Source organism: Leptinotarsa decemlineata, unplaced genomic scaffold, assembly GCF_025532065.1.
Source record: "Leptinotarsa decemlineata unplaced genomic scaffold, Ldec_3_MD MMD2_tig00000035_RagTag_RagTag, whole genome shotgun sequence".
NCBI classification, from domain to species: domain Eukaryota; kingdom Metazoa; phylum Arthropoda; class Insecta; order Coleoptera; family Chrysomelidae; genus Leptinotarsa; species Leptinotarsa decemlineata.
In genome coordinates this window covers 26,370,353-26,432,706 of record NW_027412540.1, presented here as the reverse complement: position 1 = coordinate 26,432,706, position 62,354 = coordinate 26,370,353, and the positions used below count along the sequence as shown (strand labels likewise).

Sequence of the window (62,354 nt, the reverse complement as noted above, 5' to 3'; positions counted from 1 at the left end):
GATAGCTTCTACACGTTATAAAAAGTTATTAATAAAATATATGAAATTGTTTCCGCAATAGACAATTCATTTTGTTGAAATGCATCAATCCGAATGGTTATTGTTCAAAACAGCTTAATATCAACAAGGAGTCTAGTCCTGGTCATCGCCACCATATATTTAAATATTTGGAAGGCTTTAATATCTTGAACGATCGTCAATATGGCTTTCTAAAACAAACATCAACAGGCGACGTTCTATCGTATGTCACTCATAATAACGCAATCGAGAAACACGGATAGTAAGTAAGTAAGTACTTTCTTTAACCACTTTATACATATATAGTTGCATATTTGTAGCAAGTCACAAAGGTGTGTTCATTAGATAAAAACATTAAGTAGATGTAAAACTAGACATATACCACAATAGAATATAAACAGAATATACATATAAGAGTAAATAATTTAAAGATAATGTCTCGGTGAGCATAAATTATTCCACCTTTTCTTCATATTCATCTAGTGTATAAAAGGAATTTTCAATTAAAAAAAGTTTGATAATTTTTTTGAAACAGAACATATTGGCCATTTTAGATCATTTGGAAGGATATTATATAAGCTAAAATTTAAAGAATTATTTGCCGATTTGGTAAGTTCATATCTGGGTATTCTGATATTGTATGCTCCTCTAGTATTATGTTGATAAATATCAGAGACTGTGTAACTAAGTTTGGTAGATTCATATGGATCTCCACAAGAGTACTTAAAATGAATAAACAAGGAAGAGTCATGATCTTCAACTTTTTGAACAGTGGTCGGGCAGTCTCTCTATATTTGGCATTAGCCAAGATCCTTATAGCTTTTTTTGTTGTTGAAATACACTATGCAGCAGATGAGCTACCTCAAAGCAATATTCCATAATTAAGATGGATTTCAAAAAGAGAGAAGTAAGTGATTCTAAGAATATTAGTGTTGGTAATAAGGCGAAGTTGTCGTAAGTTGAAAAGTGAGCTGGACAGTTTCAAGTTCAACTGCTTAATATGATATGACCAACTGAGTCTTTCATCCGAAATAAATCCTAGCAGTTTTACATCTTTTCCATTAGTAGAGATGTATTAGTGGTAACTATTAAGTTTTGTGATTTATCATTGTTTAGTTTCAGCCTGTTTGCGGTGAATCACCTTTCGGCTTTCCCCTTGGCATCTGCAGCTAAAGAGATCAGGGAGCTGTAATCTTTATGTGAATATATCAGTGTGGTGTCATCAGCAAATAGAACACTTGCATATGGAGATAAGAATAGACTCAGGTCATTTATATATATATGATGAACAACAGTGGGCCCAATACGGAATCCTGTGGAACACCAAATTTCACATCCCTAAAACTGGACAATTTGTTGTTCTAAAATACTGTTTGAGATCGACTCAAGAAGGGAGAGAGCTACCCCTCTAATACTAATTTAGTTTCTCTACAAGTATATCATGGGAAATACAATCAAAGACCCTAGACAAGTGACAGACAGTAATACCCATATGGTGACCTTGTTCAAGACCCTCAGTCAGCCTCTCGACAACCCTTGTAGCTGCACTAGTAGTTGAGCGATTTAAGCGAAAGTCAAATTGTGATTCATTAATTAACTTATTGTCTTCAATGGTCAATCTTTTTTTTATTATTATTTCAATTATTTTTGAAAAAATGCAAATACTTCAGATGGGTCGATAATTGCCAGTTTGTGTTCTATCACCCTTTTTGAATACAGGGATTATTTTAGAAAATTTGAAAATATCAAGGAATTTTCCTGTTACAAACATCAAATTGATTAGATCAGTCAAAGGCTCAACAATTATGTCACTCACTGCTTTAATAATTCGGCTGTTTAAATCATGAACATCAGGACAGGTGGAGTTTCTTAATAAAGTGATGGCCGCTTCAACAAGAGCTGTTGCGGTTGAACCAAAAGCAGTTCCAAAAGACTATGACTAACATTCAAGAGAGAACTGGTACAAATTACTAGGACAGGGAGCAAGATTGTTAGAATGGGCATCATGAAGACATAGAAGAAAAAACGTATCGTGCCTGCTTCCAAAGAACCGCAAGAAATGGAATAGTCAGATGGTCCAAACAGCAAAAAAAAGAGACACTACAGTTGAAGCATTTGATAACCAACACTTTGAAATCGTGGCTTTTGATATTGAATTAATACATATATTCAAATTGCACTTTATAATCATCATACTCCATTTGGTCTGTTATTTTCCTGTTGCTTCTGTTGAAATCCTAGAACTCTGGTGGTAATATTGAAGAAATGAAACAATATTTACCATATTCTCATTTAATTTCAATAAAAAAGTAACAAAACAATTTGTGAAAAAATTCTGACCAATTCTCAGCTAATTCAGCTCAAAATAATTACTACACTACATCAATTACACTATTTATTTTAATGTCAAGGAATTTTATTTGAAAAAATCATAGTAATCTTAATGAATAATTAATGAAATGAAGAATGAAATCATGAATATGAGAAAAATTAATTTTGGTAGTGATTAAGTAACAAAGCCTTCTCATTTAATTACAAACCTATCAATTTCCGAAATGATAATCATTGAAAACAATAAAAATTTATTTATGAAACGACGTTTTCAATCATATCATCTTGAACGTACATTGTTTAAGATTAAATACCTTGATAGAAAGATAAATTAAATAAATATTGAGAGAAAATTTGAGGAAATGGAAATCCTATGGTGTTACTTCATATCAAAATAATTGAATTTTGTACAATTAATAGCGTAGACAATACACTTACACCCACCCGATGAATGTCCATTAGAGTTGAAGGCCAATGAAGAAATCAAAATATCTGAGGAATGGTTCCCTTCAAATGGGTTAGTTTTGAACATGGAGAAGACAACGTTCATAAGATTTAGTCACTCAAATAACAACAACTTATTATTATACAACTTAGAGTCTAATTCACGTTCAAAAGGATGACCATAGGATATCCACCGCAGAATATCCATTCCAAATCCATAGAGGGACATCCATTACACGTCGAAGGATATTCCACCCCAAATTGGACATGAATAGGATCTCCACAGATTCAGTGTGTCCGCAATATTCATATACAAATATATAGCATGATATTGAATTCAAAATTGCTTTCCTCATATAGGTTAGAAATTTTAGTAATTATAATTTCAAGTAATAAACTTCTTTGCCTTATATTTTGAGATAATTTCAAACAAGAGATTTTTAATTTCGGTGCCGCAGTAAGCAACAAACAAACCTTGCTGCTGACTGCTTTAGATTACTCGAAACTGAAATTGAGAATGAAAACTCAATTCTATATATTCTCAAGTGTGAAAATTTGGAATCTAAAGCGTCGAAATCTAAGTACCTGTACTATTGACTGCTATATTATCTGTTGTATATATTTTAACAATATCTTCAATTGCTCCTTTCGACCCGAATATTAAAGCTAGAACTGCTGTTAAGATAACGATCACATTTTTAACAATTTTCCAGTAAAATTTTCCAAAACCCTTATCCCAAAATGTAACGATTTCAATCAATATAGGAGCTACTAATCCAAGCAGTGAAAAACAGAAAGCCCCAATCAAAGAAACGAATGGGACGATTCTTGGCACAGCTATTGCAATGGAAACGCACGACACCACCATTACGGTCCGCAGGATATATTGTGCCATCGTGGGATTGTTCGTGTAACGGTCTTTCACAGCATTCCATCCTATCTCAAGACAGACATAGAACTGCAGCCCAAATGTGCAGAAAACAGCTGCACCGATGAGAATGTTGACGGTTTGGGCAGCACTGAAAAAGAAAAATCATAATATTCATACAACTGAAAAATGAAATAGTTCGTGCAGTTCATTTAGTTTGTGTTATCATACTTCGAAACGTGTGTAGATAAATGTGATAATCAAGAGGATTGACGAACTTATTCTTCGTCTTATGAACGGTAAATGCTGTTGAAAGTTTCATCGACATTGAAGGTGACCAAACAAAATTTTATTTGCACAAAAATTTGAAGGAGAAAAATTTCTAGAGAGAATTACAGTATACTGCCGCACTAAGGCAGAAATCTTAGCCGGACAGATGCAGAAGGCTGTCATTCTTGGCTCACTGCGCTTGCTCAGGGCACATGATTCTTGGACCCAATGATCATTCACCCCACGGTGTGGGAAGTGGTCGTTGGTTGATAATGCTGGCGCGCCCTCCCGAATATATCGAAGCTTAGGGGGATAGGTCCTGACCAGCGCATACAATGGTTAAATAATAATGATAATAATAATATATGGCGTTCATTGCCTAACAATTGCCCATTTATTCCCGAAAAACCCAACAAATCATCTTGTATTGTTTTCGGAAATTCCAAAGGCAAACACAGGGCCATAGACAGTATCTAAATTAGACAGTATCAATCGTGAGATTCAATGTAGCGATGAAATTATATGTTTGGGACCTTATAATGACTAAATGTTAAGCTGTCAATCACGTGTCAACTCACTAATATGTAAAGCTTTTGGCTTGTTAAGAAAACTATTCGAACCTACATTTTTTTCAGTCTAAACATCTTATGCGATACTTTAATTTTATCTATATTCATCCACTGCGATATCGCCTATGTTTCTTGTCTCGACCAAATTACGTCATCATGAATACAGAAAGTTCAGAATGCATGTATAAAGGGCCGTAGCGAAAAGAAAAACCAGGGAGGTAGGGAATCCAAATTTTTCCAACCCTACCAGCAAAATTTCCCAACTTTCGAAAAAATGAAAGCCAAGGGATTGGTTACTACTATAATATATTAATTTTCTTACTTAGCTATCCAAAAATTGGCTGAATGCTTATGCCCGATCCTACTCTTATTAGGCAGTTGCTATCTACAATAATATCGAAGAAAATATGAAACAGCTTTAGATTCAGATATAGATTTAAAAAAAAAGCCTAAATAAACAATGATCTTGAAAGCAAGTAATCAAAAAAAAAGTTCTTCAAAATATTTCCCGTTTTAGTTTTTGTTCACCAGTTTCCTGAAAATTATCTTAAAATTAATTTTATTTGTATGTATCTAATTATGTATGCTTGGTTGAGAATAGCAATGTATGGTAAATTCTGCCAAGCAAAATAAAGGCCATTTATTATTATTACTATTAATCAAGAGCAAACATTATGCATATAATTGAAAATTCTCAGCACTATTTGGTACAAGAAATAAACGAATACAAGTTTGTGAACGTTATATACCGGGTGACACAGAAACATCGTTCACCCCAGTTTTTTCTTTATTTCTCAGGTTATTTTCACAAAATTGGAAATACTAAATTTGCTCACGAATAGGTACTTTTTGACGTAACGGGGGATTTTTGCAATTTCTGGTTTTTCTGGAAATGATATCGAAGTTTGATTTTTGAATGAAACACCCTATATCCATATGGTTGTGTCTGGTGGTCTGCAAGATCACCCGACCTAACCCCTATAGATTTCATTAAGGTACTCGAGGAAGTTGCTATGAAACGATAAAATAACTTTTCACCTGTCAATGGACTGTTATTGTTAGTTAGTTACTGAATACATTGTTGGAGATCGCATTGATAACAGCGATTGGCGATTGTCAACACTTATATCATTAAATTCAAAATGAGAAATATATCAAGAACAGGAGAATATATTAACCCCTACAATTTGAAAAATACTCACTAATCTTCAATTGGTAGGTTCAAGGTGATAGCCCCTTGGACTTCTGGACCATATTTGAGATATCCAAAGAATCCCACGATTATGTAGGCTAGAGTCACACCACCCATGCCTTGATTCAAAACACCGCATAAACCAGTAAAATGCTGAGGTGTTTTCATATTGTTTTCCAGTGGCATAATCTATAAAACATTTGTATATTTATTTATACTGAGGAATAAGAGTGAAAAAAACCAATCACATAACAGCAATCATTCGAGGGTTTGTTTCAGTAACTTCCATGTGTTTTGTAGAAACTAGTTTCTAAAAACACAGTTATTTTGTGAAAATAAATAGAAACCATTTTGAAAATTATATACATTCATCTGATATTCTAGTCCCTGTAATTACTTTCGTTTTATTTATCAACTATTAATCCATTGCTCCCAAATAAAGAGAACAAAGAAAATATAGGTTGTTTTAAAAGTTTTATCCATTTTTATGATTATATATTGAAGCTTAATATCTCAGTGGTTAATAAATTGGGTGGCCTGGATTTTCAGTTCCATTATCTTCATTCGGGCTTGAAGGCCGTCGTAGTTTGGAACTGCATTCTGAGGTTTATCCATCTTGACGATTCACCGATGACTACGATTTCTAGTTTCTAGTCAGTAGGTTGTATTTATGTTGACTCAAATAGTCCGCCTCTCCTGCTGATGTGTTACTATTGGCCGGTGTTATTACTTGTTAATGACGTATCTATTTTCACCGTACCTGTTAGCGGGTTGTTACTTGACTTGTTAGTGAGTGATCTGTCGTCTCTGAGAGCCGCAACATTGCACTGCGCTGTTGCCAGTTTAGCATCTTTGAGTATGGGATTCCAAATCCGGTTAAGCGTTACCGCCTCCTCTTTTCTGTCGTAGTTCTCTCTATATGTTTATGGATTTCTATGGCTGTTATCACAAAGCGCGTGTTTCGCTGTTGATTTGTCTATAAATGTAGATTAGGTCAAATAGACAAATCGGTAGTAGCGAAACACCACATCATACTGTTTGAAGTATGCACCGTTTGTGATTGGTCATTCTCCATCAGGGTCCTCAAATCTTCGTCCCGGATTACTGTAGATCGACCACTTCGGGGCTGATCGTTGATGCTAAAATCTTCGGAAAGAAATTTCGCAAACCATCGTCGTTCATTAACACTATCATTGCCAAATGCTTGGTTTCTGGTTGTTTCGGCAACGCTTCGGGTCAATTTGAATTCGTAGAGAATAATTGACCGCAAATCGCTTAACGATATCATAAAGTAATGAGCCGAAAAGAGGGAAAAAATTAAAACTTGTGAAGTTTTTCATCAATGAATTTATACCAAGACACAGTAGACTAAAAATATTTATTGAGAAATGAAGCTACAAAAACACATGACATCAAAATGGAAAAACATCATATACAATTCTTGAATTGTTAACAGCACTGTAACTTCATTACTTACGTAATTTAATAAATTTGATATAAATGAAAAAGTGAAATTTTATTTGTATCTGTTGAAATAAGTGTAACCAGACGTTGGTAGTAAATATCCAAGCATATTCTACTTGATTGATACAGTGAATTTCTTTAATGAAAGGGGCGCCATCTGTGAAAAAAATTAAATAGGTGAAGATATTGACTTCATATTCTAGAGTTGTGAAGTATTCAGTCAGGAGCTTCAAAATGTGTCATAAGACCCCCCCTTTCCATTTCATTTTTTTCCCAGATGGCGCCCAGTCGCCATCTCAATTTCACATCAAAATAAAGCATTCATGCATTAATTTCACTGTTCCAAATTTCAGTTTTTTGAGTTGACCCGTTCAAAAAATAAAAAGGGGAGGGCATTAAAGAAATGCACTGTATATGCAAAAAGATAGTTTCACTTACCACTCCAATAGCTTCCAAAGCAAATATGGTAATACTGATGAATACTGGAAATGTAGTAATGTCCTGAGTGATCAGGTTCCGTTCTGAAATTGAGGGTACATCTATGGCGAGGTAGTACAGTGTAATTCCCAATCCAATTGCCATGAAAATATTCGCTACCATTGAAAATGGTACTAAGTATTTCAGATTTGGCACATATGCCAACAGTATGAGTGGAACCATCATTATGGCGATAGTTATCCTTATTTCAATCGTGTATCCCAAATGGTAGTTGATAACGTAATTAAAATTCTCCGACATTATAACAGAATAACAGCTAGCTATCATGAAGTACGTTACAAAAAGTCCAGCAAGTATAATTTTCCTGAAAAAAAAATACAGTGCTAAAAAGCGCACAAAATGCTGAAAATTTTCAAGTTTTTGGATAAGAGTTGCCCCATTTTTTTAGGAAAAAATAACTCATCTATCTGGTAGGTCACCACAGGTAAATTAGGCTGATCATATCTTGGATTCTGTGGACGTATGTCGGGGCGTTCCACAGGGAAGTATTCTGGGACCATTACTATGCACTATCTACACAAGCAACTCCTCTCTTCATCTGAGAAACTGATAAACCATATTTATGCAGACAACGCACAGCTAGTATATATCTTTCTTTTACATTTTGTGATCTAGAAAGATTAAACAGTTTAATCTTCCTCTTGAAGATGATCACTTGGTGACTTAAACACGTGTCGAGGTGTTGAAAATAAAGGTTTGGTGTTGGAATAAATCTCTAGTGAATTACATTAGTTCTCTAAGTCTAGTCTCTAAGAAAAAAGTATTTAGTTCCTCAGTTATCATTCTCTCCATGCAGTTGCAGGGAAGACACGTTAAGCTATTTTGGCCCAAATGGCCAGACATCCCCGTTTCGAATACTAGTAAATTATATAAAAAGTTGGACCTCACCTTGCAGAACTAGCAAATTTATGTGCCCATGGAGGTCCGTTCAAGCAAGCCTCTTCTGCTACTTCAGGAAAAGTCATTTGAGGCTTACCTGTTTTTCTATAGAGTTCATGGGCCGAAGTAACCTAGAATACAAATTTTTTAGTTTCGATATCATTTGTGAAAGTCAATTTTTAGGCTTGGTGAAAGCTACACCCAAACGTACAAATAAACAGAGAAATAATACTTTCTATATTTTTTTACCACTTTTATTTGTGGTGAAGTACAAGGCCGTAGCAAGAGGGGGATCAAGGAAGATTGATGCCCCCGAAAGTTCTACAAGCAACGGCCATCCAACCAGGTTTTCTAATAAATATATATTATCATGTAACACAAACCAAACCCCCACCCCTGAATTTTTTTTCTGGCTACGGCCTTGGTGAAGTGGTAAAAGCATAGAAAGTATTATTTCTCATTTTTCGTTTTCTATTGCGTTAATAAAGACCCGCCAATAATAGTTTTTCTCAAATATCTTCTATGTACAGACAGCAAATCAGTTACACTTTTATTATATATATTGATAAGTACAACTTCAACAATACAAATACATATGCTATATCTCACTTTGGAAATATAAGTTTTTAAAAATTATTCATTTTGAAAAAGGGGAAACAACTCTGAATTTCCCTGACTAACAATTTGAACATAAACTGAGTTTAAATACAGCTTCAATTACAAATTGAAAGTAACAGAGTCTGAACTAACTGTAAAATGTAACTACATATATCATATCTCGTTTCGCCACGCAGAATGGTATTTATAGAAAAATAAGTGATGACCTATTCTAAAATGAAACAAAATGAAGAGTCTTTGTGTCGTTGTTTTGAGAATTGCGTATCACCGGATGTCGACTCAGCAAGACAGCATTAATCCTAATCTTTCTCATCCCTGTCACCTTGGGTAGGAATGGAGAAGGTCAATAAACAACATACAACACATATTTTGATAAATTTTTGCTCATGTAATTGTAACAACTCATACTGATTATAACTTTGACTTACGTAGGTACTTACCAATATATAGGCGCAATGGGTACATATGATGGATATTGCAATGGACGCGAAAATTCCTAAAACTAATCCTGACCCGAAAAATGCTGCTGGCATTGATAATATCCCAGACCCTAACGATGCCTTAAGGAGATGGGTAAGTGTGGCAGCGTCTCTGAAAGGATATAAAACCCGTTAAATTCCTGTACAGTCTGGTTGTTTCTTTCCACTTCAGACTGAAGAATCGTTTGAATAACATTATTTTTATATATTATTTTACTTATCTCCCTCTTCAGATAATAATTAGCATGCTTACAAAATTTTAACTTGTTTTACTGTACCGTACTGCATATTTTTTGTCATATTTCAAATATATTATGAAAAATGGTGTCAAGATCTAGTCGCATTTCGAAATATAATATAGAAATGTGATGAAATTTCGGAATCTAATCATATTTTTCAAAAGTCACAAACAATGTGGCTTTCATAAGTTTCTCTTTTGGGTGAATTCACTGACCACCTTATACATTTAAACAATGAAAATCTTGACGTCAGGATTGTCTTGGAAAATGGGTCAAACTATTCTATTTTGTTTTTCTGTAAACGTGTCTTGCATGATTTTGAAATATAAAAAAAAAGCAATAAATTCATTGTAACGAATGTGAAATCGTACCTGACCCGATATGCCGGCCAGCGAACAAAAACATGACATCACCGCGGCAACCGGCAACCGCCGGTAAAACTCTAGTCGAGTAACGAACCGTTACATATATAAGTCCGGCTTTCCGAACCAAGAGGGTAGTTCAGAAAGTGAATCGAGCGGCTAAACAAGAAATGCAAATAGTGGAAATACATTCAGCTTTGCTAAGTGTTGTGAATGAATTAGTTTGTGATTAGTGAAATATTGTTGGAAATAAAGTTTAAGACAGTTAATTTATTAATTTGTTACGCCATTATGAACAATTGCTGTAATTAAACGTATTTTGCAGAATATAAAAATTTTCAACTGTAGATTCAATTTCTGAAAATATGATCTACTTTTCCATCCAATTCATTCTGTAGCTTTGGAGAGAATGTGTTGTTGATGTGATATCAATCCATTTTTGATAAAAAATAGAATACTCATTTTGTTGTGGTGAGAAGATAAATTACATTTTGATACTACTCTGTTGAAGTCGTTCCTGAATCTACGGGTTTTATTAAACTACTGAGGTGAAGGCAACAACAATAAGCGTAAAGAAGAGAAATAAGCAAATCATCTTTCAAAGCATACCTACTGAAGACGTGCTTATATTTAAAAACTTGACGATTTTATTTTTTTCGGTGTCAAGCCCTATCGACTGCTATGGGTTGGTAATGTTAATAACTTCCCGCGCGTATAAATAAATGAGTCACAGTTCGGACAATACTTACGAAACTGAATTTTTTGAGTTTCTTGATTTGAATGGATCAACGTTCAAATTTGCAGTTTCCAAGTCATTTGCTTTGGTTATTTTGTACCTGGAAATAAAAATATGTCCATATAATATATAGAAAAATATTTTTGTTGATTTCTGTATTATATTTTGGGAAGATTTTGAAATAGCTTTTTGGAGCTACTAGCCAAACAAACATTGTATGTAAAATACTGTCGCAAATGGAGCTGTCTGTTCAAAAAATAAGGCGTATTTTCATTATTTTTTCTCAAAAAATATTTATTTATTCATCAATTTCTATTACGTTTCTTTCAAAGTAGCCCCCCTCAGATATAATACATTTGTGCCACCGTTTTTTACAGTCCTCGAAGAAGTTCTGATATGCACATTTAGGTATGTCCTTGAGATCTTTCAGCAGTTCGATTTTTATCTCCTCAAGCGTCGCAAAACGCCTTCCTTTCATGAGTCTGTTCAATCTTGGGAAGAGGAAAAAGTCACAAGCGACCAAATCTGGTGAAGGCGGTGGCCGAGGCATGATTAAGGTGTTGTTTTTGTCCAAAAAATAACGAAAAAGCAATAACGAGTGACCAGGTGCATTATCGTGATGTAAAAGCTATGAATTGGTTTTCCACAATACCGGACGTTTTCTTCGTATTGCTTCTCGCAAGCGGCGCATAACTTCAAGATAATACTCCTTATTAACCGTACGACTATGTTGCAAGAACTCCTGATTCCACGGTAATCGAAGAAAACAGTGAGTAAAAGCTTGACATTTGATCGAACTTGACGTGCCCTCCACTGCAACCCGCAAGGGTTTATTATGGCTCACACCTATTAACATAGACTAAATAAACCCAGCTTCTTAACGAAGCCGATTAGTTGGTATGGGGAGTGGTCTTTCAGGTCAGATGGTAATAGTACGGCTTTGGCGAACTATAAAAACCTGATTCGGTCCCCAGGGGATGAAGCAGCAAAGCACAAATTATGTGCTTTGCTGCTTCATCATTTTCCAAACAGAGGCGACACACACTGTCTTCTGACAGTCCCAGTCTCTGCATATGATGATTCAATTGACAGTGACCTGTGAGAAGGCCTATTAGACATCGTAGTTCATCCCTACTGTAGTCCAACAACTGTTGTCCAACAACAACTTCATGGCGAATAAACGCCCTGAAGTGAGCCAATCCTAGAAAATTTTGTCTTTGAATCTTAGTAGATCACCAAAGCCGATTCTATTAGACCAGCCAATGACAGCGCGGTATAGTTTGGTGTTGCGCAGTTACGCTTTGTGCAGTATGGCTTAGTTCGGCGTACTATGTATAAGTTTCGCTCGAATCGTTATCTTTCAAGCCGCGATAACGCTGCTCGATTCTCAACCGTACGCGTGACCTTAAAAGATAACGATTCGGGCGAAAATGATACATAGTACGCCGAACCAAGACATATACTACGCAAAGCGTAACTGCGCAACACCAAACTATACCGCGCTCTCATTGGTTTGTGTAATAGAATCGGCTTTGGTGATCTACTAATCTTCTTACCACCCAGGTGTTCAATGTTTGGCAAAGCATAAAGCGATGCCAATGACAGGTTCTGGTCCGATAAAGCTGTTTGCAGCACCCTCTTTGCAAGGGAGTCGGCAGCTTCATTACCTTCCAGGCCAGTATGGCCAGGAATCCAGATACAATCTGTTAAGTCTTCCTATCGAGGAGAGTTGTTTTGGCAATTTGCTACCAATTTAGACGTTTCTCGGTAGGATTCAAAATGTTCCAATGTCGCTTGACTGTCCAAGAATATTTTATTGACTTGTGTGTGAGGTTGGATTTATCCAATCTCTCCGCACACAATTCAATAGCGTAAATTTCCGCTTGAAGTACAGTCGCATAGGTTCCTAAGCAGGTTGATATCTGTGTCCTGAGTCTGCGACTGAAAACACCTGCACCAGAACCGGAAGGTGTTTTTGATCCATCTGTGAACCACCATAGTGAACAACTATCTGCTCCTAATATTTCCTTCTCCCGGAGGATCCAGTCTTCTCTACTCGAAAACGGTACTTTATAAGGCAGTTCGTAGTTGGCCCATGTTGTACACATATACATGGTAATAAGGAGCTTTGAGGAGCTACTAAAAATAAATACTTACTTTTTGACTCCATTTTCTATTGAGTTATCTTGAGGTAGGAAACTCTCCAACTCGGTTAAACCATTTTGAGGGTTAGTAGACGCCTGCAAAAATTGATAAATCAATTTATTTGATAGGATTAGAGAAATAATCAATTTTGTCATGGGTGGAATTTGAGTCAAATGTAACTATGGAATACTTACCATATTGGTAAATGCGTTTTCCAGAATGTTCTACGCCGGTGTTATCACAATTTTGAATTTAACCCTGAAACAAAAATGATGTTTATTGAAATACGATGCATGTCACTGATAACGATATATTTATGGAAGGCATGTGGTTGAGCCAAGATAAATAGTTTTAAACAGATTCCCATATATCAATCATGATCCTGGCAGGAATCACATATTAAAAAGAGAAAAAGAACTTGTCCAAAATCTATATAGTTTATCATGAAAAACTAGTTTGTTCGCAAAAGTAAATTCAATTGAATATTTCATTAGACACTGCATAATAAACACGATTGTTTACCTGGTATTAGGACAATAATTATGATGACTCTGAGCTTCTGTCTCAAGAGATCAAATATTTTTTTGGGATTTTTGAGAACTTTCTCTTGAGAAATGAAATTTTCTATGTTTTTTACCACTTTTATTGAACACATCCCAATAAACATTCCTACTGTTATGTTTATTAAAATAATGAAGTGCCCTTTGATTAGGGTGAAACAATATATCCCCTGGTTTATAATAATACAAGGTAAGGTGAGGTATCCATTTTGTAACGTTCACAAAAAAGTAGAGTATGAAGAATTGCCATAGTGACTATAGGTTTTGGTAATTTTTGGGTTGGCAAGAATGCATAAACAAATATTGACATTCCATTTCCATAATCTTGGCAGCAGCAATCATTCATATGAAATAAATAATAACTTTCATCTCTATAATATTATGGAAGATGCATATTTAATATCATTATTAGAACAATACTCAATAATTTATGATAAAAAATTTTTTAAAACAAATTAATGAAGGAGAAGGCATGGCAGGTGATTGCCAAAGGCGATATAAAGTTTTAAAAGACAGATATACCAAAGAAAAAAAAGAAGTGGCTCAGTTAGGAAAGTCTGGTACAGAAGCAACTGATAGGAGAGAACCCAGAAGAATGTATATATGAATTGAAGGCGTTATAATTTTAGGAGTGATTAGTTTTCGGGAAAGAAAGTTTTTGGCTTTCTACTACTCCATCTTGATACAAAAAAAGTTGTGGGAATCTTCCAAAATGATTACTTCCTTCCTTTCTTTGGAAGATTTCCACATCTATTTTTGTATCAAGATGGAGTAGTAGAAAGCCAAAAACTTTCTTTCCCAAAAATGTATATGTATATTGTATACTGTATATTGAATACTGATCAGAATTGTAATTTTAAAGTTTATTTTTTTGTAGGAGCGAACTACTGCCAATAGATGTGCAGTAGTTCGCAGATAAACTGTGCATCGAATAGCAGAAGTGTAATTAAAAACAACGAAACAACTCGGGATCCACTTCCCATTATTGTTGATTCCCATGCTAGTGAAGCACAAGAAAATGAAGGCTCTCGGTTAGAAGTTGAACTGATAGAAAATTGAACATTGAACCTCAATAGTCAAGTTTTTTTATTGCCATATGTTTCCATCTAGAACACCGAGACAATGCGGTATATTCCATTTTCCCGATATCCTTTTTCAACGTTCAGCCACTCGACTTCAGTCGTTGGTGGTTTAAGATATATTGGGGCTAAAATTTTCCACTGAACACCGCAAATTTCCTTGATAATTTTATGGGTTGTGGACTTTCCCAAATGGTATGCCCACGCTGAAAATTTTTATGTTAGATACATTGTTTCAATTTCAACAATTCACTTTACTGGAATGTTATAGCCAATTTCTCTTCTGGAGATATCGATCCATATCTGTTTTTTAATAATGAAGGCGCTAACAATTTCACTTAATGTTCAAAACATATTTGTTCATTCTTGTGTACACAAAAAGTTTATCTTTATCATTTTTTATTCTTTTAAATAACTAAATTGCCTCTGATTCTTTCTGCTTCTCAGAATGGTTCTAACATTAAACCTCCTCCTTTTTCGTTTCTTTCTCTTGAGTGATACACACTTATTATTGACACAGTCGCGGCAATTTATGTATTTATATCCATCAAAAGAAAAATCAAATTTCACAATGTGACGTTTAAGTTTATCTGGTGACATTACCTTTACACCATTCGGATATATCCGTCAAAATTCGTAGTATGGCGCTTTCTGATTGGTCTGAGGTAAGAACGCAACGCAGAAAATTGAAAATAGCCAACTTGTTATCTTGCGTTACCTAACCTTACTTTTTATCTAGAACGCAAGTGTGTTTTCTCAATGTTTCAACTTTATTACCTTTACTTGTTACCTTGCGTTTTTATAAACTAGGGGTATCAACTTGGATAATCGGTTTCAAACAAAATTGTGTGTTAAAACTTTACATACTTCATAAACTGAAACTATCAATTACCAACTTCAGGAATATAGAATTTCAAGACTTTGACGGCTTCCCAAATTGGATTCGATACACAATATTCTCACTACAGTTGAAGAAATCGATATTTTAGTAGTTAAAAAAATAGGTTGAAACGTAATTCAATATCACTTTTGGTAGCAACTTTCAAATAATCGAAATTATAATTTGATACTTGCTTCTTTATACAGGGTTGGACATCGAAAACTTGACATGGAGGTTGTGGATACCAATCTTGCAAATCCTAAAAAACACTCAGACAGGTCGATTTTTATTGGGAGGGGGACAGTTTTTTTCCTCATTCACAGCGTCGTCACTTCAAACCCGGAGCAGAGGGGTGAACAACCTTTGGAATTTTAATAGGGAATAGGGGGCGAGTCCCACATCGTTTGAAAGATCTTCGAATTCTCTAAACAACGGTGTACATTTTTTTAATTTGGACGTATTTAATAGAGTTCTTTCCGATAATTACCTTTTTCAATATTATTAATTGCAACAAATTGTTGTACGCCATTGCTCACTTGGAATGTATTTGGGAGTCTTTCATTTGTTTCTTACGCTACTTTTTTGTTAATTTTTTAGTTCTCTGATAAGAGGACTATTACAATTAAGAAATGGTTAAAAATGCTGTTTCTATTTCTCATTTTTATGTTAAAAGTGATATCTACATTATTACTAGTGGTAAGTGCCGTAGAGTGTTGCTAAAGAAACAATGGTTTACACAACTGCAGAGAGGCTTGAGTTGATTGAACTGTACAATGGAAATAGACGTGCTGCGAGAGCCGCTGAACTGTTCAACCAACAACATGGGAAGAATGTGTCGCGACGGTATGTTTTCGATTTAATTGCAAAATTTTGCACAACTGGATCTGTAGCAAATAATAAACAGCAAATCAAACCACCAGTAACAAATGAGGCAACACAAGTGGCAATTCTGGGCCATGTTGAGCTTGACCATACTTTGAGCACAAGAAAGTTAGCATTTGTTTCCGGGGTGTCACGAACTAGCATTCGGCGTATTTCAAAAACCCACAAAATGCATCCTTAAAAGATTAAATTAACGCAAGAACTGAATGCAGATGATTTCGATCGACGCTTGCAATTTTGCGAGTTGGTTAGTGAACGAGCAGTGGAAAATCCACATTTTTTTTTCAACATTTGCTTCAGTGATGAATGTTCTTTTTTTCTAAATGGCACAGTTAATCGCCCTAATTGTCGCTATTGGGCTGATTCAAATCTTCACATTTTTCATGAATACTCAACGTCCACATTGTTTTTAGAAGGCAATTTATCTGTACAAATTTATCTGGAGCTTCTGGAAGATACTATTGATCCCCTTCTCACTGATATTATTGAAAATGACCACAATTACCGGGAGGATCTGTTAATATTCCAACTATGCTCTGCCTGTTCGGCAGTATGTAGATCAGACTTTTCCGGATCACTGGATTGGGAGGCGGGGCACCACGATCACCAGAACTTTCGCCGTTAGATTTCTTTCTGTGGGGTCATTTGAAAAGCAGAATTTACTGAACCCTCCTACATCACTCGAAGATTTACGGTAACTAATCACAAATTATTGCCCCGGGGTTGAAGTGACGACGCTGTGAATGGGGAAAAGAACTGTCCCCCTCCCAATAAAAATAGACCTGCCTGAGCGTTTTATAGGATTTGCAAGATTAGTACCCAAAACCTCCATGTCAAGTTTTCGATGGCCCACCCTGTATATCGTTGACGTACGTATTTCGCAGTAAACTATTTATATGAAAACATAAAATACAAAAAATACAAATTCGTTAACTAGTGAAGCCTAGAGAAAGTTTTATACTCGCATAATAATTATAACGGAACAGTTCGATCGTGACAGATATAGATCTCTAAGAAATCATTCCACCTCTAAAAAGGAAAGGAAATCATATCAAATGTTGAGCAACCATCTCATTTACATATAATAGCAGGGGAACCCACGATGCAAAATGGGGATTTACTCGAGCGTCATTGAGACATATTAGGTTGCAAAGCTTAGATGATAAGAAGAAAAAAATGTTATATAATATATACCGTTGCATGGACATACTCGAGCGCGTCAGATATTGAGAGCATCAATGTCCTACGTATTTTTAATAATGTTGGTATGTTAATCTGATCGTTTGCATGATGTGGGTGGTTGTACGTAAGGGTTAAAAGTGAAAAGAAAAAAAAATTGTCGAGCGCGTCAGATTTTCTAAGGGGGTGTTAAGTGCAACAAAAAAAAAGCTCTCATTCAATAATCTGACGATTTCGATCTGACGTAAACTCGCGGCCATTATAATGTACAAAAAAAATTCGCCATTTTGAAATACTCGAGCGCGTCAGATTAAGATATATATGGTTCATCATTATGTTTTAGACGTGCTGTCTCATAATCTGACGATTATCTAGAGGGATTCGCTTAATCTGACAAAACAATATTTAAAAAAAAATATTCATTGAACTTAATTAAATGAAAAGCTCAGGAAATAGCATGCAAATAAATAAGTGTATGTTTTTTAAGAAGAATACTTTTTTAAATGCTCAAAAAAATTCAATTTTTTACAGTCAATCGATTAATTATTGAAGAAAAGGAAAATGAAACTTTCTATGTTTTCACCACTTTTATTTGTAACTAACGTTACTGCAGTTTAGTCCTATAAGGACTAAACTGCAGTAAGGACTGAGGGTAGATAGATATACGAATCATCATCATATTTTATTTAAGAATCGCCATAACGCACTAATATGGGTCAAAGGAAACTCTCACGCAAAAAAATGACTCATCACCAAGATACTTTCAAAGTCAATGTTTGGGCAGGCACTATGAATAATAATTCAACAGGAGCAGTATTTTTTCCAAATAATTCAAATGGGGTAAATTACTTACTACTCTTATAAAATGATTTACCAGAGTACTTGGAAGAGGCACAATGAGGTTATAAGCATTTTCTACAGACTGAGTAATAAAAATGTAATAGAGCCAAGTGCATTCGCATGAAAATCGATTTAAAATAACTTGAGATATTCGAAGAATAAACGGTGAAGAGCAGAGGACCCAAAATTGAACCCTGAGGTACTTCTGGCTGATGGTCCAAAAAAATTGGAGCAATTTTCGTTGTGGCAGACTTTTCTGTATAATTGAATAAAAATTCGATAGTATTCAATATTTTCTAAAATGCCTGAAAATGCCAGAGTTTTGTAGTAGTATTCATTTAAAGTAAAAGAAATAGAGTATATTGTGATCTATGTGTCTAGGAATGAAAACAGATTCATCACTTCAACCAGGGTTTTTGATGTCAAGCCAATAGCTTTCATTATTTCTAGGAGTTCAAAATACCTCTTCAAAAGCCAAAATGTTCAACAATATTCACTTTTCTGAGAACTTTTTATAATTCTGATCATTTATAAATGGTAAATGATCTTTTGACCGTATTCCTTATTTCCCAAGGATAAATTTGACGTAAATTCTAAAGTTTTTTTTTTTTCAAAGAAAGTTATATTCACATTCAACTTGAATTTTTGCAGAAATCGTGATACCTACTTGCGATAGGCTTATTGTATGTAAAGTAAAAAATACGCAGGTGATTCTAGGACATGAATTATTCTGCTTGTAATAGGCTACTGATAAATGATTTATGGAATATACATTGTCATAGTTTATATTATATCAAGTGCAATCAGTCAAATTTTGTAAACGTATTGCACAATGATACTTTTTTTCTACCTAAATGTTAGATATAATATTAATACGTAACGTGCTATTTTGATTTTCTCCAAAATTCTCTCAAGTTTTACCCTGAAAAAGTTCCAAAAACTGAGTTTATAGTAGAAGATTACAGTTGATTTATTTGGAATTCACAACACAACAAAAAAATATTTTTTGAATGTTTCCTACACTAAATTAGTCAATTTCTACTAATTTTGGGGTGATAAAAACGAAAATAACAATGAAAAATTTTTATTAGCTCTGGTTTTTGAGATACACAGTACTTAATCTTGAAGAGTAGTTATACTATACGTGAAAAGTGAAAGTACATAAAACAATATTGTTATGTTTCTTTTAGAATATTTTAAGTACAAAATTAATAAAAAAAAAACATTATTCTTAGTGTTTTGACAAATAAAAGAAGTTTGTACCACCAAATTTCAATTAAGTCCATCCGATTCATTGTAAGATCGCTGTCGTTTAGCTTGTCTTTTATAAAACACTTCTGGAGCATCCCTACACACAGACCAGCAGTAGTCTGCAAGCATTGCTTCATTCCAACGGCCCTGATATCTCTGTTCCACTAAGGCAATGTCTTGATGGAATCTTTCTCCATGTTCGTCACTCACAGCTCCACAGTTTTGTGGGAAGAAATTAAGATGAGAGTGAAGAAAATGAATTTTTAAGGACATGTTGCATCCAAGTTGGTGGTAAGCTTGAAGAAGCTCTTTAACCAATGCTGTGAAGTTATCATCTCTTTTGTTACCTAAAAACCCATGTACAACCCCCTTAAAGGCTTCCCAGGCTCTTTTTTCATTTCCTGTTAAAATCATGTCAAAAGCAGGATCATTTACGATTTCACGGATTTGAGGCCCAATAAAGATGCCTTCCTTGACTTTAGCATCACTCAACCTGGGAAACTTTGCTCTCAAGTACTTAAAAGCTTGTCCTTCCTGGTCCATGGCCTTCACAAAGTTTTCATTAGTCCCAACTTAATATGTAATGGGGGAAGGAGAACATCCTTAGGATCTACAAGAGGCTCGTAAACTACATTTTTCTCATTAGGGTTTAGGTTTCGTGTAGGCCAGTTCATTTTTTTATAGTGAGATTTTCTATCCCGACTGTCCCACAGACACAAAAAACAACAGTACTTGGTGAACCCTAATTGCATTCCTAGGAGTATAGCAATGACTTTCAGATCACCACAGATGTGCCACTTGTGTTGTTCATAATTGATTGATTGGAGAAGTGTTTTCATATTTATATACGTTTCCTTCATGTGAACTGCATGACCTATAGGAATAGAGGGTAGCTGATTTCCATTATGCAGAAGTACAGCTTTTAAGCTTAGTTTTGAAGAGTCTATAAACAGTCTCCATTCAGATGGAGTGTGATCCAAATTCAAGCAGTCCATCAAACCATTAACATCAGAACAAACTACGAGGTTTTCTTTTTTCTCAAAAAAAAGAAGCAAATCTTTTTGACGCTGTCTGTACTGAGATATTTTCACATCATGTTTTAGAAGATTCCACTGTTGTAGTCTTGACCCTAACAGCTCAGCCTTTTCCTTAGACAAGCGAAGATCTCTTATAAGGTCACTCAACTCTGCTTGACTAATTCTGTGCGGATCACTAGACCTATCGCTTACCTCAAAATCAGGGTCACAGGATGTAGAAGGATGGGTTGCTCCTTCTAAACAGTCTTCATCACCTTCCTCTAAAATTTCATAGTTTTGGGGTGGAGAAGGGACTGGCAAATTGTCTGAGTGTGGTACAGGCCGAAGAGCAGATGGGAGATTAGGGTATTTAACCGTTCCTCTTTTCTTCATAGATAAACCTTGCTTAATGGGAGGAGTTAAGCAGAAATAACAGTCGTCTGTATGATTGATAGGCTCACGCCAAACCATAGGTACTGCAAAAGCCATTGCCCGGATTTTATTTTTCAGCCACTCTCGCAATATGACGGAACAAGAATTACAACATATATGAGGAGCCCATGATTTATCTTGGTCCCCAACTTTCACACCAAAATAATGTTCATAGGCTGTCTTAACGATAGGTGTCATTTTACGTTTCTGAGCCTTAAATGTTATTTCACCACATATATAGCAAAAGCTATCGACAGAATTCACACACTTTCGAGGCATTTCAGATCAGCACTTAAATTAATTTAAAAATCAACTTCACACGATAATTTCAATAGCAACCACGTGCGTACAATTGACAAACTCACATAGGTTATGTTTACTACTTAAGAACAGCTGATGAGAGGGGTGTTATGTAAACAAACATGTGTACCAACTGTTGGTGATGAAATATTTCATTTGTTGAAAACTCAATATACATATATATAATATAATGATACTATATCTTGAAAACAAGAGCTAATATATAATTTTTATGGTCACTTTCGGTTTTAACACGTGGAAATACATTAAAATCATCTAATTTCAACCCCGAAACAAAAACTTTGTTGTGTTGTGATCAGACACATCTGCACCGGCAGAAATTCAAACGGAGACGTAAGTCACTTAGGAAACATATACGGCCCGGATTTGTGCTATATAGACGGAATATATATGTATATATATATATATATATATGTATATATATATATATATATATATATATATATATATATATATATATATATATATATATATATATATATATATATATATATATATATATATATATATATATATATATATAGTCGTATAATCAATCTGAACCGAAACTACAAGAAAATATTTTTTTATATTCGGCTGTAGAAAATAGATTCAACTTCACTAGGCAAACATAACATATAAGAGCTCGGGGTTACATTTGATCAGAAACTTGTATTTGCTGATCTTGTGTAACGTCAGCTAACATAATGCTCGATTTTATAATGAAAAATACCGTCGAGAACATGGTTATAATGAAGTTACTTTTTATGGGAAGATTCTATTTGAGGGCCAATTTCATTCATCACCTACACAAACGACCTCCTCAAAAAAAATGTCAGCAAGTGCATACGCAGATGACAAAACCTTTCTTGTGAAAGGTAGAGATAAAACTGACTCAAGACAATGGAATATACACACATCGGAAAAGTCTAGGGATATTTTTATAACATACTAAATATCATAAAAATAAATGCATGATGTCGTTTAATTTCGATTAAATTGGTACACTCGACCACCCTGTAGATTTCTATGGGTTGAACAAAGCCTGCAAAAACGGTAACTAATCTTTTATCAAGTTTTTTACAAACTGTAGGTTTTCGGCTAAAATGAATAATCTGAAAGTGTCAAGTTTGTACATTCTATGCAGTTCTTGCTCAGCAATTAAACTGGAAATATTGTGCTTTAACATGGAACGCCATCACTTACCATTGGCTGAGATGAACAGAGCTGTAGGGCTTCTTCAAGGTGGCATGCGACAAAATGATGTAGCTCTTCGTTTGGGGGTCTCCCAAAGTGTTATCAGTCGATTGTGGCGGCGTTTCCGTGAAACTGGCAGTCCAGCCGAACAACATCCAGGGCGAGGACGCGCTACAACTGCAGTTCAAGACCGATTTTTGGTCTTAACCACAAGAAGACAACCTGAGTTGGTTAACGTGTTGCAGCAGACGCACCAGGTAACCATTGGTCGTGATACTGTCAGAAATCGACTGCATGAAGCAGATCTCCACAACAGAAGGCCACTTAGATGTCCACCTTTGTCGAGAGGCAATCGCGGTAGAAGATTAGAGTGGTGTCAAGAACATCAAAACTGGGATGCAAATGATTGGGCCACAGTTTTGTTTGCAGACGAATCCAGATTTGGATTTCATCCAGATTCTCGTCGAGTAAGACTGTGGAGACGACCTCGAAATAATGAACGTTTGAGACACGTCCAGGAAGTTCACACATACAGAGTAATGCTATGGGGCAGAATCATGATCGGCGGCAGAACCGATCTCGTTTTTCCAAATCGCTCCCTCACAGCTCGACAGTACCTCGACACCATTCTTCTACCTATCGTCCTTCCGTTTGCTGGTGCTGTTGGTGAAAACTTCCACCTAATGCACGATAATGCTCGTCCACATGTCGCGCGTCTAGTGACTGACTGGCTCACCAACGAAGGAGTTGATGTATTGCCATGGCCAGCACAATCACCGGACCTGAATCCCATCGAGCATGTGTGGGACATGCTTCAACGAAGAATTACTCCGCATATGGGGAACATTCACACAACGTTTCAATTGAGAGAGCTTTTAATCGCTGAATGGGCAAATGTACCTCAACAAGACATTGACAATCTCATTTTGTCGATGCACGATAGATGTAGGGCCTTAATAAACCAGCGTGGAGGCCATACTTTGTACTGATTCCAATTTTTTTTGTATTATGATTTTTTTTCGGGGTGCCAAAGAGCCATATTTTTTTTTAGTTTTGCTTATATGCGCACTCAGTATTTTTGACCATTTAATAAATTTTGTTGTAAGTTACATTCGTTTAATAATCACCCGTCAACTTTTTTTCCCTAAAGCGATCTAAAAAAAAATTATTGCCATTTTTAAAAATATCCCTAGACTTTTCCGATGTGTGTATATGGACTTGAAACAAAATATAAGTGATTTTCATAGTATAGCAACATATGGAATATGTACAGGTACAGGTACATATATAACACATAGATGGCGTTAGTCTTATTGCATTCACCGCTTGTACAGTTAGTACAGTCGAAGTAAACGTTATTGTGCACTCTTCAAGGTGGCGTCCACGTGGACTGCAGAATTGGCGGTTCGTATTAGATAATTTTCACTAACCAAGTTTTATGATCGGCTGAAGAGTCATAAAATTAAATTTGAAGTCATGTTACGGTGACGAATAGAAATCGGGAATGCGGGGATGGTTATCGCCGTCGTGTTCAGTTCAGGAACTGATCACGATTGATTGATTGATAATATGTTTATTGTTTAAGAATAAATTCTTGTTACAAACACAATATCATAAATGAATATCAATATAAACATGAAATATAAGATGTGAAGTATAAGTGTATAAAATATAAATGATAAAAATAAAATATAAACTATATATACATACATATGCAGAGGTTACTTGACAAGAACTAGGACAACGAATAAAAATATATGTTTCACACACAGTTCAATCGCAGTTTCATCACATTCTAAATTACAGGGCATCGTCAAAATATTCTTGTAGGTCATAATAGGCTTTATCACCTAATAGTTTTGTATATTTCTTTCTAAATATGATGAAATAAGTCTCTTTGATTTCATTGGGAAGTTTATAGTATATCCTGATTCCATTATATATCAACGAGTTTTGAACCATAGGTACATGTTTTTGGAATTGGTAGACTCAGTTCATTTGACCGCCTTGTATGGTATGTGACTGTAGCTGTAGATTCATAGTTCTCCCTATTTTTATGTACACATATCGGAAAAGTCTAGGGATATTTTTAAAAATGGCAATATTTTTTTTTTAGATCGCTTTAGGGAAAAAAAAGTTGACGGGTGATTATTAAACGAATGTAACTTACAACAAAATTTATTAAATGGTCAAAAATACTGAGTGCGCATATAAGCAAAACTAAAAAAAAATATGGCTCTTCTTTGGCACCCCGAAACAAAAATCATATTACAAAAAAAATTGGAATCATTACAAAGTATGGCCTCCACGCTGGTTTATTAAGGCCCTACATCTATCGTGCATCGACAAAATGAGATTGTCAATGTCTTGTTGAGGTACATATTTGCCCATTCAGCGATTAAAAGCTCTCTCAATTGAAACGTTGTGTGAATGTTCCCCATATGCGGAGTAATTCTTCGTTGAAGCATGTCCCACACATGCTCGATGGATTCAGGTCCGGTGATTGTGCTGGCCATAGCAATACCCTTTTTTGCAAGACAAAACCGACTGCATAAGTTGTTTACTGCAAACACCCCAAAAGGGTATACCATATCTTAGATGAGAGTCTATTGAGGCATAGTACACTACTTTCGCTGCAGCAAACCCCAGTTCCTTTGAGATGTTTTTCAGTGCGAAACATCCTGATGCCAATTTTTTGTTGATGTGTGCAATATGCTAAGAGAATTTTAAATTTTCATCTAAATAAATTCCCAAAAATTTCAAAGTGGAGTTATTTTTTATTATGTTATTGCCTAGGGGATATCAGGTATATTACACTTGAATGCTAATATATTTGTTTTGCTAGTATTCAATGATAGAAGATTCGAGTCAAACCAATTCTTCACTTTTTTTCATGTCTTGGCACATTTTGTTATGCAATCTGTTTTTGTCCTTGTCATGCCACACTAATGTGGTGTCGTCAGCAAATAAGGTAAAGCTTCCTTTAATCGATATGTTTTTACAAATCATTGATGTATAACAGAAACAGTATAGGATCTAACACAGAGCCTTGAGGTACTCCACAATTTATCTCTCCCACGTCCGAGTTAGATGACGTTCTCACAAATTGTTTTCTGTCAGAAAGGTATGAACTAATCCAAATATGACGATTTGAGTGTTGAAATTCTATATTGGTGCCGTTATAATTACTAAAAATTGTTGTTATCTGTTGAAAATGTGGCGTCCTGGGACATGTACTAATAGTAGTAACGAGTGTGGTAACAACGCGGACTTTTTCCTGTGTAGTGATTCCAATAGCGATGGTGAACAATGCGAAAAGAAACTTTGAAAGAATGTTTCAATGTATATAAAAATCTACATCTCAAGTTTGGTTTCGAGGGAAACAAACAATTACAAGCAACATTATATTTGACAGAAATTCCTTTTTCGACTGTACGTAAAATAGTCAAAAACAAACCTTACGAACGCGATGTGATACGAGAATATCAAAACCTTTAGATGTTCATCTAATAAAATTGTTGAAAAAACAATATACGATTGTTACAAAAGCAATGGGATTCCTACAACTGAAATCAGGAAGGAAGAAATTGAATACTTCCGGCCATAACGTGAGCTGCTGTGACAAAACTCTTCAGAATTGGATAAAGAAACTAGGATTTAGATTTAAAGTAATAAACAAACGGCAAAGCAGAAGAATAGTGGAATTGCGTAACAAATACGAAAATTAGTCATCACTGTATAATTGACATTGATTGTGGTTGTTATTGAAATAGGTGAAACGACGTAAGTACATTAACGAAGCGAATTTAAGAAATTAAACCAATCCATAGTACGAATACTCTCATTAATGTTGAAAACTGAATATTTAAATTTAGATACACAAGTTGTTTGAGTTTATTTTGCGTGGGGATGATAATCAGTTTAGTTCCGATAAGATCTACTGTAGCGAGTTGCGTACCTATATTAAAAGTATCAAACACATTCTGGTGATTGAATTTATTGTTTATTCAGCGTATACAGGCTGATATAACTGCAGATTTGACGATAAAACCGCCTCGAAGGATGATGTAATAAGTGTTGCGTCATTTCATTTATTAGAGGTCCGTAAAGTATTGCGTTTAAAAGAAATAATCAAAAATTACTTAACACTTCTCTAAGTATACAGCACGTTGACCTTCAGTTCACAGTATTTTGAAAAATAATAGGATTTATATTCTTAAAATTGGCAAATATAGGTTTACTCGAAGTTTCAAGATGGCGACTGGGCGCCATTTGGGAAAAAATTTAATGGAAAGGAGGGTATTCTGACACATCTTTTTGAAGCTCCTGACAAATGCTTCATAACCCTAGAATATAATGTCAATATCTTCAACTACTACAAAATGGCGGAACATTTAATAATTTCCTGACGACAAACACATTAATATCGATATTTATAGAAATATTCATTTTTGTCTGCCATATGGCAATTCCAACAACCCGATAAGGTTTGTTATGGTTTTTTTTAGTTTGCCGTTATTGGAGTGACACCAACCCTCACGTTTTCCGGGAAACACATATCCAATATCCAGAAAATATAACGTTTGGGTTTGAATATTGGAAAACCATATTGTAGGACAACTATTTATTGGTCAAAATTTAACAGGGGAACTGTATTTGAATATGCTGGAAACTACTGTTGACCCTGAAATCGTCGAAGCGAATCCTAATGGATTCGATATGGATATTGTATTCCAACAAGATGGAGCCCCACTACATTACTCCAGATAAGTGAGAAACTATTTGGATACTACTTGTCCCGGTCGTTGGATTGGCCGTCGAGGTCTTACAGAATGGCCAGCCCGCTCGCCGGATTTGACCCCTTTGGATTTTTTTTATGGGGCCATTTGAAGCAAAAGGTGACGAAACTGAACCTGCTTCAATATTGGATATACGGCAGAGAATAATAAATATTTGTAGAGATATTGACGTTACTGTGTTCGAAAATGTTCGGCGTGAAATATCGGATAGGCTGTTCGTATGTCAAGAAGTTCAAGGCAACCATCTCGAGCATCTTCTGAACTGACCTCAAGCGTATTACCTCATATTATGTAGTTGAATGTCAACGTATTCAATCTTCTCCAACGCATTTTCAATCTATAGGCGCAGAATTTCTAACGTTCCCCAGATTTATAAAAAAATGTTTTCTCAATCTATAAACACAGGGATTCAACAAAAAATTCAACCAAATCAACGGAATAGTATTTTATAGTATCTTCTTTCCAACAAAGGTTTGACCTGATTTTTTAAATTGACTTTATTTTTATTTAGGTATAAATCCATAAATTGGCACTTGTTGCAAAGACTGAAAGAAGTTCTTATACCTACTTACTATTATTTTTTATACGATTTTGTTGTTTAAAGTCTTTACCTACGGTTTTCAATTAGATATTAAGATAAATATAAAGATAAATGTTTATTGTTAAGACATTGTTAATTTGCTAAATGTTTATTTTTCTCTAGTCTCTAAGAGACTAAAGATACTTTTAAGAGGCTGATTTAATTCTTAAAAGGCTTTATAACTTGCAATTATTGTGATGAATATGAAAATAGTAGAGATATTTATGTATCTAGTTACTAAAGAGATAATTTTCAGAGGCTGATTGTTTTATAGACTAAATAGTTAAGTAAGAAAAGTTCATTATCTACCTATTAAGTCGTAATTACCTTTAAGTTACCACGTAGATGCCTACTACATTAAAACAAACGTTGGTAATGTTGATTTTTGATGTTTATATGGTTAGATAAACAATTTTTACATTGTAATATGCTTTTATATTATTTTTTTTTAAATAATGTAGGTACACTGACTTGTTCCCCCATAATCAAGTCTACCCAATACAAGAATCAAGTCTCCCAGCATAGAGGACATTTGATTCTTTAAAGTGTCCTGGTAAAACTAAAAAACAAACAAAGAATTATTAATTAATTCCATAATCTGGTAATACCCAAAGTTAGGTGAATATTTTTTGTTGGTTGTCACCAAAAAATATTCTGAAAAATATTATCTCAGACTTTACAATGGATAAAACATAAAAATGGGGATCAAGTGTCCCCAGTCTCCCCTATAAATCCATTGAAATAAATAAAACAATACTGAATGTTTGATGAAGTCAACCACAATAAATTAGTTAAAACCGCACGGCACTCAAATCGGTTGAACCGTTTTTGAGATTAGCCTTCAAAAATACGCAAAAAAATATTGTTTTGGATTCTGTTGCGTTAATACCTAAAGACTCCCAATTATTGATAGTTTTTCTGAAATATTCTCAAACTTTTATCACCTATATGCATTAAAACATTCTTTCAATAATATTTTTCATCGTTATGATATAACACATTAATCCTTAAAATAGTACTTACAAGAATAATGATACTTAGTTAGGGATTTGTGAATAAACATACGGCATCTGTTAGGTTATTTATGACTGATGCAATAATGAAAATAACAGAATATTACAATAACGACAGTTTCTTTTAAACGATTTTTTTTTTGAAGCAAGTATCTATATGCATTGACATTTTTTCGAAAACATTTTTCAAAATTATTACAACAATTACAACAAATTAATTCTTAAAATACTAATTCAGTATTTGTAAATAAACATACGGCATCAGGTAGGTAATCTATTGCTGATGCAACTGTGCGAATAACAGAATATAATAGCGGCGGTTCCTTTCAAACGAGTGTGTAAATGAAATGTGATGTTCCAATGTTTTATAAATAGGCAACATTTTTTGGAAACTATCTGGCATATATTTAACCACGTGGCTTGCACTTCGCGTTTAAACCCAAAGACACCGACGCCTTTTCGAAACTATATAAACTACTCTAATTACACGTTATACATGTCACCATGCCTGATATAGCAAGGTCGACAAATATAATAGAAAACCGAAGTTTCTTATAAGGACATTTTCAGATCGTTTTTAAAGTAACTTTGAATGGATCTGGAACGAAAAGAATTTAAGAAAAAAAGCGATGACTTGACTTGGTCCAGAAATAATTCACAGCAACATACCATCAAATCAATTCACTGTTTGAAGTCTTACACTACACGAAACACTCACAACTCCTAGCACATGTTCTCTAAGTTGAAACCTTGAATCGTGGTAATAAGAACTGACCGAAATCAGCATGTATCGGCAGCGACAGTTGCCTGTAACCCCACTCCTGTAGTCTACGCCATGCCGACAGCGATTATATTGCAGTTTACCAGGTACCAAGGTGCTTCATCTCTATTATTCGCATATTCAAAAAGGTAGCGTGAATGACATAAAAAATTAGTTGCCTGTTGTAGTCACATCAAATGCGAAAGCCTAGTATTGGTGCAAAAATGTTAGTTACAAGTAATTTACCTGTTACACTATTGTTATTAGATCGTTTGAAAAATTTTGTCCGTTTCTAACACGTTGACTGCCGCAATGTAAAAAAAAATTATTCCCTTTGGCCAGAATTTTTTTTCTTTCATTTCAGTGTTTTGTAACATAAAATAACTCACAAATTTATTTGTAGAACATGAGATACTTTTATTGAGACAACGATAAAAATGAAATAAAAACAACAGTAAAAATTAATTGGCGCTCCGGGGCGACTTCATTGATTCCAGTGGCGCATTTGCTTTTTCAGCTGCAGGAAAACCCGGAAAAACCTGCAGCACCACATCATCTGAAGATCTTGACATGCCAATGTCCTCTCTCTCATAAAACCAAATGTAGGGTGTCTCCAGAGGCTCCAATAAATTCAATGCATCGCCAGAACACTTCGTGACACGACTATCGTCAAACTTGAACCATTCCGTTTCGTCTTTGACCAAGGCGTAATAATGACCAAATTCAACGCCAGAACCACAGTGAACAATGACTGCATGAATATTATAATAGTGGTCTGCTAGGTTGAAATGTTCATCTATCTCGAACCTTCCAAAGAGTTTCTTGCTTCCGTTAGAGGCTGAGTCTTGTTTGAAAATCATCAGTGTTATTATTAGATTGACACGAAGAGTATTCGACAAGAACCCCAAGAATCTGAAACAATCCTCTTGTTGTCCTAACGAGTATCTAGTGGACTTCAAAGACTCCAGGAAATGGGTTGGAGGAAAAGATGATACCTTCTTACGAAACTGCAGCTGCATGAACAGGTGTTTGAGTTTGATGAATCAGTAGGAAACATTCCCGTTCTCGTTCATTATTAAAACTTCGTTCTTGAAATTCTTCGTCATTAACAACACTTGTTATATGCTATTCATGTAGCAAGTGTTTTCTAAATTATCCAATCCAATTTTCTTCTCTAGATTTTCAGGACAACTATCTACTGATTCGTAAGGAAGAACATGTTTCACAGAATCTCCATAAGAACCATTTCTCAAGCTGCGATCGATCCTTCCAAGTGAAGAAGGGTTTCGTAGAGGGATCGATTCGGCTCTTACTTCATGAAGCTCTTCCACTGAAAGGGAACCAGTTCTACGAAGACTGCAACTCATATTTGAGGGGCAAGAATGACCTGAGTCCACTGACCGCACTGAAAAAAAGAAGGTGGATCAATCACTTGTGAATTCACCTTGATAGGAGACTGATGAATATCCACATATCACGGCTTGTTTCGAAGAGGTTTCAGTTCCGTACTGAAATTAGGGCAATGCATGATCTCATCAAAATTATGTGAAGGAGGAATAGTTCCAAGTACTGAAGCAGCATTGCCATGTTGAATAGCAATACTAATTCTGTCTATGAAAATAATTGTTTACAACAATATTTGTTGTAAGACCCACCTTGGTCTTGGTGTCACGTGGTCTCAATGTATACGTTTTTTCCTATTAGCCGCGTGGCACTAACTTGGTGTCTCGGGATAACTTGCGCAGACACGTCTATCTGACTATGTGACATTATAGCGTAATTTATTAGTTACCGCTGTGCTTAGTTACATATGGTGCATCTACCGTTGAACAAAAGCATTTGCAACAGTTGTGGCAGGTAAAGAAACGAATATTGAATGAATAATGGGGTGCTAGGTTCATCATATAGCTAAAAAACGCAGCAGAGTTGTTTGTTGAAACATTTTTCAATATAGCCGTTTCTTCATATTGCTGTGAATCACTCCCTCAGAAAAATAACGCGGCGGCCGCCGCTGGCCGTCGTTAAACAACTGTGACATGGCCAAGATCGCAGGCAGCCCAGCCAGCAGCGTTGGCGGCTATTCGATGTTCGCACCGTTTCGATGGAATTCCTGCGAATACTCTACCGGCTTCGATGGATTTCTGAGAAATTCTCGACCGGTTTCGGGATAGTTCGTTTGCCGTATATAAACGCTACCCACGAGCATATCGATATAGTCAAGTTTAAGTGACAGTGCGGTACGCTGCCATTTAATAAGGCGATATACATTCGAATATTGGTTGAAATTTTAGTTCAAGTGTTTTTTTTTTGTATTAACAATGAAATAAAGTTTAATTTATAATAATAATGATAATAATAGCTTTTATTACCCAACAGTTAAACACCATTTACAGGGTTAACTAAGTAGATTAAAAAAGTAATATAGGTGCTTATAATTACAAAGTTACAATTTGAGAAAGTGAGTAACAAAAATATAATATAATAAAATAAAAAAACTATCAAAAATTCTCCATGAAATACTGAGATGAAGCTTCAACAATATATTCTAGTGCTAGGAAATCAAAATGAATATCACACAAATTTGAAATTAAACTGAAATTATTGCAAATGCTAAAGATAGGTGACTTGTGGTACAAATTGGTTCTGGCCAGTCGGCTGTAAAAAGTTTTTGTACTTCTAGTTCTAAAATGAGGCACACAGAAACCTATAAAGAGATAACACCTTCTTAGCATCCACATTGTTGTGCAGTAATTTATGCAGGAAAATTATTCCAACAAGTTTTCTGCGTAATTCAAGACTTTCAATATTGAATGTTATGGTAAGAGATTTATATGGAATACCTCTAACATGGTGGATACCATAATATTTGAAGTAAATAGACTTTAGGAAACGATGTTCAATTCTTTCAGTTGATATATTGTAGCAATTGTAGAATGGAGACCATAGAACAGGGCCATATTCTAATTTTGACCTTACGTAGGCTAAATGAAGAGTAAATAGAGCAGATAAGTTTGATGCAGTGTAGTCAATTATTGGTAAACCCACGGGGAAAACGAATCAATCTACAACATGAAGCAATAGAAAGACAATCTGAATTGAGATTTATCACTGAGTTGATTCAACCTTCAGCATGTAATCTGCAGCGGAAATATTGGGGCACCAGAATACCTATAAATCGTTACTTCATTCATGGAACGAGGTATCATAGCCGCCATGTTCGTGACACCATTGCTTGGATAATTTGCCTACTTACCCAGTTACCAATATTGAATTTAATCCGTGCTGGAATTTTCTAGGTTACCTACCAATTAAATTATTCGGTCATCCGCAGAACAAAGGTTTCTGAAAAAGTGAAAAATATATCGTTCGAGTTGAATATCATCTTTATTCAAATAGGTTCCTGAAAATAGGATTGATTGAAAAATGATCACTATCAGGCATTGCAAAATTATAATACCGCCTTAGTATTCAACTATCACAACCCGTATACTGTATCTTCATTTCTTCTTTCCTTTGCCTTTCCCTTTGCCCTTTTCTTTCCCTTTATCTTTCCCCTTTTTCCCGCTAGGAGCCTCTTCCGGTCCGGCATCCAGCGGATCGTACTGAGTATCTCTCGTTTCTTGTTTGGGAATGGGCTTCAGGTCTTTGCCTTTCGGAGTGCACAATTCAAGTTCTAAATTCTGTTTCTTATCGACTCCTTCGCTTTTCTTCCCGATTCGAAGAATAAATAACTCTTTATTGGGATCTGAGAACTCCGTGAACTGTGTACCATCTGGTGAAGTAGCAACTGGGGGGTTTACCACAACGTTGTTGCCGGTATTTGCGCCGGATCCGCCCATTTTGAACGCGAAAGGCATGTTCTGATTGCCCTGAGTAACACCCGGCCTCATGGACAGTACTTGTTCTTGTTTCGCTTTCTTCCCGGGTTTTCCAGGCACACAAATACAGCGGTCGCTACTGCCGGAGCCGATAGAGGCATTGGGATCCACTTGCTCCACTTTGTTCTTATCCTTGTGAACGCGGATGGTCAGCGAATTTCCTCCCATTGCAGCACCAATCTCTTGGTAATTTCCTTCAGGCTCGGGCTCTTGATAACTCGGTCCGAATTGTCCAAAAGCACATGGAGGCTCTAGCAACCCACCGCATTCTTCACAAGGGGTATTAGGACGTTGGTTGAACCCTCTTGCTTGGCTAGGCATACATGGAGGGTAAGGCATACTAGCACACTCGTAACAAGGAGTCATCATGTTTTGGGGATACCCCATCATTCCCGCTCCCATGGGGTCGCCTTGGGGCCAACAAGGTGCGTTTGGTAATGACCCACACTCGTTGCATGGTACTTGTGATTGAGGATATGAGTCGAGCCTTGGAGTTCCTTGATCCATTGGACAAGGAGAAAATGGACAGGAGGTATTTCTTCCTTCGCTTGATTCAAAGCAAGGAGAAGATGGACAACAGGTATTTCTTCCTTCAGGCTGGTTAGGTGGCTCAGTTACTCTGCAAGGGACCTTTGGACACTCGATATTCTGTTTTTGCTGTTGTTGTCTAGGGCTACATTTTTCTTTACCTGAAAAAGATCACATTTAGAGCATGAGACTCGTTCAACTACTAAAATCCGCATATTTTTACTACCATTTACTACCATATCAGGATCTGAATTCAGTGAATTTCCCAGAACTTTGTGTTTTGTGTTGTTGTTTGTGTTAACGAAACGCGCAAGTCGAGAAACAGCTTTTTTGTTCTGATCAGGTGCTGCAATCTATTCATCAACTACGTAATTCGAAAAAAAAATTGGTCAGGAGATATCCGACAGTATAATAATAATAATAATAATAATAACTTTATTCACAACGTATACAGATTAGAGTACCTACAATTAAAACAAAATGTGTGAACAAAGTAGTTTAGCGCTAAGAGCAGAGCTCTTGTTTCGCAAGAAGTTATAAAAAATATGTGAGTACATAAATATTTGTATAAAAATTTGTATGGCTTTCATGGAGTAGAAACTACAAAACATTTTATTAAATTTTGTGAATTTGGTGTTATAGTTGAGCAAATTATATTTCGGCTTGAGGTAAAATAGGCCGATTAAATACTAGACAAACATAAAGTAAGAAAAATAGATAAAACCTTAGAGAAATATTACACGTTCTATAAGAATAAAATATTATTGTACAAATAGATAAAATCTTAGGCAATATGGATAAAATTATGCTACATTAAAATTATGATACAACTTTGGGATAAATTTGACTAAGACTAACTTATTTTACTCTAACAGATGTTTTTTAAATTGTCTATCTTTTTCGAAAATGTGTTTTCTTATTTGTATAACACCGTGAGGTACGGTGTTATATAATTTAGTTGCCATGAAAGAATATGCTCTTTGTGAAATTGAATTTTTAACAGTAGGATATGTTAGTTGGTCGAGATGTCGTGTGTTATAGTCATGGTTTCGTGATGATGCTTTATTTTTGTTGAAATGATACTTCACGTTTGTACAATAGTAATATAATTGTCTCATATCCATAACTTCACGCTCTTTATACAGGAGATCTGACGAAAAACATGAAAGAATATGCTCTTTGCGAAATTTACTTTTTAACAGTATGATATGTTAGTTGGTCGAGATGTCGTGTGTTATACCTAGTCGTGGTTTCGTGATAATGCTTTATTTTTGCTGAAATGATACTTCACGTTTGTACAATAGAAATATAATTGTCTGATATCCATAACTTCACCCTCTTTATACAGGAGATCTGACGAAAAACATGAAATAATATGCTCTTTGCGAAATTTACTTTTTAACAGTAGGATATGTTAGTTGGTCGAGATGTCGTGTGTTATACCTAGTCGTGGTTTCGTGATGATGCTTTATTTTTGCTGAAATGATACTTCACGTTTGTACAATAGTAATATAATTGTCTCATATCCATAACTTCACCCTCTTTATACAGGAGATCTGACGAAAAACATGAAAGAATATACTCTTTGCGAAATTTAACAGTAGGATATGTTAGTTGGTCGAATGTCGTGTGTTATACCTAGTCGTGGTTTCGTGATGATGCTTTATTTTTGCTGAAATGATACTTGACGTTTGTACAATAGTAATATAATTGTCTCATATCCATAACTTCACCCTCTTTATACAGGGATCTGACGAAAAACATGAAAGAATATGCTCTTTGCGAAATTTACTTTTTAACAGTAGGATATGTTAGTTGGTCGAGATGTCGTGTGTTATAGTCATGGTTTCGTGATGATGCTTTATTTTTGCTGAAACGATACTTCACGTTTGTACAATAGTAATATAACTGTCTCATATCCATAACTTCACCCTCTTTATACAGGAGATCTGACGAGAAACGTGAATTTCTAGACATGATCAACTTCATGAATCCCCTTTGTAATACCTCTAACAGATTGAGGTGTACACGCAGAGCTGATCCCCATGCTGTTATAGCAATCTCAAATGGCTCTCTACTAGGGAACTATATAATTGATTAAGTTCTTTGTGAGGTAAGTAATTTTTCAAGGAACGGAAGTTGTGAAGCATTGTATATTTTATATAAGAGTCCCATCTTAAGTTTCTATCTATGTAGACGCCCAAGTATTTGATTTCTCTCAGGGAATCTATTTTTATTGTTTTCTTGTTCGCCGACATCAAGAGTTTCAAATGGACAATCATTGGATAGATTGCAGCTAAAAGGATGAAAATTAGTTTATTCCAGATTCACTGTCAGAAGCCTTTGGTCAAACCATTTTTTGAGCAAGTGGAAATCTGTTTCTACGTTCTTTTTCAAATCAAGCCAAGTGTCTGCCTCATAGTATATCGCAGTATCGTCTGCGTATCCAATTATTTTCCCAACGTATGCTTCAATAACGATGATTTTTATCCTGAGCGTGTTACTTATTATTTTTTTACAGAAAGTGGAGATGATTGAGATCAATAAATATCCACTAGTACTACTTGTAGCAATTCTAAAGTTCCTCATACCTATAATATAAAAATGTATCAAAACTTACCTTTTCCTGCCCTCTTATATCTGTACAATGACTTTCCCTCTTTGTCTTTGAAAAGTACGGACTTGTCCTGCAAATTCATTTGGAACTGGGTGACAATCAGTTTTCCGAAACAAGACATCCTGATGTAGACTCCAATTTTTCCAATAACCTCACCTTCTGCCTTGCTGATATCGAAAACATCTTTTAAGGTTTTGGCGGTAGGCGCGACTCCATCAGAAGTAGAGACGCTGTCGATGAGTTCAGTAAATAAGTTAGCGATGGATATCAGAGCACTTCCTATTTCGACTTTTTCCGGTAACCATCCTGGCTGCATTTTTTTGAAAACTGTGACGAGTACATCCAACTTGGACATGCACTCTGTTGCTTGCTGCGGCGATAAAGAGAATAGGCACGATTTTCCACTTTTGATAGAGCTTTCTGTGACCTCGTATGTGTTTTTGGGGTTGAAGTCTGCCTCGCATACGTCTAGAGGGGCGTTATCCAAAAATTGAAATGAAACGCATTTTTCCCCGGGAGGTGCATCACACTCGCATTTAGGTTCAAGTTTCACATTATCCACCAAGAATTCCAATAAAAAGAGATTTTCCGTGGCAATTTTATCCATATCCTTTACGAAAAATTTTACTTAATACCTATTTGTCATTGTATGATGATCTGATAACGTCAGCTTGACATTGACTGACACAGTGAAAATTAATTTTTAGAACACTGGCCCGTTACTTAGTGAAAATCAAAAACACAATGCACGATGAAAGTCACAAATCAGGGATGAATAGGCGAATCACAATCGAAAGGTCGTGAGTTCGATCCCAACCTCAACCGAGTGTTTTTCTAGTTGAAGCTGGAGTGATTCTGCATATGGCTGAAAGACTGCGATTAGCCATGACACTCTCTAGGTGGCTTGGGAAGTTATTAACATTGCTTACTCAGAACCAAGCAGTTGATGCCGTTGACACCCAAGAAAATTACAAGTTTTCACAGTATAACCTTTATTTTCGATATGCTTTTCACTACGTAGTGTTAGGTTGTTTCAGAAGTTTTGTCTGTTTTTATTTCATGTGTTATTGTAGCTCCATATCTCGATAAATATTCATTCTACTATGTCATGGTACTGTAGATCGACCTACAGTAATCCTGGACCAGCGGCGGATCATCAGAGGAGGCAAGGGAAACTTAGCCTCCCCATAAAATTTGAGGCTATTCATCGCAATAAATTAAAAGATATTGACAAATAATTAAGATAATTTTTTTCTAAAAGTGCTTGGGTATCATGACTTTACCATTAATTTTTCATATAAGAACACAATATGCCCACTCACTACGTAGTACGTACCACACTGTATCCTGCATCAACAAACCTCAAACGCACCGCCCATGAACGAATAACGAATAAACCATCAACCCGAAATAATAAATGCCATACATTGCAAGGGAGCCAAGCCTCCGACCATTTTAAAAAACACAAGCACAAGAAATTATAGCGTTAGAGGAGGCTAGCCTCCAATTGGTCTCCGTTAGTGTACGACTGCGTTTGTTTTTTATTTAATTATTCGAACGGGATGCCGCCTTGACGGACCGGGACTGAAAAATATTTCGGTAAATCTTTTTAGGGTTTCTTGATAATATTTGTTATTTGTGTATGAAACAGGTAGTATTGTATTATAGCAGTGTTTTTTGGTAATATTTTTAATGTGTTTTTAAAGTGTTTTCTTTGAATTTCAAGGTGTTTTCAGGTTTTCACTTTTTGGTAAGTTTTTTTTCCATTTATTATGGATAAGGAGTGAAATCAGGGGTTTTTTGAAGGAACTGATTTAACTTTCCAGGTAAATTCGTGAGAATAATGTCTTTCTATGAATTAATTTATCAAGAATACGAAAAACTCAAAACTTTTGCCAGGATTCAGTTTCTAAATAACGTAATTAAACTAAAAAATCTAATTTAATTTCCCCCACGGAAAATTAAGTTTTTCACCACCCTCTTCTTGGTATGAGCACCTCCAAAAACAATTAACTATGACTCCAATATTAACAAAATTATATAACTCCAAGAATTTAGGAATCCCAGTGAGACGGTGTTTTATATAATTTCATTTAAAAATAATTGCTAAACAAGTTGTGAATACAATAGCCCTTAGTGCGCCAAACAGCACTGCCTTGATAGTATACGAATGCTAGTGGCTGCTAAGAAGCCACTAGTGAGGCGAGCAAGAAGTATCGCGGAAACACTCATACTTTACGTGAAACTTTATCGCTTATTCCTTCGCCGAATGCTCATCAACTGGAATCCTTCTGGAAGGATATCCATGAACACCCGCAGCCACTCAACTTAGACACTCAAACCCTAGCGCAGTTCGAAGCTTTAAACTTCGAACTTAATGAACTGCGCAACAATGGAGCCCTTTCAGGTTCTAAGAACTTTGCTGCTCCAGGCCCAGACGGGCTCAACACTTATTGCTGGAAAAGACTCATGGCTGGACGGAGAGGAGCTGATTCCTGATTGGTTTAGTCGAGGGGCGGACCGTTCTCATCCCCAAAAGCGAAGATTTGTCGATTCCTAAGAATTACAGGCCGATAACATGCCTAAATTCGTGTTATAAGTTGTTTACAAGCATCTTATACACATGAATGCTCATCGCAGTTGACCGGGTATTCGAGCAGATAATTGAGCAGAGAGGGTTGAAGAGAGGAGTCGCTGGATGTAAAGAGAACCTGCTCATCGATAGATGTGTAACGCAGGACTCGATACCGTATAAGCCTAACCTCTCTATGGTATGGATCGATTACCGTAAGGCATTTGATACAATATCGCATGAGCTCATCTTGCATTTGCTCAGATGCCTTACGGTACCCGACAAAATAGTTAGATGCTTCGAACAACTGATACCACTCATGCGGAATCGCTTCACTATAACATCTGGTCAGGCTAGAGTCCAAACAGGGTGGGTTACTTTCAGAAGAGGTGTATTTCTGGGCGATTGCCTCAGTCCCCTTCTCTTCTGCATCTTATTATTGCCCAACTTTGGCACCCCCGGAAACCGGAGACACAAAGTCACCCATTTGTTTTATATGGATGATTTTGAACTCTATGCCTGTGGAGAAAATGATCTCCATCAGTCCTTGAGGGTGATGAAATAGTACACTCATGCTATCGGTATGAAATTCGGGATAGACAAATGTGCAACGGTCCATCTCAAAAGAGGACAGTGCGGGGACTACGGAGAGGATATGCAGCTGATAGATAGAAGCATCCTGCATCATCTGGATGCCGGAGAGACATATAATTACCTCGGGGTGGGACAAAACCACCCACAAGAGGTATGAAACAAACCTATCTTGAGGAGACAATGAATGTCAACCATTTTTTTACAGGTTCATAGGTTAACTGAAGAACTCTCTCCGTGGCAAGTATCAACACGAACTTTGACAGATCTGGTCATCGGAACTGTCGAGAAACAACAAAGTTTGTGCAACAAATATGCTTGCCGTTCCAATCCTACTCTACTTATTTTTTGTAGTGAAGTGGAATCGTGAGGAGCTGTAACAACTCGACGTGAAGACCCGAAAAATGATGCAACTCCATAGAAGTTTGCATCCCAAATCGTCCGATCCACGGTTGTATTTTCCCCGACAATAGGACGACAGTTAACTTTTAAGTTCAGAGTGTCTACATGACAGGATGGTACTGGATAGAGCCTGTAAAGTCGTCAGGAGTTCGGAGCCCCTTCTCTGCATGGTCCCCGACCATGAGAGAGCAGGAATTCCAGCATTTCTCTTAAGCTGCGCGAGCAGCTTGTGAACTTGGTTTAGTTTTCGAATCTGAACGAGGTGATCACAACTCTGTCACCGAGTTGGAACCCGTTCATCAAAAGGCTCATATAAAAGCCGAAGATATCATTTCAATTCGGGGGCAACACAAGGATGAGCCAATGCTTTCTTCACGACGAGTGGGCTGAAGTCAGAAACTGAAGGGTTCATTATGACTTGCCAGGATGGTGTTTTCAATACATTAGTCCACCGCAGTCGCGTGATGGGTATAGAGGTTCCTGACACAAGGTGCAGGGCCTGTCGCAAGGTACCTGAGACCCTAATGCATTTGCTGCCGGCATGTTCATCATACGAGGTCTCAGCCAATATTCATCGACATAACGTGGCCTTAAGAGTGCTTCAATTATCACCCAAGGCACTTTGATGGTATTGATGAGAAATCGGTGTTGCCTTATGCTCCGGTAGATATTGAATTCGTTATGGTTGACACAGTAATGAAAGTTAGCAAGCCTGATGCAGTTTTTCTCGACGATCAGAGCAAGGGTTTATTCGTCTTGGGGTTTTCATCTCCAGGTGAAACGAATATTCCCCGAAAAGAGGAGAAAAAACAAATAACATATCGAAATTTTTTTCTTAGAACTCCGCAGACTATACTCAGACTACTCTGTTAGGGTTGTCGCTCTGATTATTAGAGTGGTGGAATGATGGCAGAACGAATGCAGAAGTCTGTCTTTCTGCGTCTGTTTAGAATACATGATGTATTCAACGTAGTACGTAGTTCAACATTTCATTGTAGGTAGCACAAATTTACATGGTATCCTATGTATTTATTCATGTATTTGAGATATTTCAATAAAGGTAAAAGTATTTATGCATGTTTTATATGTAAAAAAAGTATATTACAATTCAACAGTACGAATGTGAAAAATAATACAAAAAATATAAGACAATTGAAATAAAACTACTTACAAATAAGCAGAGTTGTTTCTAAATTCTAATATTGAATACATTAAGGCTCCATTAGACTCTCAGCTTCATACACTGCCGTATGTAGTGTAGATGAGTTGGTAAAAAGTCTGCTATCTCACAAACTTTCATAAATTTACATAAGGTTTTTCAAAAGCAACCTATACATACAATCGCAAACTTGAAATCAACTAGCTTATTCACTAATTCATATCAAAATATATCACATGAAATGGTTTGACTTTGTTGAAGATCAACGTCATCAGTAAAACTTATATAAACTCTTTCAATTTTATAAAAATTGATCTTGTCAAACAAGGAGTATCCTTCTGGTAGGGACGCAATATTTCAAATAATAAAAATAAACGATCAGACAGAAATGGATAATACTGTTTTTTGTTTTTAAAAGCTATGAAATATACTCATTATCGTACTATTAAATACTGTACCACTTGGCACAGTACTATTACTATTCAAATCGGCCATGTTCGTGGTATACATCACAATAATTTCTTCAACGGCTGTTTTAGATCCAAAAATCAAAGCTAATATCGCCATTAAGGTTATAATAATATTTTTGAAGATCTTCCAATGGCACCTTCCGAAGCCTTTATCCCAGAAAGTGAGCGTTTCTATTCCTACAGGAACCAGTAATCCGAGAAAGGAGAAACAGAAAGCACCTATCAAAGACACGAATGGAATTATGGTAGGCATTGCTATCGCTATCGAAACACAAATTATCACCATCAAAATACGTCGAATGTACTCCGATGTTATTCTGTTCTCTACACATCGTTTTCGGATCGCAGTTCCAACTATGTCAATACATACGTAGAATGTCAATCCAAACGAACAAAAAACTGCTCCACCAATGAAAATATTTACAGCTTGAGCAGCACTAAAACAAAAAACGGTTTACTTGTGATGCACTTTTTGGAACCTTTGTTGTAGTAATGAATATTATTGGAGTTTAGTCCCAACACCAAACCATCATTTTGAACACTTCCACTTCAGACTTCCTCTTCAAGAGGAAGTTTATTTTCTAGTATAATCTTCCTCTTGGAAATGACCACTTGGTGATCGAAACACGTGTCGAAGTGTTAAAATAAAATAATATTATTTATCAATTATACAGGTTTTGAACAAATTCTAACAATCGATCCTTTTACCAATTTAATAAGTATACTTACTAATCCTCAATTGGAAGATTCAAAGTAACACAGCCCTTAATATCATCTCCGTATTTCAGATAACCGAAGAAACCGACAAGAATATAGACTAGAGTAACTCCACTCATGCCTTGATTCAAAACACCACACAATCCAATGAAATGATGAGGATTCTCCATATTATTTTCTAACGGCATAACCTGAAAAATGAGTATTTTGAAGGTCTTTTGTAAGTAATCTTTTGCCGGTAAAAATATCTTGCCAGTGAATTGCGATTTCCAAGATGCTTAGAATGCCCCTGGTACGATCAGTTGAAACCCACCCCACGTGAAATATTTTGTCAAAAACTCTCGACTCACGGCAGTGTTGGTAAAAAAAATTTATAAGTTTCAGCCTCCCATTCAAAGAGGTACACTGCTTAAAATTGTCAAGTTGGCACTTTTATTTCCAATGTCATTTACATTTGGGAATAACTTGATATCAGGTGATTTTTTTTAACATTACGGTTCATAAATCAAAGATCTGAAAAGAAAATACGTGTGACAGATTTCGAGTCCTGCGCCATCTATCAACAGGTGTACAAAGTTGAGTCAATCTTATTTCTCGTGTCGAAAGTTTTTAACAAAATAATAGCGAATCGGTAAAGAGACCGGGATTTTTATGCATCTTCCTAATTTCTATGCTACATAAAATAAATACAAACATAAATAACTGGGAAATTATTTACCACTCCAATAGCTTCAATGGCGAATATAGTAATGCTCAAAAATATCGGTAATGTAGCGAGCTCAGCGACTTGTCTCCTTTCAGAAATGGCGGGAATATCAGCTACGAGGTAGTACATTGTAATTCCCAAGCCAAAAGCCATTGCTACGTTGGCTACCATTGAAACTGGAGCTAAATACTTGAGGTTAGGTACACACGCCAGCAAGATCAGCGGTATCATCAACAACGCTATCGTTATTCTGATCTCAACTTCGTATCCGAGGTAGTGATTCGCAACTTGATTGAAATTTTTCGCTACTATGACAGCATAGCAACTGCATGACATGAAGTACGTTACGAAGGTGCCGATCAATACCATTTTTCTGAAACATGAAAAACGTGTAATGTAAAATAAATCCATAGAAAATGAAAACGAAAGTAAAATATCTATTTTTATGTGACTAGGTTTGTTCAGGTTCTACAAAATGCAGGTCCTAGGGCATCAGGATCACGCGGAGTTGATAAAGTGCGTTCTCGTTTTTTGAGGATACGTTCTCTGACTGATGAATACTCTGTTCTGGTTTCGAGTGCGATATAATCCGGAACTGTCTTGAACCATCACGAATCGTTCTTGCTCTCTAGCTGAACTAATGAGAACTGTTCTCGTGCGCATGCGTATTCATGTGGAAATTTGGTTAGGTTTCTAGGATTTTTTCATTTATTAAATTTTGTTAGACGGTAATAGAGGTTAGTTCAGACAGCTGTCAAGTTGACTAATTTTCGTTGTGCTAATTTCGAAGTGTAGCATCAATCTTTCGAGATGGAATAAGTTGTAGAAACGATTTTCAATTTTACGAAAGTTCGTAAAAATCCAAAAGAAGCAGGTCTGGCTATAATATCAACTATTATGGAATACTATGAAATAAGTAGTACCGAACTAGTGGAAGCATATAAATTATTTGCAAAGAGAATGGACTTGAATTTGAGAAACAAAAAAGCCTCCACCCATTACCATCCGCGCAAAAGAAAAGTGGAAAGCTTTTAACACGATTGCTGTTGCGCAAAACATCTCCATATTGCGGGCGGTGAACACAACAGATAGAATTAAAGTCCACCTTAAAAATACAGATGATTATAGGAGAATTAATCGGATCCTCGATCAAAAGAAAATACCCTACCACACCTATACAATGAAAAGCGAAAAACCACTTCGAGTAGTTTTTCGCGGGGTCCCGGAATCCATAGAATGTACGACATCAAGACTGAACTCCAGGGCAAAGGATTTGAGATCCTTTTCGTAGCCCGATACCGTTCGTGATTGTTTCAGTTCCAAGGAGCCAAAACAAAATGAATGGAACCCAAGAAAAACTCAAAACAGCCGAAAGGATAAGGGGACCTAGGTCCATAAATCTGACTTAAACAAGATAACGAACAGGCGGTGATAGAGGTTAGGTGAAATTTTGAACTGCATTATCGATTAAAAGAATACACTACACTACATAGTGAAATGTACATGATCAAGATGATTTTATCGTCTTCATCATCGTCATTCTCATGTTCTGACGATGATAAATCGAGTTTTCAATTTCTAAGTGCTGCGGAACATTTGGTTTGTATACTTTATATAACTACGACTATTTTCTCCGTACTGAAGAAGATATCTACATCTTCAATAATAAATCAAGCATTGCTTTTTGGTTAAAAAAAAATAACTGTTGAAGCCATTAGGTATCAAAGAAACGTGTTGGACATATCGCGCATGAATATTTGGATATGCGAAAGCTCTGTTTAAAGTGGATACCGGGCGAGCTAATAATCGGCCAAAAACAACAACGAATTGATTCCGAAGCCGTTCCACCATAAAAAACCCGAATTTACGCGTAGATATGTGGCAATGGATGAAACATGTGCAGCTGCTCACCTTTTTTATGTGCCGCTGAGTCTTTCATTATGTGTAGAATACCCCAACATTTCGAAGCAGTGAAAATCAATACCCATACATTAAAATGAACGAGAGAAAAATTATTCAAAGGACTATGGAAATACCAGTTCACAAGGTCAGCTTGCTAAAGTTGATGTGTGTTGCTACAAAATATTAGTTTTGTTTGAATGTGTTACATTGCATTAGTTTGGCCTTCCATTGTCCGAATCTGGAACCAAAACCATAGGAATGCAGAACTAGACACTTTTCTGGAGCACATCAACAACGTAATTCCTTCCATCACTTTCACAATGGAGAAGGAAGTCCACAACGAATTGCCATTCGTAAACATATTGGTGAAGAGGACCGACACCAAATGGGAAAATCTGTATATCGAAAACCCACTCACACGGGACAGTATCTGAACCAGGAATCCAACCACCATCAATCGACTAAGAGGGGAATCATCAAGACTACTAGATCGTGCTCTGCAATACAAAGGAAGGTCTCGAAAAGGAACTAGGCATCATCGAAAATGATCAACGGAATGGGTCCTCCAAAGTAATGGAACAGACTTTGGCTAAAAGACAGCAAGATCTTCACAAGAAAGAGAAGCCGCCACAACCAGGACTTGTACTTCCCTAAATCAGAAGATTGTCGTAAAGGATAAGAAGAATTGGGTCCAAGTATAACATCAGAACCTGTTTCAGATCTGGGAGCACTATCCGTAGCAGCGTCACGAAAACCAGGCCACCAAACGCTGACTACGTTTCCAAGAATTGTATTTACTGGATACCCTGCGAGTTTGGAGAATCATACAACGGTGAAAGTAAAAGGCCAGCAAATCCGGAATAGCACAGCATGTTTGGACTCGTCAACATAACATCAAGCGGTCTCAAGCTGAAATCATCCACAAGGAGGAACAGTGGTTTAGGAGAAAATTCAAAGAAGCCGCATATATGTTGTCCAACAACGCGTTTAGCCAAGCTAGCGTAGAGATACGCAACATTTGGAAACCTATAAAAAAGAGGAACACGACCAACTCCCGCCAAACGGTCAACTTCCGCTAAAACCGATGAAGCGGGGAGAGGGAAGAGGGGATAGGTGAAAGCACTACAATGACCTATAAATAGTCAGATCACCTGAGGACGATTGTGGATACTAACAATCGAAACGTCGTGAAGTAACTTGGCTTGAATTCTTTTAATTTTCAATTCTTGTTCATAATTTTTAATTTTCCTCTCACGTTAATAGTTCAGTTTTTTGATTTTTTGTTTGTTGCTTGTATTTTATTTCATTGTAATTTCAGTTTTTCTGCTTAATATATTTATTATTCTTCAGCTAATCTTTTTCATTTTTTATAGATTCTTTCAGGGATTTCAAATCAATTTATATCATATCAGACAATGTAAATCTAAACTAATGTCTTGCAAATAGATTAGCTAATTTTCTTGAATCGAATAATATACTAATAAAATTTCAGTATGGGTTTAGAATGGAAAGGAAACCCCGCTTACGTTGTACTTTGAAAGTCAGGCTTTTTGATACCATAGATAGACCATAAGCATCTGCTTGATAGATTAGAATATCGGGGTGTGAAAATAATAGGTAATGAATGGCTGAGCTCAAATTGAAATCAATGATATAGTTTCCGACAGAGCAAAAAAAAGTTTTGCCAAGTTCAATTTTCACTCCGTACACTGTTGAAATAATAACTGGATCAATTACCTTGCACAGTAAGAAATTTTTTTCCCCCATTTTGGTCCTCTCAAGCATGCTTCTTCCGCAACATCTGCGAAACTCATTTGGGATTTTTGAGATTTTCTGCAAAGCTCATGAGCACAAACAACCTGCAATAAGAAAAAAAGACATTCAATGCGATGATCTGAAAAACATACACAGCATTTGTTCTTTTTGATAGTGCAATACGGGTTAATTTCATTAGTTCGTACTTCGTGCAGTGACTTGGCTTGAAATCTTTCGATTTTTAATTTTCATTTCATTTCAATTGTTCATTTTTCAATTATTTGCTCAATTTTTATTTTACTGAATTTTTTTTCAGGGTTTTTATCTTGCTTAGACTTATAATAACGGACAAAACTTTTGTAACAACATAATAGATCGAGTTGAAATCTCTTTTTAGAAGTAAATTTCTTCGCAGAGAGAAATAAGCATAAATAAAGATGTGATGTCTTTTGATAAAGAATTCGAAAAAATATAGGCTCAGACTGTATACATTCAAAAAGTTCAACTCACCAGTATATATGCGCAGTGCGTGCAAATAATAGATATCAGGATGGTTAAAAAAATGCCTAAACTCAAGCCGGCGGCATAAAACGCTGCTGGCATTGATAATATTCCTGTTCCGAATGATGCCTTCAATAAATGTGTGAGGGTTTCAGAGTCCCTGAAAATACAAACAAATCAAATGTCATAGATCTCGTTCAAAATGAAAAAAATATCAGTCGAATTATTAGGTTATATGGTACAAAATTTTTCAAAAAATAGACAACAGCTGATATGCACAACGCTGAAGCATTCACTATTACTATCTTCGATTGCAATTCCTGAAATGATTAAAAATGGCTACAGTACGGAAACAAAGGCCAAGAAAACCTAGAGAGGGAGAGAGAGAGAGAGGGAGAGAGAACAGCGTGACATGCGACATGGCAGCTGATGCCGTTGACACTAACGAAAAAAAATCAAGTGTTATTGTTTCTGTAATATAAATTGAACACAGAATATCAAAATACGGTAACTTCTAGAAAGAAAATTAAAAAATTTCAAATGAAAAAATAGCAACTTATCATGTCGTAGCTATGATGGATTCGAAAGTTGTAATGTGTCAATTTGAACACTGAATTTTCGAAAAAAAAAGAGATTTTTATAATAAACAAAAAGCTAATAGTTGAAACTTGGACATCGACTTAGAGAAAAGCTCAACTCGAAGTTTTTAAAGTTTTCAGTGTGGTCTGTTCAAAAAATACACTGTCTGTTCAAAAAATAAGGTGAATCATAATTTAAAAAAAAAAGTATATTTATTTATTCATGTATTTCTCTTTCGTCTCCTTCAAGGTAGTCCCCCTCAAATATAATACACTTGGTCTTCAGTGGATCGAAATTAATATCGCATTGACTGCAGTGGGTATTATAATTTTCACACATCAAATTTATAGAAGACACTTTTCCAAGGTTGGATCTAGTAAAAGGGGTATAAAAAGTGATATGTCTACGTGTAGTAGCTTGATGTACGTTGAAGTTAATTTGTTCTAGTAACGAGGATACATTAATGGAACAATACAAAATTTTGTTCAACATAATACTTTAGCAGGGTACACGCTATCAGTTCTAAATGCAAGAAACTTCAGAAAACGCCTTTGTACATTTCCCAAGATTTTCTTATGTACATTATAGAGAAGATACCTAATCAAAATAGCATACTCTAACTTGGAGAGAACGAGAGATGTATAGAGTATGGTTAAAGCGGTAATATTTGTGAATGATTTACAGTTACGCAGAACAGAGCCAAGCATTTTTCTAGCCAATGCCGCGACAGTATTGGTGTGGCCGACAACTGTCAACCTGTTGTCGAACGTTACCCCTAGATTTTTGACAGCTTCTTCGCCAAGGAGTATTTCATCCTCGAAAGTATAAAAATACTCAATACTTAATATTGGCATTACGTGTAAAAGAGCAAACTTTGCACTTTCTAACAGTCATTGCCAATTTGTTGATTTGACACCAGTTATCTATCAGGTCTAATTGAGACTGGAGTTACGAGCAGCTCTCTAAACTTGTTATACATAAAAATATCTGCAAGTCGTCTGTAAAAAGTGAGTTGCCACACGAAAGCTCGGAGGTGACATTATTTATGAAAATGAGGAAAAGCAGGGGTCCCAGATTGGAGCCTTGTGGCACATCGGATGGTGATAAGTATGGCCCAGAAGCAAATTCATTATAAAAAACAGCATTGGTTCTCTGATCTAAATAAGAGCGTTGAAGTTGAGTCAGTGAGAGATTTGAATCCATTTGAGCTATTTTCTCTAGTAAGATGGAGTGACTACTTACGTCGAAGGCCTTTGCAAAATTTGTGTATTTATAATCTTATAATCCAGTCAAATAACGAATTCGAGAGTAAGTCCCACTTTGACTAACCTTTTAATTTCTTTGTTCCTGTGCTTGATATCGTCATTTCAAGTATACCAAACTTAAAAATATAAAACACTTACGAAACAGGGTGCTCCAGTTTTCTGGACTTCAATGGATCTAACTCCAAATTTCCACGTTCCAATTCCTTGGTGAATTTGTACCTGAAATCATTTTTATTTTGGAGATTGCGAACAAATTACCTGAAAGTAAAAGTAGACTTCACCAGGCAGAACATTTAGCAATTTGGTGCATCTTTGAATTTGTCTTCGTGAGAGATTAATTATTTATAGGAAGTGATATAATAATAGTACTCATCTTAGAAGGCTGTTGAAAACTGATGTGGTATGAATGGGTTCGAGAATCATGCTCCTCGAGTAAACGTAATAAATAAAAAATACATTTATCTAGGCTTCATTCTAGAAATGACTCTAGTAATAAAAAAAATATGTATTTTAACTGACGTAATATTCAATATTGGATCCATTGAAAATATATTTGAAAGATCACAAAAGTTTGTTGAAGACATTTGTACGGGAAAACAAAAGTTGCAGTGGAATTATGTATTCTTTTCCACTTTTTCATATTTTGGGAACTTGGCACTATATCTCGTGTTTCCGGAAGGGATGATCCAGATACGATGTAACATGAATTTGTGGAAGGAAATTCTTGTGTTTGGATACTCCTATCTTTTATATATAGTAGAAGAAATATATGTACATGTTTCTGATTCACACCTAAGTAAATTTTCAGAAAAGTTTCTTAACTCACTTTATAATAGCTCCATTTTTTGATGGTTTCTCATGAGAAAGAAAACCCTCCAACTCTGCTGAACCATTCACTGTTTTGGTCGCCTAAAATATAATGAAATTTACATACATTATTCGAAAAATCAGTGAAGTCGCAATGATTATTAAATAATACTACATATATTAAAAAAACAATGCCAGAATATTGAGGTAAAGCATTTCTCTCTGCATAAACGCCATCACGATGTATTGGGTGGACCGAGAAGTTCGTAGACTGACACACAGATGGCGCACCTAGTATTAAATTTATATGATTTTTAGTCAACCGTAACTTTCAAAAGATACTACGGATTACTAGTTCGTGGTATAGTACATTTTGAGTGAAGTAACTTTTATTAGTTTGGAGAAAATGGATAGTAAGGAATTTCGTGTGTTGATAAAGCAGAAGTGGTTTGCTAAGTTTAAACTTTGTGAAATGAGCACAGAGGATGATGTACGCGGTAGACGCTGCAAAGAGGCTGTTAGCGACGGAAATATCAGAAAAGTCCACAAAATAATTTTGGATGACCGCAAAGTGAAGTTTATAGCGATGGTTGAGGCTCCAAAGATATCAAAGGAACGTGTTGGACATATCGGGCATGAATATTTGGGTGTGCGAATGCTCTGTCCAAAGTGGTTGGCGGGCTAGCTCATAATTGACCAGAAACAACAATGAATCGATGATTCTGAGCAGTGTTTAGTAGTCATTTATGAACCTTTCCGCCTGAGAAAACCAATGGAAAATAGCTTCAACACAGCAGATATTGGCTCAGGATGATAACGCTGGTGGAAGACACATAAATAAAATTGAGATGTACTGTCTTGTTGAAACCACATGTTAGGCATGTCCAATTCTTCCATTATGGGCAACAAAAAGTCATCCATCATCACACAGTAGCGCTCGCCATTCACAGTAATGTTCCGGCCATCGTCGTCTTTGAAGAAGTACGGCCCGATGATGTCACCGACATCCACACCAAACAGTGACTTTTTCGGGATGCATCGGTAGCTCTTGCATTGCTTGTGGCTGCTCCTCACTCCAGATGCGGCAATTTTGCTTGTTAACGTATCCATCAACCAGAAATGAGCCTCTACGCTGAACACAATTTTTTGATAAAAATGTGCATTTTCCTCCAACTTTGACAGCGCCCATTCACCAAATGTTAGACGTTGTGGGAGGTCGTGTGGCTTCAATTCTTGCACCTGCTGTATCTTATAAGGTTTCACACCCAAATACTTTCCCAAAATTTTCCACGTAGTGGAGTAATAGAGGCCTAATTGCTGCAAACGGCGGCGAATCGACATTTCACGGTCATCACGAACACTGGCGGATACAGCCGCAATATTTTCTTCGATTCCCACTCTACGTATGCGTGTTGGTGGTTTAATGTCCAATAATGTAAACTGGATTCGGAATTTAGTCACAAGCTTCCGAATAGCTCTCTCAGTAGGCCGACGAAACTGCCTATTAAAACTGTATCCACTTTCTTCACCGAGCATGAATTTTGATAATAAAATTCAATAATTTGCAAGCGTTGTTCCTTCGTAAGTCGATTCATGGTTAAATTATAGACCAAACTGAACAAGTTTGACAATGACACAAGACACGATCTGTCAAAAACAGTGATGCCAAAAAGATACCGGCAAAAATATCACTCGTTTCCTATAGAAGAGAGACGAATCTCTAACCATACATGAAAACAATACTCCAAAGATGTGAGCTTTATAAACCACCAAAAGTTGCCAAGGCGTGTACCGTTTTCTGGTTCGGAATAGAGTTCCAAGCTTTCGAGAAGCAGCCTTTGCAATTCCAGGGACATGATTGTGTTATAGTATTCATATTTGAAAAATATCGGGTTTGATTTCACTTCATATGATATTTGAACATAGGTCTTTTCCATATTCGTTTGGAAAAGAAAAAAATAGAAATTGTAAAATGTACTAGATACTGCACTAGATAAAAAAACTTTGAATTTCAAAAGAACATTTTTGAAATCCGCCTCACGCGATTCCTGTTATGACCAATATATTGGAGACGAATCTTGACCACTTTGAACGCAATCAACTATTTATCTTATTCTGAACTAGTAAAGGTATAACTCCGGTGCTAGGACCAAATCCCATGCTTTTTCTTATGGTACTTTATTTTAGTTATTTCCAGACCTCCGGGCGGAGCCTTGTGGAACACCCAACTCGAAGTAGGTGTGACGTGTGCAAGAGTGACACGATGCAATATGTATGTGTGTATGAGGGAGAAGGTGACGTCAGTTTGGAGTAGAGAAAAATCAAAGATGGTGACATGACAAAAGGACAATAAGCCGTAACTTCGATTATAATAGTCGCATCGTCACGTGCGTGTATCTTCGTTAATAATACTTAGATTGACAGGTGCAGCACATCAAATGAAAAGAAAGGAAAGGCATAATTCATTGCCAAAGAAAAAACAAAGATGAGGTGTCATGTCAGAATGACACTAAGCCGTATCTTCGCTACTAATCGTCGCATCGTCACGTGCAGCACTATAAATGAAAGGAGTAGGGACGCCGAATTCATTGACAAAGAAAAAACAAAGATGATATCAAAAGGGCACTAAGTTGTATCTTCGTTAATAATACTTAGAGTGACGGGTGCAACACATCAAATGAAAGGAGAGGAAATGCAGAATTCATTGCCAAAGAAAAAACAAAGATGAGGTGTCATGTCAGAATGGCACTAACAGGTATCTTCGCTACTAATAATCGCATCGTCACGTGTGGTACATCAAATGAAACTGGAATTGACGATGCATTTATTGAAGAAGAAAAATCAAAGATGGTGAAAAACGACAATAAGCCGTACATTCGATTATAATAGTCGCATCGTCACGTGCAGCACATTAAATGAAAGGAGTAGGGACGCCGAATTCATTGACAAAGAAAAAACAAAGATGATGTCAAAATGGCACTAAGTTGTATCTTCGTTAATAATACTTAGATTGACGGATGAAGCACATCAAATGGAAGGAGAGGAAATGCAGAATTCATTGCCAAAGAAAAAACAAAGATGAGTTGTCATGTCATGCCATGTATCTTCGCTACTAATAGTCGGATCATGATGTGCAGCACATCAAATGGAAGAGGCAAGGAGTGATCATAGGAAAGCTGAAACATATGACAGTTCCAGTAACTGTTTGCTTGATCTACATTATCAATATTTCAATTTCATTACAGATAATAAAATGTTTCACCTTTATTTGATAAAAGATTATACAGCATTGTCATATTTATATTTAAAATTACTGATTCACAGGCTTCCATGAATCTGGTTTATTTATAGATGAAGATTTGATATAAATGGATGAGGAAAATTTTCGAACGGGAAGCCCAATACTACCGCGGAATTCAGTTTAGAATACCACAGCTTATCTGTTTGGTATAAATAATGAAGGCTATACGAATATTCGAAAAATGGATAGGAATAACGTATATTTTCAATAGTTCGTTTGCACTATTTTCAACAGTAATTGTATGATAATTTATACTCACCATTATGGAAAAGTCCTTTGGTTGTTCCGTTAATCTGAAATAAAAATTGAATATATTCATTCGTTACTTAACGAAACTTTTCTTTTTAAAATATGATTTTTTCTACAATGCGAAAGTATTTCTTCTAATGAAAATTTCTTGTAGAGAATCCATTGTTGGAACATAAAGTCAATAAATTCTTTGGTGAAACAGAAAAAAATAGAATTCTTGATTGAGTATTCGTCGCAGAATCACCTCCAATTAGACGACATATGTTATTCACTCTGCCAAAGTATAATAATGAGAAACCCCTGTTAGCAGAAAATTTCATGAATGATTTGAAACGAATACTCTTTCATATATTATGTTGTGATATCTTAATGAAAACTTAATGGAAAAAAATCGTGTCATTCAATGTTTTTATTGTAGTTGATTTTTCCTTCCCTTCTTTGAAAACTAATCTCTCCTACAAATATTCCCTTTCCAATTTAAATTACAACTGAATAAATGCTTGTATTTCATCTATTCTCTTCGCTCTCCCATCACATTCTCTACGGAGAAGGAAGAAAATGATTCAATAAATTTTCTTGGAGTTGACAATAAAACAAATCAACAAAAGATTTTATTTAATATACATATTATATGCATTGCTCAATTATTTCGCAAAAACCTTTTTTGAACACCTTTTATTATTAAGGCAATTTGTTGGCTTTAAATGAATGAGCATATTATAACATTCAAAAGCAATACGATTTCTTTCAGAATATAAATACACTCATGCACTGTTTACTTTATTAGTTCTTCTTTAAGCAGAACATTTTCTTCCACTTAACAAGTACAAGGCTTTTTCGAAGAGAATCGGTAATTTTTTATAATTTGCATCGAGCTATCCTTTAATGATTGGAATTTACTTAGTTATCTAGTTATCCGAAAATACGGTTGAGACAAAAGAAAGGGTGTATTTTCAGCATAACATAAAAGTTTTTTTGATGAAATTTGATTTTATCATTCAATATAGTTGCCTTCGAGGGCGATACAATAAAAAGTCACTGGGGAGCAGATCTGGAGAATACAGTGGATGCGGAAGCAATTGGAAGCCCAATTCATGCAACTTTGCCGTGGTCGTGATAGTTTGAATTAGTTCGCGTATAGTTCGAAAGCAAGGAATCCGTCGGAGGATTAATGAAATAAGTATGCAATTGAAGTGAAGTATTTAGTTAAAATGTTGAATGAACTGATTTTAATGAGCGTTCTACTTAGTTATTCATTAATTAAGAACATAACATTGAAGACGGCGATATTTATCCCAAAAACGCTCACGAAGCTCAACATTATTTAATACCACAATAAGTGGGTATTCATCTTCATTATATAAAAAACTTGATTGTGACACATCAATATTTTTTTTTAATTACGGTCTTGTTATGGAATTAGTTTTAACAGCGACCTTCGAATTCTTCGAGGTCTATGAAAATTGTTGTTTCCGCATTTTGGAATATTCATAGCTAAATAAAAAAGATATTTATTCAAGATGGTTCGACAGCCCAAGTGAATTGAAATATTTTTTTTTCGTTGAGATTCTATACCGTTGGAGTTACATGCAGAATAATGTACCGTAAGATTGTGTATACTAAATAGTTCTGAATAAAAAAAGTCCTCGATATCATATATCTACCTCTCATGTGGTAGCCACTATATGCAAAATAATGAGCCATTAATACGATTGAATTGGATACTTTTTTACAATGGACATTTTAGAATATCTGTCAAATTCTTTTAAAAATTTATATAATTGTCGTTTTGATTATTTAATATAGATGAACTTTGTCTTTTACACTAAGTAATTTGGACGAATCGTTTAAAAGTTATCATGATAAAATTAACTTGACGCAACGCAGTAAGCCGTAACGCGTCGTGTCTACTGTAATACGACGGGGAACGATGCGCGGAGGTAGAAGGGCGGTTTAAGCAATGAAGCGCCATCGCCGAGGTAGACGTCGTTGACGGTTGTGTTATTTTTGCGAATTTCTTTATAGGCAACATAATTCGATTCTCGAAGCTATTCATTATAAAAGATTGTATCGAATTTCTTCAGTTTTGAAGTCGGAAACCTGAAGTTTTCGGTATTTGTTTAAAATGGTCTGTCACGAAACTTAATGTGACAAATGAAATTCTACGCGGGCAACAACTAGTCTAGCATAGATATAATCTTCCATGGCTTTGGCAGACAGGAATACGGAAAAAATTCAAACGTTTTTCGATAAAATAATAGAGAAAACGAAAGCAACGCACAGCTTAGCGTGATTTTTCAGACGACAAAATCTCTATCTTCGGGATTGGAAAAATCCAATGAATCTCACAGTTTTTTTCCAAGTTAGCTTTTTTTCTAAATATCTTGTATACTTTCTTAGCTCGTTTTTTTCACAGCCAAAATTATTCATTACGACGAATGAATAGAACATTTTTCTATGTGAAAAATACCTTGAATTTATGTAGTAGGGGGATAAAAATTCTGATGTTTTCCGAAAAAAAAAAAGTTGTTTTCGTTCATCGTTTGTGAAAGTATTCAACTGCTTGCTTTGGCATTGAAATTTCACTGATTGTCTTCGAAATTGGTTGATCTTGATGAAATGTTTTTTCAGTGATACCGTGGGAAATATGGAACAAACATTTTGCATTGCAGGTCATTTGATTAAGATTTGAAAAGATCTTCATTGTAATTAGACTTGATAGATAACTAGATTGAACTCTATTATTGAATATGTTTGTATCTTTGATGATAATTAAATGATTTTCAGAAACATTTTTTATTTCTAGCTTCTTCGGTAGAAACGCATGAAGGAATGAAAAATGTTTATAAAAATGGTTTAATTATATTATTATCATGAAAGTGTTATTAATTTTCATCAAGTACCGGGTTAGTCCACTCATAATTCGAATATATTTGATAAAAAATTAGGACGGTCGTTTGTAATTCATATCGGAGGGTATTTACGTATCTTAATAGTTAGATTATGTTGATTATTTTGGAATTTCAAAGTTTATATAATCAGTAATTCAAAACGTTTCCAGTGAGGAGTTCTGTCATCCTTACAAAATGCAAGAAACAGAGGAATCAATAATGAATGAGTTCAAAATTGTAAATTTTGAGTTTTTTTCGAAATGACATTCAAAGGGAAAATATTTTCATATTTTCATCATTTTTATATTTATATTTTGAAATATAAAGCGGAATTTATATTGAAAATTGAATATTTTCTAAATTGAAAGGGGTATATGTTAGGGGAAATTAATTTTTGGGAAAGAAAGGGTTTGACCTTCTACTTGCTAGCCCTTATGATCCATTAGTACATCTAGAAAATTTGGGCGTGGATGAGAACCTGTCTCTGTATGACACTAACATTAATGAACTAATTGAAATCATGATGGATATAAAAAACAAAAATACTGCAGACTACGATGACATTTCGATCAATGTATGTACTGGTTTCACTGATGAATGTATCCTTTCAAACAGGCATATTCCCCTTTTTTCTTATAACCTCTGTGGTCATTCCTCTGCATAAGGATAGAAATTCTGATGATCCCTCCAACGTCCGCCCTATATCTCTCATACCAACCATTGCAAAAATCATTGAAAAACTAGTTGAAAAACGACTACTTGAATTCATAAATAAGCATAACATCATCAGTGAAAATCAATTCAGCTTACAGAATAATAACGCTCGATGTGTTTTCTCATTTCTGAATAAAGTTTATTCTAAGATATCGGTGAGAAGACTGCCGCAGTAAGTCACAAATGGTTCGATTCCTACTTAATGGGATGGACGCAAATGGTCAAAACAACTCAATTTTCAAAAAAAAAAGGGAAATCAATTCTGGAGTTCCACCAGGTTCTTGTGTTAGGTCCCATTCTTTTCTTATCATATATTAATGACCTCACCAAGCCTAATATTTCTGGGAAGTTCACCTTATTTGCGAATGACACTACCATACTTTGGAATAATGAAAACACTTGTGAGTTGCACATAATAATCTCTGCCGACTTGAAAAAAGTTGAAGATTGGTGTGATTCAAACAGTTTATCTTTCAACTTAACTATTTATTTCCATACTTTCCAACAGGTAAAGTTTCAAATCTTTCTTCTGGAAATGGAGGGGCTTGAATTACGATAAATTGAAATATCATGTTTATGGTCAACTTTCATTATTGTCAAGTGGGTCATGTCCGATGTTTTATATAGGTCAAACTGGAAGAACGTTCAAAATCCGCACAAAGGAACACATAAATAGATTCCAGAATGAATGTGTAGTGATTCAAATAGCGATGGTGAACAATGCGAAAAAGAGATACCAATGAATAAGATTCGGATACATTTGAATATTGAAACATAGAGAGTATGTTTCAGTGTATATAAGAATCTACATCTCAAGTTTGGTTTCCAGGTAAACAAACAATTACAAGCAACATTAGATTTGACCCCGAAATTTCTTTCTCAACTGTACTTTAATAGTCAATAACCAACCTTACGAACGGAAGACGTGATGTGATACAGGATTACCAAAACCTTCAGATGTTCATCTAATAGAATCATTGAAAAAACAATATACGACTGTTACAAAAGCAATGAGATAGCTACAATTGAAATCATAAGGAAGAAGTTGAATACTTCCGGCCATAACGTGAGCTGCTGTGACAAAACTCTTCTGAATTGGATAAAGAAACAAGGATTCAGATTTAAAATAATAAACAAACGTCAAGCAGTTATGGAAAGTGGAAGAATAGTGGAATTGCGTAACAAATACTTAGAACAAATAACTAAATATATGACTTGGTATGACACTTACGACACAGTTACGAAAGGATGGACTGATGGTTCGAGAATGTGTACGCCTAACTTGCATGCAAACAAAGGATCGCGACTAATCATTTTGCATTGCGGAGGAAGTAAAGGATGGGTTCCGAATTCTTTGAAATTATGTGCAAAAAAAAATGAGGACTGCAATGTTGACTATCATAAGAACATGAAAGCTAATATTTTTGAGGAATAGTTTGAAAACACATTGATCCCAACTTTGGATGCGAATATTATAATAGTTCTTGACAACGCTTTCTATCATTCGCGACAGCTCATCAAAGTACCGAATGAAAATTCTAGGAAAGAAGAAATACAAAGTTTTTTAATGGATAACAATTTGTATTTTGAAAAACCAATTACTTGAAGTTTTACAGACAAAAACATTTAAAAAAGTGCCCTTGAGAGTATTGCTGAAAAGTATGGACACATCATACTGAGACTTCCCCCCTATTTTTGTGTTTCAATCCCATAGAGTTTATTTGGAGAAAATTGAAACAAAGCATCAGGCGTAAAAATAATTTTCCGAAATTTGATAAGAAGGTAATAGAGCTAGTTAAAGAAGAGGTATGTATTATTAAATTAGTTAGCTCCCTAACTATATTATTAAAGGGCAACTGTTGGAAGATAGGTTGCACTATATTGTTTACTTGAACTATACCTATAGCGAAACACGTGTCGCGGTTTTTGTAAAACCCTTTATAGTGAAAATCATACAATGAAGTGAATTAGTTAGTTTGAATGTGGATTTTGATCCAATTTCAATTACTCCATTGTAACTTTTGGGCTAAAAATATTTTTTAGTAACGAATTTTTTGCAATAAGAAATAAGGATGCACTTTCTGAATGATTGCATCAGACATTTCTAAAACATTAACACATCTTTTCGTAAGAAGTGCTCGACCGTTGACCCAATCATTTCTGAATAAAATCAGGTTCTGTGAAGAAGTTGCGAGTGCCTCTCAAAGCTATAGGTGGTGTGTATACAGGGTGTTTCCAAACTACGGTACAAAACTTCAGAGCGTGATTCGTTAGGTCGGTAGCCGGTTGGTTAGACGTGGGTGCTTTGTTCACTCTCTCAGTTAACCGATGTGCGAGTCGGTGGTTCAAGCCGCAGGCTGCAGTTATCCATATTTTGTCAAATTTGTAGTTACCTAGTTGTAGTATTCACCCCACGATATCTTATGCGTTGTAAAGCCAATCATTGGAGCTGTAGCCTCGAATATGAGTCCTATCACAAACGGTGTGTGGGATGGCGGAAGAATTGGGCGTCAGCTCCCGTAAAGCTCAATAAGTGGGTGTCCCACGATTTGAACGATCGACAGAAATTGTTACGTTTGGAATTCTGTTCTTCTTTGCTTTTGCGCAACCGAAACGATCCTTTTTTTGGATCTAATACGTTCAGAATAGTGGTTTTATTTATTTATTTATTTATTTATTTATTATCCGTTTGACATATAAGTATGTATAGGATTTGTCCAGCAATGAAAAACACATGAAAACGCAGTGTCCGTATCAATATAAAAACACTCTAAAATTAACACATAATTTAAAATACAATACAAAAGAAAACTATTTTATGATATAAAAAATTCGTCTAGGTTATAAAAACAACTATCAACTAAATACTTTTTCAGATTTCGGGTAAATTCATTAATTTTATTGAGCTCCTTGATATCTTTTGGTAACAGATATTTGGGCCCATCACATAAGGTGAATTAGAAGTAACTAAATACTGTATGTGGATGTGGGAGTTATATTTTTGACGAGTATTTCTACTATGTATAATTTCATTGGTGCTAAATTTATGTTTGTTTTCAAAGACAAAAATTGACAATTCGAATATATACATGCTGACGAGAGTTAGAATGTTAAATTGTCTAAATAAACTTCTGCAAGAGGCCCGTTTTGAGGCTCTGGCCATTATTCTCAAAATATACTTCTGCGCAACGAATAAAGTTAAAATCGAAGTCGAGTTACCCCACATACATATGCCATGTCTCAGTCTGGAGGTTACTTGAGCATGGTATAGTGCCAAAAGTTGCTGATCTGTCAAGATATATGTTAGGTTTCTAAAGAAATAACATAATGAGTTAATTTTACTCGTTAAATTTGAACAGTGTTGTTTCCATGTCGAACATGCATCAATGGAAGTTCCCAAAAAATGTGTATCTTCTTTTCCCAGAATTGAAATGTTCTTAATTTGAAATTGAATAAACACGCAATGTTTTTGTCGATTGTGAAATCTAACCAATTGTGTTTTGTTTGCATTGAGATAGAGAAAATCAGCTCCGCACCAGTTCATAACAGATTGCAAAGTATATTTACATTTGTCTAAAAGTGAGTTTTTATCCATGTCAGATACTTTGAAAGACGTATCGTCGGCATACATTGTTGAAGAAGGATTCCTAATAAGTGATTCCAAATCATTTGTATATAAAAGGAACAATATAGGCCCTAATACAGATCCTTGTGGAACTCCCATTGAAATATTTAACAAACTTGAATTACCCGATGTGATGGTGACCGGTCTATATAATTTTCTAATTTATATCTGTCCATTTTCTTATGAATGAGAATTACCCTTCCAATTTTGAGAGACCTCTCGCCAACCGACTACCATCCTTTCAAGCGCTCATTTTGATTGAATTGAGATATTATAGTTTAAAGTAGACTCATAAATCGGACAACACTTTTGAAACAACCTAATTTTATGTTCTATCAAATTTTGGACTATTCACGAATAGTGGAGCAATCTTCAAAAGGACGTCAGTTACATAATGAAATAGTATTTTTGAAATTGAATTTCCAGCTTAACGTGAACGTCAAACAAAATTGGTAAAATCCCCGATATTACTGAGAATCATTACCTATCTGATATTCCAAAGTATTTTATAATTTTCTACCTCTAAGGTAAGCATATTCATGTTCTGTACTAGCTTTTCTGTATCTTGGTAATGTTGCATTGAGCTAACCTGTCACATTACACAATACATGCATTTTCTAACGGATATTTTTTCTAATTCCTTAACTTTTTCAAACGACTGATTTTTTTGAACTCGACAGAGGATTTTCGAAAAAACATGTTGAAGTTGGCTGAAAGCCTAATCACATTTTTTTTTCTCTAACTACTTCGAAAGTTGACTTAAGTAGTTTTGAAAAACTATGTGGTTCCACGTCAAATATATCTAGAATATAGAGTTTATTGTATACGTGTGAGAATGTTCATATAGGACGAAACTGCAGTATCGTTAGTTACAATTAAAAGTGGTAAAAAACATAAAAATTTTCATTTCTCTTTTCATATCTAGAATCTGTTATAAAATCAAATCAGGAATCATCACTTATATAATTCTTGATAAGTTTACTAGGAATAGTCATAAAAATAAAAAACAAGCAGGACAGTGATCATGGATAAAAATACTCGTAAATTAATAATCGTGAACTATTTCTCTGGTCTTTCTGTTAAAAAACTCTTTCGTATTCTGGTCCATGAACAGTTTAGGAGAGAACCAAAAATATTCATGGTAATCCGATAGCTTTCTTTTTTGACCATCTTGAAAAGAATCTGATTTCGCGTTGTCAAGAATTCATTGAATACCGTGTTTAACTCGAAAAAAAGTAGCTTCTG

General features: G+C 35.5%; 3 protein-coding genes across 3 annotated transcripts in view; all 3 read right to left on the bottom strand.

The window, feature by feature from the left end:
* Positions 1–2,294: 2,294 nt before the first annotated feature.
* On the bottom strand, positions 2,295–29,947 carry LOC111516399 (proton-coupled amino acid transporter-like protein pathetic). Its single transcript, XM_023172569.2, has 9 exons — positions 29,790–29,947; positions 13,307–13,370; positions 13,125–13,207; positions 10,981–11,067; positions 9,592–9,742; positions 8,543–8,664; positions 7,595–7,958; positions 5,703–5,881; positions 2,295–3,812 (listed from the first exon to the last, which is right to left on the bottom strand). Exons 2-9 carry the CDS (start codon positions 13,307–13,309, stop codon positions 3,371–3,373), a joined length of 1,431 nt encoding a protein of 476 aa, XP_023028337.1. The 5' UTR covers positions 13,310–13,370; positions 29,790–29,947; the 3' UTR covers positions 2,295–3,370.
* A 3,298-nt stretch (positions 29,948–33,245) lies between these two features.
* LOC111516411 (uncharacterized) lies at positions 33,246–37,597 on the bottom strand. The gene is made up of 2 exons (XM_023172579.2): positions 36,907–37,597; positions 33,246–34,447 (listed from the first exon to the last, which is right to left on the bottom strand). Exons 1-2 carry the CDS (start codon positions 37,508–37,510, stop codon positions 33,378–33,380), a joined length of 1,674 nt encoding a protein of 557 aa, XP_023028347.2. The 5' UTR covers positions 37,511–37,597; the 3' UTR covers positions 33,246–33,377.
* Positions 37,598–41,547: 3,950 nt separating this feature from the next.
* Positions 41,548–62,354, bottom strand: part of LOC111516421 (proton-coupled amino acid transporter-like protein pathetic) — a 22,185-nt gene continuing 1,378 nt past the window's right edge. Inside the window, exons 2-9 of the mRNA XM_023172588.2 lie at positions 53,890–53,923; positions 50,349–50,431; positions 49,661–49,741; positions 47,688–47,838; positions 47,160–47,281; positions 43,533–43,893; positions 42,827–43,005; positions 41,548–42,534 (exon numbers count right to left, since the gene is read on the bottom strand). Of these exons, the coding sequence (XP_023028356.2) occupies positions 42,039–42,534; positions 42,827–43,005; positions 43,533–43,893; positions 47,160–47,281; positions 47,688–47,838; positions 49,661–49,741; positions 50,349–50,431; positions 53,890–53,892 (1,476 nt within the window). The 5' untranslated portion in view covers positions 53,893–53,923 and the 3' untranslated portion in view covers positions 41,548–42,038. The remainder of the gene's footprint in view (positions 42,535–42,826; positions 43,006–43,532; positions 43,894–47,159; positions 47,282–47,687; positions 47,839–49,660; positions 49,742–50,348; positions 50,432–53,889; positions 53,924–62,354) is intronic.

Bases quoted from the DNA above. Each gene is read 5' to 3' on its own strand.
- LOC111516411 (XM_023172579.2), bottom strand. From the start codon at position 37,510: ATGGATAAAATTGCCACGGAAAATCTCTTTTTATTGGAATTCTTGGTG. The intron at 34,448-36,906 runs GTAAGTTTTGAT...GATCTTTTTCAG, and splicing joins ATATAAGAGGGCAGGAAAAG to GTAAAGAAAAATGTAGCCCT.
- LOC111516399 (XM_023172569.2), bottom strand. The intron at 8,665-9,591 runs GTAAGTACCTAC...TTTGTATTCTAG, and splicing joins CCCATTGCGCCTATATATTG to GTTACTTCGGCCCATGAACT. The intron at 5,882-7,594 runs GTAAGTGAAACT...AATGTTTTATAG, and splicing joins CTTTGGAAGCTATTGGAGTG to ATTATGCCACTGGAAAACAA.